The 72,089-nt window shown below is 36.7% G+C and overlaps 2 protein-coding genes across 7 annotated transcripts; one reads left to right on the top strand and one right to left on the bottom strand.

Annotated features, from left to right (window-relative positions):
- Nucleotides 1–32,633: 32,633 nt before the first annotated feature.
- On the top strand, nt 32,634–35,792 carry LOC141642840 (RNA pseudouridine synthase 1). The gene is made up of 2 exons (XM_074451785.1): nt 32,634–33,107; nt 34,752–35,792. The coding sequence occupies exons 1-2, from the start codon at nt 32,684–32,686 to the stop codon at nt 35,432–35,434; spliced, it is 1,107 nt and encodes a 368-aa protein (XP_074307886.1). The 5' UTR covers nt 32,634–32,683; the 3' UTR covers nt 35,435–35,792.
- Nucleotides 35,793–39,724: 3,932 nt separating this feature from the next.
- LOC141642841 (uncharacterized) lies at nt 39,725–51,163 on the bottom strand. Of its 6 annotated transcripts, none has more exons than XM_074451788.1 (13): nt 50,986–51,163; nt 48,355–48,561; nt 44,630–47,402; nt 44,427–44,534; nt 44,234–44,334; nt 44,028–44,118; nt 43,834–43,944; nt 43,676–43,741; nt 42,545–42,604; nt 41,807–42,364; nt 41,301–41,420; nt 40,203–40,322; nt 39,725–40,128 (listed from the first exon to the last, which is right to left on the bottom strand). In XM_074451788.1, the coding sequence occupies exons 3-13, from the start codon at nt 47,378–47,380 to the stop codon at nt 40,063–40,065; spliced, it is 4,152 nt and encodes a 1,383-aa protein (XP_074307889.1). In that variant the 5' UTR covers nt 47,381–47,402; nt 48,355–48,561; nt 50,986–51,163; the 3' UTR covers nt 39,725–40,062. The 6 variants fall into 6 exon arrangements, with proteins under 6 accessions (XP_074307889.1, XP_074307891.1, XP_074307887.1 ...); XM_074451790.1 differs by lacking the exons at nt 48,355–48,561; nt 50,986–51,163 and adding exons at nt 48,567–48,951; nt 49,029–50,567; XM_074451786.1 differs by lacking the exons at nt 48,355–48,561; nt 50,986–51,163 and adding an exon at nt 48,567–50,567.
- Nucleotides 51,164–72,089: the final 20,926 nt, after the last annotated feature.

Here is a 72,089-nt window from a genome sequence, read left to right as displayed (position 1 = left end):
TTCTTTACCTTGAGGGAGAGCACTTCCTCAAGGTACTTCTCATCTTTTTTCTTTTAGCATAATTTGAAAGATGGATATTATAGATTGTTATGTAGAGGACCATATGAGTACTACTCTCATCAAAGACCCTTTGCAAGCATTGGAGGCCTTAGAAGCAAGTGATGCCAAAAACAAGCATTGGGAATTAGAAGTAGATCTCCTTGAAGCCGCTCTATCTAACAAAGATCTCACCTATGAGCAATCCATATTGATAAATGATATTCTCGAGGAAGCATCAAAATCCACTAAAGTAGAACAAGCAACCAAAGATCATACCATGCAAGACGAAGAACTAGACGAATATGTCATGGAATTTGAGTACGATGGGTATGAGGAGCTTGAGGAACAAATCGAATATGCCATGAGGATGGAATGTGTAATGGAGATGGAACATGTCCTTAGTGAATCTTCAATGATAGAATGTGACGTACAAACTCCAACTCTAAAACCCCTTCCCCCAAATTTGAAATATGCTTACCTTGACGAATCTAAAACCAAACCCGTGATTGTTAATGAAAAACTTGATGAGAATCAATTTGAAAGTTTGCTTGATGTGTTAAAACAACATGAAAAGACTATAGGTTATAGTCTAGATGACCTTAAGGGGATAAGCCCCAATTTTTGCATGCATAGGATTCATCTACAAGAAGACCATAGACCCACCATTCAAGGACAAAGAAGACTAAACCCCCACTTGCAAGAAGTTGTAAAAGCGGAGGTTATGAAATTACTTGATGCAGGAATCATTTATCCTATATCGGACTCTTTGTGGGTTAGCCCCGTTCAAGTAGTACCTAAGAAAGGAGGTACCATGGTGGTAACAAATGATAAGAACCACCTAATACCCACAAGGAAGATCATAGGTTGGCGTATGTGTATTGACTATCGTAAATTAAATTCCGCAACAAGAAAGGATCATTTCCCCCTACCATTCATTGACCAAATGCTTTAGAGGTTAGCCTCTAACAAATTCTTTTACTACCTTGACGGGTACTCGGGATTCTTCCAAATCCCGATATACCCGGATGACCAATACAAGACCACTTTCAAGTGTCCCTACGGTACTTTTGCATATAAGACATTGCCCTTCGGGTTATGTAATGCTCCCGCCACTTTCCAAAGATGCATGATGAGTGTCTTTTCCGACTATTTAGAAACCATAATGGAAGTTTTTATGGATGATTTTAGCGTCTATGGAAAAGACTTTGACTCTTGTTTGCATAGCCTTTCTCTTATATTACAAAAGTGTGAAGATGTTTGCCTTGTCTTGAATTGGGAAAAGTGTCACTGCATGGTCAACGAAGGAATTGTCTTGGGTCATTTAATCTCGGAAAAGGACATCGAAGTTGACAAGGCCAAAGTTGAGGTGATAGAGAAACTCCCTCCTCCCGTGAATGTTAAAGGGGTGAGGAACATCCTCGGTCACACGGGTTGTTATCGCCATTTCAAAAAAGATTTTTCCAAAATTGCGAAACCCCTTTGTTGAACCATATAGCTTATATGTTTATGTTTTGATGATGTCAAGGTGCTTTACATTTTATATACTTGTTGCGTGTAATCGTTTGTCAAGTGTTTTAGAATTAACCTATTACGAGCAACAAAGAAGATTGTGACAATTGCATGTAAAGTTCAAGCCTTTATTCAAAGATCAAACGGTTCAAGATTCATTCAAGAAGTATGTCAAGACGGAGTTCGTCTAAAGATTAATCAAGCTTGGATGATGACGTAGCCTATACTCGAAGATCTCCTTGAAGATTAGAATAGTATAGGTGATTATCTCGTAATGATAATCAAGAATGAGTTTCTTGAATTGGTAAAGTTATAGTTTTGCAGCTATAACATTACAAGTAAAAGAGCTCAATGTTATAGCTCTCCTACTATAACATTGAGATGCTGAGTTTTTATACACGACTTATAAATGTTTCAAAAATTGTTTTTTAATTGTTTAAAGTTTATTTTAAATGTTTTAATGAAAGTATTTATATAAAGCCCGGTTTAGTGAGGAGTCCGGCATTGTGTTGGACGTTGGTTAGTAGTCGTGATGGATCAACTTATGAGTTGGACTTTGCTACTAATTAGGGTTCCAACATAGCCTCTCTTAAAACCTAAATTCTAAATCATATGTTAAGACTAGGGTTTGCACGAGTCACAAGGCATATGAGCCGTGACATCTCGTGTTACATAGAATATATTAGGTAAAGATTTTATTCTATAATAATATCTTTACATATCTTATGTATCATACTTAATATTTTTGTTTATGATAAAAGATATTCTTGTTTTAGGAAATCTTATCATAATCTTAGAATTTATAGTAAAGATAATATTTGAATAGATTATATTCTATCTTTTGGAATATTCTTTATTATCTTTTAAGGCTTTTAGGAAAGAGATAATAAGAAGATATGATTTGCTTTTATATCTTATTATTTCGGCTATTAGGGTTTGTGTAAAACCGTGTAGCCTAGTCCTTCCTTCCCTATAAATACTTTGTTATTTACGACATCTAAAATAGAGACCTTAAGCATAAAAATTGATTTCAACTTTGCAAAGCAAACCGTGTGTTTTCCAAGAAAAACCGTTTTGTTATTTTGAAAGGTCGTGTGTTTTAAAACTCGCATACTTTTTCTTATTTTATCGTTATAAGACAATAGTGCTTAGTTGATTTCTTAACTTGTTCATTAACGTGAACCTTTGTTAGAATCATTAGCTTACTTATTAGCATAAGTTAGTCACTCGAGTATTTAACGGTACTCATTGAGTTACAGCTAGAGTTAGTTGTACGAGTTGGGTTAGTAAATTTGTAATCCGTAGAAAGGTACTAAATTTATTAATCGAGAATAGTGGACGTAGGTTTCGACTTGTGAAACTGAACCACTTCAAAAATCGTGTGTCTCTTCGTTCCTTCGCTTGCTTCGTTTATTTCGTTTACTTCCATTTGTTGATTAGTTAAAGTTTAATCAATAAACTTTAAATAATCAATTACACACATAATCGAAAAAGCTTTCAAAAGTTTTAAATCCTCAATAGTTTTAAATCCTCAATTCACCCCCCCCCCCCCCCTTGAGTATTTTGGATCAATAGACTCTTCAATTGGTATTAGAGCCTCGTGCTCTTGATTGCCTAACCGCAAAGAGGCTGATCTATCTTGTTTTTCATTTATCTTATTGTTTTATATTCCGCTGCCTATCACGTGATAAATGGATTCCAAATATCTCAAGTGTCCCGTCTTTGATGGAAAGAATTACGGATTGTGGAAAAACATGATGACTCACTATGTGAAAGGACACGATTGGGAGTGCTGGAGGATTATTCAAAACGGACCGCACAAAATTCTTGTGGCATCCGAGGAAGGCACTACCGATGAAAAGAAAGAAGAGGACTATGTCGAGGCCGACTATAAGAAGGCCGAAAAGAAATCCAAAGCGATAAGTCTCCTGCAAAACGGAATGACTTCTACTGAGTTTGATCCGTTCTCTTCATGTTCCACGGCCAAGGAGATATGAGATGGGCTTGAATTAGCTTATGAGGGTACTTTCATTGTTAGGAAGCACCGAATAGATTTGCTTATGCAAAAATATGAGCTATTCATTATGGAGCCTAATGAGTCCTTAGATAGCATGTCTGCAAGGTTTTCGAGCATCATAAACGAATTAAAAAACCTAGGTAGGAAATTCAGTACTGAGGACATTGCTATAAAGGTTCTTAGGAGCCTTACTAAGAAGTGGCGTGCTAAGGTCACTGCAATGGAGGAATCACGAGATCTTGAAACCCTTTCCTATCAAGAACTCATTGGTGCTCTCATGGCCTATGAAATTACTCTTAACAAGGATGACGCTGAACCAAGTCGCAATAAGAGTATGGCCTTAAAGAGTGAATAAGTTGACTCTGAAATAGAGGATGAAACTGTTCTGATTGCACGCCGTTTTAAAAATAGGATATTTCGTAACAAACAAACAAAATCATCCTACAACAACAACAACAAAACGTCCAATAAGAAGGTTACTGATTCAAAGTCATCTTTCGCAAATAGAGGATGCTTCAAGTGTGGAGAATCTGGTCATATGATCAAAGATTGTCCAACATGGGAGAAGATAAAAGACAAGACAAAACGTGAGAAGACAAAGAGAGAATTCAAGCAAGTTATGATGGCTTCGTGTTGGGGAGACCTTGACTCAGAAGATGACGAGGAATCTGAAGACGACGAAGTAGCAAAACTTTGTCTCAGGAGTGTTAGTCTTGACCTAATCTCCGCAGTGACGATGAAAGCACAATTTCTCACTCAAAATATTGCTTTCTTGGAGAATCAGACGAAGATGGCGATGAAGAGGTAAGTTATCTTGAGCTTAAAAAACGTGTTAAGAAATTGTCTAAAAGGGCTTTAATTGAATACTTTGAACAATCTCTTGATAAATGTCACGAACAGGATTTGGAATTGAAAGATCTAAAGGAACAAATTCTCGAAATCGCGGAAGAGAATCATACTCTCAAGGCTAAAGCTAAGAAGTTGAAATCTAAAGGTATAGCTGAGAAAGCTACAACATTAGATTCCACTATAGCTGAAAAGAAGGAATTAGAGTCCAAAGTTATAGCTAATGAAGCTATAACTTCAGATCTAAAGCTTAACATCAAGCACCTTCAAGCCAAAGTTATAGCTAATGAAGCTATAACTTTAGAACTTAGAAAAGCCAAAGAACTTTTGGAAGCTAAGGTCACATCTAATGAAGTAGTGATCTTAGACCAAAAGAAAGAGATAGATTCTCTTTCAAAGCAATTGAAAGAATCTAAGACCGATATGATCAATGTTAAGAAACACCACACCGATGTTGTGTTCATTCTTAATAAACGATTCCAAGACTTTCGTGATAACTTTAAAAAGGACAATGATGTAGATCACACGAAATGTCAAGAGGAAATTAAAACCCTAAAAGACCTACTTCTACACGCTAGAAAGGTCCATGACAAGTGGTAAGGTAGCACAAAAGTCCTAAACTTCCTAACCGAATAATCTGACAATAATATGAAAATAGAGTTAGGACATGAGTGCTACTGCCGTAGAGATCACTCTAAATGCAAATCAACACCTTCGGATTTTGATTTCAGAAAAAGGAAGTATGCTGATCTTCCTGAATACCTGATTTGCAACTACTGTGGTCATACAGGTCACATCCAAATCAATTGTGTCAAAAAGGCTCATGATATACGAAAAAATGCCGAACATGCTAAAACTGTTGACACAGTTGTCGAGGATAAGGAAACCCCCACTAACGAACCTAACGAAGAAACAAACAATAAATTTTGTTGGTTCTATGACATGGCCTTTGACTACGCTAAGAAACCTAGCACCTCACAAAACCCTTGTCGATCTCAACCTAGTAAACCTACTTACAAGGGAAATAGTCGTGAAAGACCTAGAGAAATTCCTAGACCTAGAGAAAACCCTAACCCTAGAACTCCTCCTAAGCCAAATAAACCAAGGGTTAGAAAAACGGTTATTAGACAAGTTTGGATTCGAAAGGACTTAGTTTATAGAGCAAATAATCATAAGGGACCCAACTTAGCTTGGGTACCTAAAAACTGTATCTAATCCTTTCTGCAGGAAGAAGTGAAAGAAAATAATCAATGGTATCGTGACAGTGGATGTTCAAGACACATGACCGGAGATAAGAATCTATTTCTTTCACTCAAGACCTTCAACGGAGGCAAAGTGACGTTCGAGGACAACAAAAAGGGAAAAGTAATCGGCGTTGGCAAAATCGGAATCTCTAAGTCTCACGCGATCAGTGATGTTTATCTCGTGGACGGTCTAAAACATAACTTGCTAAGCATATCTCAACTATGCGACAAAGGTAACAAAGTAGTTTTTCATACTGATAGTTGTCGCATTATTATTGAAGGAACTAGCAATGTTATTCTTGAAGGCCACAGAAAAAGGAATGTTTATATGGTAGATTTAAATGTTGTGCCTACTAACTCCTTTTCGTGCATGAAAGTTACACTTGATGATCCTTGTCTATGGCATAAACGTTTTGGTCACATTAGCTCACCAACCTTGAATAAACTCAAGAAGTGGGACTTGGTTGAAGGGTTACCTAAGATCAAGTTCGACCAAGAAAAGATGTGTGACACGTGTGCAAGATGTAAACAAGTAAGATCATCATTCAAACCAAAAAGAGTAGTAAGCACAAATCAAGCCTTGGAATTAGTACACATGGATTTATGTGGACCAATGAAGGTAAGGAGTAGAGGAGGATCCAGGTACGTCTTCGTTCTTGTAGACGACTACTCAAGGTATGTATGGCCTATCTTTCTTCATTCAAAAGATGAAACTTTTGATGAATTTGATTGTCTTATGAAACGTGTTCAAAACAAATATAAGACTAATCTTGTATCTATTCGTACGGATCATGGCACCGAATTTGATAATCAAACCTTTATAGAATATTGTAGAGTTAATGGTGTAGGGCATAACTTTTCTGCACCAAGAACTCCTCAACAAAATGGTGTCGTTGAACGTATGAATAGAACTTTAGAAGATATGGCACGTACAATGCTCCTGTGTAGTGGTTTACCTCGTAACTTTTGGGCTGAAGCCATTAGTACTTCTTGCTACATCCACAATCGTGCTATGATCCGACCTATTCATAAGAAAACCCCCTACTAACTTCTTAGAGGTCGAAAACCTAATATCTCCCATCTTCGTTGTTTTGGGAGTAAATGTTTTGTACACAATAACGGTAAAAACCGGTTAAGTAAGTTCGACCCTAGGAGTGATGAGGCGATTTTCATAGGATATTCAGATCATAGCAAGGCTTACAAAGTCTTCAATAAAAGAACTCTTTGCATTGAAGAAAGTGTCCACGTTATTTTTGATGAAGATAACGTGTTCGATAAGCCTTTACAGGATGAGGAAGAAGACTTGGATGAACCCGAATTTTATCTTTCAAGAGACGATCCCCCGGAGTTGGAATTGGAGGTAAATGAAATTGAGGGAATAAGTGATGAACTTACTCGTTCCTCAAAAGATAAAAAGGAGAAAGGCAAAGTTATAGTTGATGATACTATAACATTGACTCAAGACAAGAACTCCCAAACTAATGTTATAGATGATGTTACTATAACATTGAATCCAAATCAAAGTGTAGAGTCCGAGGTTATAATCGGCTCAAATACAACACCCGGATTGGATTCAGGGGGAACTTCCTCAAATTCCGAACCAAATGAAGTCGGGTCAAGCTCAAATAACGATGAAGAACCAAGCACTTCAACAAAGTCAAAATACAAGAACTCACACCCCATGGACAATATTCTTGGAAATATTAAGAAGGGTGTTCAGACAAGACGTTCCTTAAACAACTTCTGGTCTTTCTACTCTTTCCTATCCATGATCGAACCAAAGAACATCAATGAAGCTCTTGGTGAATCAGATTGGATTATAGCTATGCAAGAAGAGCTACAGCAGTTCGAAAGAAACAAGGTTTGGCATTTAGTTCCTAGACCAAAAGATCATTCAGTCATTAGAACTAGGTGGGTCTTCAGAAACAAATTAGATGATGCCGGAGTCATTGTCAGAAACAAAGCAAGATTGGTGGTCCAAGGGTATAATCAACAAGAAGGAATAGATTATGATGAGACGTTCGCACCTGTTGCTCGCCTTGAAGCTATTACACTTCTGATAGCATTCGCCGCACACAAGGGAATTAAGCTCTTCCAGATGGATGTCAAGACGGCATTCTAAAACGGTTATTTACTAGAGGAAGTCTTCGTTGAACAGCCCCCTGGTTTTAAGAATAGCAAATTTGAGGATCACGTGTTCAAATTGGATAAAGCCCTCTATGGATTAAAGCAAGCACCTAGGGCATGGTACGATCGATTATCTAAATTTCTACTTGACAGTGGATTCAGTAGAGGATCCGTCGACAAAACCCTATTTCTAAAAACTGAGGGTTCTGACCTTTTGGTTGTTCAAATATACGTCGAACATATTATCTTTGGATCGACCAACCAAAGCCTATGCAAATATTTTTCTGAGTTGATGACTTCCGAGTTCGAGATGAGTATGATGGGAGAATTAAAATTCTTCTTAGGGCTGCAAATACAACAAACTGATGAAGGCATTAAAATCCATCAACAGAAATACACCAAGGAGTTGATTCGGAAATTCGGAATGGAAAATTCACATCCTATGCCTACTCCAATGGTCGAGAACAAGAAATTGACATTGGATGAAAACGGTAAATCGGTTGATGAAACTACTTACCGTGGGATGATTGGGTCACTGTTATATTTGACCGCAAGTAGACCCGATATTATGTTTAGCGTATGCGTTTGTGCGAGATATCAATCATCTCCCAAAGAATCGCATATGACCGCCAGAAACGAATTTTACGTTACTTGATTGGAACGGCCAACTTATACCTATGGTATCCAATGGAGTGCAATTTTGATCTAGTCGGTTATTCTGATGCCGACTACGCAGGATGTTCTCTAGACAGAAAAAGTACGTCGGGTGTCGCCACATTTGTCGGACCGTGTATTATTACGTGGGGTTCAAAGAAACAAAATTCGGTTGCTCTCTCAACTGCTGAAGCCGAATATATTGCTGCAGGACTGGTATGTACTCAACTCTTATGGTTTAAGCAACAATTACGTGATTATGGTGTTGACGTAGGATGCATTCCTATTTTGTGTGATAATACTAGTGCTATTATAATTTCTAAAAATCCCGCACAACATTCACATACTAAACACATTGAAATAAGACATCATTTTATTCGAGACCATGTTGAGAAGGGGAATATAAAACTTGAATTTTATTGTACTGAAAAACAATGGGCAAACATTTTGACAAAATCATTAGCTAGAGAAAGTTTTAAGACTTTACAGTTGGAAATTGGTTTAATCAGTGGTACCTAAGCTTATATATATGTTCAATTTCCTTATGAGTGACTAGTTAAGTTGAGATTGTATGACTGTGTCTGTATATTGCGTTGCATGAATAATTTCGTTTGTAGAAATATTTTTATCATAAAATTCTATTTGTAGTATAGAATTTAATTATTATACAAACTTATTCCTTATCACAATAAACAAACACACCAAATTTTTTATCTTTCCAATTCACAAAAATCTTTCCAAATTGCTCTCATGTACACGGCTCATACTTCCTATACAAACTCAATTTCTTTATTCTTATCTTATCACCATAAATAAATCTATCCCTTAAATTCCTATACCTACCATAATTCCTATTCCTAATTAAACACTTACCATAATTCATCTCCACTTGTTAACCCTATACCTAGCCTACACCTATTTCTACCCCCCTTGCGTGTTACCCGTCCAACCAACCCCACCTGCATACTTTTCTTCTTCTCAAAATTTTACCATCATCACAACTCATCTTCTTTACACAACCCATCACCATCACCTCCTTTTTCAAACTATCATCATCATCATGAATCCAACCCATGCAAAAAATACCCGATCTTCAACCCGACACCACCAAAACCGCCACTTTCATAACCAAACTTCATCACTACCACCACATGATCCTAATTCCACTAATTGTCCTTCACCACAACCAAACCAAACCACGCCCCTGTTTCGTGGTCGGGACGAGTCGGTATCCGAAGGCAGAAGACGCCGTCTTTTCAAAGGAAAAAATAAGGTAGTTGTCGATGAAAGTGAAGCTTTGGAGGAACCCGAGGTTATAGTTCGGAATGGTGTTGCTCGTACCTTGCTTAGGGATGTTTCGAAAGCCGCGACCAAGGAAGGGTTAAATCATGTTCGGCTTACTCATGATGAAAGCATCCTAGTTAATCGAGTTTTGAGGTATTCCATTCATGGTGGAAGGTATTATCCAAAATCTTGGTTGGTTAATGTTCCCGCTCTTGCTTTCTTTGTTAATTTTCTTGATTTTCAAGGCTGGAGTCACATTAGTCAGTTTTCGGGTCCAATTTATCCAGTTGAGGTGGTTCAATTCTTTGCTAGTGTCTCAATTAAGAAAGGAGTCTTGCATGCGGTTGTTAATGGATTTGATGTGACGGTCTCTGTTTCGGATTTTTGCTCTGCTTTTTCGGTTCCCGATGACGGAATTGAATTAAATCCGAGTCTTCAATGGTCTAATGTGGTGAGTGAAAAGGAGTTGTTAGTGAAAAAGTATTTTGAGGAGATGACGGATGGAGTTAATATCGTGGTTCGTCCTCTCTCGGCAAAAATCAAGTTCCTCTTGAATTTTTTGTGGAACACAGTGGTGCCGAGGAGAGGAGGCCGTGATAAGGTGTCGAGTTATGAAGCTATAATGGTCTATTCTTGGTTGGAAGGTCAGAAAGTGAATTTGGGTAGTGTTATGTTGCACCGTATAATTCAAACAAGTCTCACGGTAACAAAAGAGAAGTTGAGCACCACAATCGACTTACCATATGGGATTTGGGTGTCTCGGTTGTTGGAGATTAAGCGAGTGGTGGGACAAGATAGTTACGGTGTTAGTGCTCGGGATTGTATGTGTGACAAGTTGATCAAGCTTATGGGTCTTGTTGTTGATGGACCCGAGTTGCTTCTTGTTAAAGATGTTGAGAAAACCCCGGGAGATTCGGGTTTGGGAGCTATGGAGTCGAAATTGGAAGGGTTTATGAGTGGTTTAATGGAGAAATTTGAGGAGCATTCGACTAATTTGGCTACGGTGTTGTCACGGGTTGGACCATCTTGGTCTTTAGACTCTGGCTTGGATGCTACTGGGGTGTACTCTTGGATGGAGGAAGTGGACAAAAGGTTAGCGGGTTTTGAGAGGGAGTTGAAGGCAATTTGTGGGGAAGTGTTCCCACACGGTGATCGTCTCACTTTTCTGACAAGTAAAGGTGGAGCGTTGGTTATGCACGGGAAAGCCATGGCGAGTGATCAAGAGCTCACTTTGGAGGCCACAAAAGCTCTGTCCTTGAAAGTGCTTAACTTTGAAAGGAGCGTTGGTACTCTTTCTCAGCTGGTTCGGAGCTCGTTTGACCGTCTTGATGCCTTAGAGCATCGTACTAGGCCCGACTACGTGAACCCGTATAAGACCCGTAACATTTGATTTCCTCTTGCCTTACCATATCTAGCCCTTACCTTATTTAGCTTTTCCTTTCTTTTCTCTTGGTGTGCTTAAACATTATCATTCGGCCCATATTGGCAATGCACTTGTGGTTATGGCCCAAGTGTTTCATTAGACATGTGTTCATTCGGCCCATTTTGGCTTAAACATGTTTAATTCCTAAGTTTGTATGGTACTTATCTTTTGGATGCTTATAGTCTTGCGAGTTATTTTTATTCCCTATGACGTTTTATCTCTTGTTTCGTCTTATATTATTCTAGTCATTTTTTATTTGTTCTTAGCTTTTCGATGATGTCAAGAGGGGGAAAGAACGTCTATAGTAAGCATCTACCTAAGCTTGCTCCTTGTCAAGACCAATTGTCTCTTAAAGTCCTTAAAGTTTCGGTTTTGAAAAATCGTTTTGATCTTGCGTTAATCTTTATTATCAAGATAACGGTATTATATTGAGGGGGAACTACACACTTAGTCACACTTTCTAGAAGGCTTGCCATCATCAAAAGGGGGGAATTTGTTGAACCATATAGCTTATATGTTTATGTTTTGATGATGTCAAGGTGCTTTACATTTTATATACTTGTTGCGTGTAATCGTTTGTCAAGTGTTTTAGAATTAACCTATTACGAGCAACAAAGAAGATTGTGACAATTGCATGTAAAGTTCAAGCCTTTATTCAAAGATCAAACGGTTCAAGATTCTTTCAAGAAGTATGTGAAGACGGAGTTCGTCTAAAGATTAATCAAGCTTGGATGATGACGTGGCCTATACTCGAAGATCTCCTTGAAGATTAGAATAGTATAGGTGATTATCTCATAATGATAATCAAGAATGAGTTTCTTGAATTGGTAAAGTTATAGCTTTGCAGCTATAACATTACTAGTAAAAGAGCTCAATGTTATAGCTCTCCTACTATAACATTGAGATGCTGAGTTTTTATACACGACTTATAAATGTTTCGAAAATTGTTTATTAATTGTTTAAAGTTTATTTTAAATGTTTTAATGAAAGTATTTATATAAAGCCCGGTTTAGTGAGGAGTCCGGCTTTGTGTTGGACGTTGGTTAGTAGTCGTGATGGATCAACTTATGAGTTGGACTTTGCTACTAATTAGGGTTCCAACATAGCCTCTCTTAAAACCTAAATTCTAAATCATATGTTAAGATTAGGGTTTGCACGAGTCACGAGGCATATGAGCCGTGACATCTCGTGTTACCTAGGATATATTAGGTAAAGATTTTATTCTATAATAATATCTTTACATATCTTATGTATCCTACTTAATATATTTGTTTATGATAAAAGATATTCTTGTTTTAGGAAATCTTATCATAATCTTAGAATTTATAGTAAATATAATATTTGAATAGATTATATTCTATCTTTTGGAATATTCTTTATTATCTTTTAAGGCTTTTAGAAAAGAGATAATAAGAAGATATGATTTGCTTTTATATCTTATTATTTTGGCTATTAGGGTTTGTGTAAAACCGTGTAGCCTACTCCTTCCTTCCCTATAAATACTTTGTTATTTACGACATCTAAAATAGAGACCTTAAGCATAAAAATTGATTTCAACTTTGCAAAGAAAACCGTGTGTTTTCCAAGAAAAACCGTTTTGTTATTTTGAAAGGTCGTGTGTTTTAAAACTCGCGTACTTGTTCTTATTTTATCGTTATAAGACAATAGTGCTTAGTTGATTTCTTAACTTGTTCATTAACGTGAACCTTTGTTAGAATCATTAGTGCTTTCTTATTAGCGTAAGTTAGTCACTCGAGTATTTAACGGTACTCATTGAGTTACAGCTAGAGTTAGTTGTACGAGTTGGGTTAGTAAATTTGTAATCCGTAGAAAGGTACTAAATTTATTGATCGAGAATAGTGGACGTAGGTTTCGACTTGTGAAACTGAACCACTTCAAAAACCGTGTGTCTCTTCGTTCTTTCGCTTGCTTCGTTTATTTCGTTTACTTCCATTAGTTGATTAGTTAAAGTTTAATCAATAAACTTTAAATAATCAATTACACACATAATCGAAAAAGCTTTCAAAAGTTTTAAATCCTCAATAGTTTTAAATCCTCAATTCAACACCCCCCTTGAGTATTTTGGATCAATAGACTCTTCACCCTTACTCAACTTTTTCTTAAGGATGCCCAATTCCATTTCACTAATGAGTGTGTTGAAGCCATTGATAGAATCAAAGAAGCACTAATCTCGGCACCAATCATCCAACCACCAAATTGGGAACTACCATTTGAAATCATGTGCGATGCGAGCAACTACGCCGTTGGACCGGTTCTTGGCCAACGGGTAGAAAAGGTCTTGAATGCTATCTATTACATAAGCAAGACTCTTGATGCCACCCAAGTGAACTATGATACTACCGAGAAGGAACTTCTTGCCATTGTCTATGCACTAGACAAATTCCGTTCCTATTTGCTTGGATCAAAAGTGATTGTTTTCTCGGATCACCGTGCTCTTAGACATCTCTTGATAAAGAAAGAAGCAAAACCAAGATTGTTGAGATGGATTTTGATACTCCAAGAATTTGATTTGGAGATAAGAGATAAGAAGGGAGCCGAGAATGTGGTGGCGCATCACTTGTCAAAAATTCGATTCCATAATGATGAGGGAGAGACACCAATCAACGACTCCTTCCCCGATGATATCTTGATGGCCATCCATTCACAACTTGAGAAGCACACCACACCGTGGTTCGCTGACTATGCTAATTACATTGTTGGAGGAGTTCTTCCCCCAAATTTGAACTACAATCAAAGAAAGAGATTATTGTTTGAAGTGAAGAGATACTTTTGGGACGATCCCAATCTTTACAAAGAATGTAGTGATGGACTTTACTGAAGATGCATACCCCAATGGGAAGTTCAAGGTGTTTTAGAAGGATGTCATTCATCACCTTATGGAGGACATCATGGAGCACGAAGAACAATTGCTAAAGTCCTTCAATCGGGCTTCTTTTGGCCTACCATGTTTGAAGATGCTAGAGAATTTATTCTCCATTGTGATCCTTGCCAAAGAACCGGGAACATTTCTTGGAGAAATGAGATGCCGCAACGAGGAATATTGGAGGTAGAAATTTTTGATGTATGGGGAATTGACTACCAAGTACCATTTGTATCATCTCAAGGAAACAAGTACATTATTGTAGCCGTCGATTATGTATCAAAGTGGGTAGAAGCAATTGCTACCCCAACCGATGATGCCAAAACGATTACTAAGCTTCTCAAGAAAGTAATCTTTCCAAGATTCGGAGTCCCTAGAGCAATCATTAATGATGGAGGGACACACTTCCATGAAAAGAAGCTCACCTCTCTTTTGACAAAATATGGTGTTCAACATAGAACCGGTTTCGGATACCATCCTCAAACAAGTGGTCAAGTTAAAGTTTCGAATAGAGAGATCAAGCAAATTCTTGAGAAGGTTGTCAACAAGACTCGTAAGGATTGGAGTATGAAGCTTGATGACACTCTTTGGGCTTATAGGACGGCCTATAAGACTCCCATAGGAGCCTCCCCTTACAAGCTAGTCTATGGAAAGGCGTGCCATTTGCCAATCGAATTGGAGTACAAAGCCTTTTGGGCAATTAAAGCTCTCAACCTTGACCTCAAGTTAAATGGTCAAAAGAGGATAATACAAATTCAAGAGTTGGAGGAATTCCGACTACAATCCTACGAAAATGCAAAGATCTATAAGGAAAGGACAAAATTTCTTCATGACAAAAGGATTAGACAAAAAGCTTTGCACAAGGGAGACAAAGTCCTACTATTTAACTCCCGATATCGAATTTTTCCGGGAAAGTTGAATTCAAGGTGGATGGGTCCCTATGTAATCACCGAAGTGGGAAAATATGGCGACTTTGAAATAAAGTCGGAAGATGGAAACAAGTTCAAAGTCAACGGCCAAAGGTTGAAAACATATTATGAAGGAGCATTCATCGGAGAAGTAGAGGTCATCCGCCTCGAGCCTCTCCCACCATGAATAGACCATCTATGAGAGAGTTTGATGAAGTCCTCTCCAAACCGCCATTTGTAAATATACTAACTCTTCTCACTTGTATTTTTAACTTTATTGCATTTACATATAATTTCCATAAAGCATGATTTTGACATGAGAGTTGGTGAGGGAGTGTTACTAACTCATTTGATGAATGAAGGATTTAGCAATTCAAGTGTGGGGAAGCACTCTTATCATTGAATGAAATGAGGAGAAAGAAGAACAAAAAGGAGGAAACCCCACGGGCAGACCTGAGCCCGTGGGAACTAAAGATGATCAGGGCGTCCCAGAAGAGGATCCGAGCTTCCTGGCCTTAGGACGCAGGTTCTGGGAGAGCTGGATTTGAAGAAAGCATCCTGTATCAGAATCTGGGCAGATCATCAGTAAGACGCTCGTCCCAGGCTATAATCCACTCGTCTTGAGACTGATCCGAGTGTCCTAGCATGCTTCAATTTCATGAGTTTACGCTGTTTGAAAATCTGCTCGTCCCCAGGGGGATCCGAGCGTCCCCAGGGGGATCCGAGCGTCCCCATAAGGAATCCGCTCGAGCTGAAAAGGATCCGCACGTCCTGGCACGGGTTGGCAAATTCAGGATGTACTATGTTAGAATCTGAGCGTCCTGAGCTCGATCCGCCCGTCCCCATCTGCTCGTATGAATTTTCTACAAAGCAAAGATCCGCCCGTCCCGAGCACGATCCGCGCGTCTCCCTCCCGCGCTGCTCTTCTACTTTCGACAAGTGCATTCTTTCACCCACCACACATATTATGACACCTCATCCTTCTTTCCTCTATAAAACATAAAATCCCCTCCCAAATAACTCAAGACACACCAAAAGCACCCATTTACCTCTCCAAAATAAAAACCCCCAAAACCTAGGGTTTCAAAAAGGATCTCAATTACAAAGAATATATTCATTTTCAACAAGCAAAACTTCAAGATCTACTTTTAAGATGAGAACAAGAGGGTCCTTGCCTAGAGAAAGAAGAAGAACAAGGGTAATCGAATGCTCTTCAACATCTCACCTCAACACATTGAGGAGAGAGAGTGAAGAAATTATTGATCTCTTAAGAATTAATGAGTTCTCCAACATAGAATTCGTCAATGACGCTCAAAGAATCGTCTTTCATCGTCTCCTTGGTAAGAATATTCTTCCTACTAAATTCATGTGCCATGAGACATTAAGGAAACAAGGAATTTATCATCAAACCGAGGCACTCTTTGAATTATTTGGCCTTACAACTATGTTCAACATGCATGAGCTCACATATCGACCACTAGTCCTCGAATTTTGAGTTTTCTGAAAATATCTACCTTGAACAAGACTATTTGTGTGGAGTTTAGACTAGAGAACACAACACGAATGATGAATCTTGTGGAATTTGCTAGTGTGTTGGGTCTTGATGTATCGCCTACCCGTACATCAAAACCTCGGAATTATAGCATAGCACCTCTATGGCGAGCCTTGACGGGTCGCGATTTCTCATTCATTAAGGAATGCTCGGCCTCTTATATCCAAAACCCCATTATTCGGCTCACTTACCGGTTTATTACAAGCACCCTCATAGCTCGCCGTGATCCCGCGGTTGTGAATGAACTCGATCTAGTCTTTATGGAGTCTTATCTAAAGATACAAGGGAGAAGCGGTTATCATTTCAACGCCCCCTTAGTATTTCTTGAAAGATGGGCAAAATAACGGAATGGAGATGATGATGGTATGATCCATATTGTCAATGGAGGATTAATAACAAGACTTGAAAAATTCTTCAATCCCAACTTTAACAACAACAATGCTTATATACCTCTTCCGGGTACCACCAAGATTGATGAAATGTTAATTTTCCGACACCGCCATTGGATCACCTTTGAAGGCTATGAGCGAAAGATCAAGTGGCTCACCAAAGGGAACACCCCCATTTTTATTCCAATGGAAGGTTTAGCAAGGGTATCACCTCGAAGGGGTCCCCTCTCACAAGTGCCATCCTACCTCATTCCAACTCGTTTAAGCCAAGCAAATCGAACCCCACCTTCTACTCAACCTCAAGAAAATGAACCTCAAGCAGATGATAAAGAGAAAGTTTATATCCCGCCTTACCCCTTTTCATATCAACCTTACAATCACCCAAACCCCTTCATCCTCCCTAGAGATGACTTCGTAACGGGTTTACTCCAAGATTTACACCAAAAGCAATATGAAGCTAGAGTAGACAATTATTATGCTCTCTATACACAATTTCACCAATTGGCCCATCAAGAGCATATTAGTGAAGATGGAATGCTTCCCTCTTGGGCTCAAATGGACATCCTTTTTCAAAACTCGAAGCATGCCAACAGTGGAATACATGGACATGGAGAAGGAGAAGGATAAAAGTCAAGTGGCGGTGATACGGTGGAGGTCAATAGCGAGGGGGACGAATTTATGGATTTCTATGAGAGCGATGAATCACGAGCACAATGGGGTAGTGATCTTGGAGGGGATGATGGTAACTAATCTTCTTTCCCCCTCATTTTTCATGTCAAGAACTTCATTTTTTTTAACTTAGTTTACAATTGATTGTTTCAAACTCTAGTGGTGTCCTTGTAAAAAATAAGGACTATTATTCCATCTTAGCAACATCTAGGTGATGATAAACTTATTGTTCCCACTTTTGAAAATCCAAAATGATAATTAATTTCATGCATTGCATACTTGTGCATGAACTTCCCTACTTTTACACTAGAAATAGTGTTGTACTTGATTTGGGGAAGTTCAAACACAAAGAATGGGAGTTAATCCAAATTAGCTCTCCAACCAATAAAATCATGCATCATATAGAGTAGAATAGATTGCATCATTTATATATATATATATATATATATATATATATATATATAGAGAGAGAGAGAGAGAGAGAGGTGGGATCTGGTGAGTCCACCTAAATATTTGAGTCCATGAGTCCATAAAACAATATCACGCACTATACAAAACAATATCACGAAATTTTTTTTTTCAAATTTTTTTTTTGCAAAATAAAAAAAAAATTTCGATTTTTTTTTCGATTTTTTTTTTTCGATTTTTTTTTTTTCGAAATTTTTTTTTTTGAAATTTTTTTTTTCGTATAAGCTGTGATATTGTTTAGTATAACGTGTGATATTGTTTAGCATAACTTGTGATATTGTATTACAAAACAATATCACGAATTTTTTTTTTCTGGAAATTTATTTTAACAATTTTTTTTCGTGAAAGCTGTGATATTGTTTAGTATAACGTGTGATATTGTTTAACATAACGTGTGATATTGTATTACAAAACAATATCACGATTTTTTTCCAAATTTTTTTTTTCAAAAAGTTTTTTTTTCCAGCTGTGATATTGTTTAGTATAACGTGTGATACTGTAAGCTGTGATATTATTTAATATAATGTGTGATATTATATCATGGACTCACGGACTCAAAAAGATAGGGTGAACTCATGTGATCCTAATTCTATATATATATATATATATATATATATATATATATATATATATATATATATATATAATGTAGTTTGCATATTAGTGTAGAAATCATGCATTCTCATTTAGCTTGCATAATTTCCTATCTATTGGCAATTGAGGACAATGCCCATACTAAGGTGGGGATGGGAAATTCTAACTTGACTTTTAAAATCAAAAATGATAAAATTTGAAATATTTCGAAAATACAAAAATATGTCCCTTTATTTCATAAAAACAAAAACCATAAAAATTTTAAAAATTGCAAAAACCAAAAACATGTTCATTTCCTTGATAGTGTAGAATTGTATATTTTGTATATACTTGTTTGTTTGGTTGTCTTCCTATTACATTGGATCGACTACGCCACATCCGAGGCATGAGGAATATGAAGACCACATGGTATGATCTTTCCAATCTCCTTTTTCCTCTCTATGTTAATGACTATGTGGCTTTATTTTGATTGATGCGGTATACACCAATGTAATTTTAGGAGTTGCATTTAGTTTATATGACATACTAGTTGATAGAAGCATTTGCATTAGGTTGTATAAATGTTAGCTGCATCATGGCATGTAGTTGCATTTTAGGAAAAATTTTGTGAAAACATCTATTTGGGAAACTTGACAAGTGTATATAAGACCCTTATAGATACTTTTTCTTCTTGAGACTTTTCTCACTAGAATGCTTCTAAAACACTCTAGGATGTGTCATGCTAGTATCCTTTGACCTTATGGATTAAGGCCTGGTCAAGAGTACCTTGTGGTGTGATAACTCCTTGGCTACCGCTTATTCCAAGGTTACCTTTGAAGCCATGCAACCATCTTCCAATTCTATCACATTTTGTCAACAAAAAGGGAATGGGCACAAAAATTATCAATTTGAGTTCAAGCATTGAAATGAAAAAAATCAAAAAGTTTGCAATTTGCATCAAAGAAAAGAGGAGTACAAAAACAAGAACTCCTATGCTTCAAATATAAGCACCCTCCTTACAAATTAGGGTGACTTTGAAAATGTTCAAAAATGCAAAAAGTTGAAAATTGTCAAGCATCAAATGCCAAACATCAAGAAATGGCAAAAAGAAATTATTTTCAAAAAAAATATGTCAAATGCCACAAGAAATTGGGGGGAATAACAACAAAATCAAAAGCAAACTCTCATCATGAAATTCAAAATACATTGATCCCTTTTTCCATTGAACCCACTTTTATGCATGGTGGAGAGGGGACGACCCTTCTTCTTGTCTAGGCAAGAAGGGGAATTCCGTGATCCTACAGTGTTTCTAAGACCATAAGGAGTCTACTCTTGACGAAAGCATTTAACGATTGAGGACAAAGATACCCTAGCTTGACACAACTTGGAGGTGATTTATTGGTATCCTCCTAGGCTTAGTAGTTTAAAGAACCCGTATCTATGATGGAGTGTGTACCCTTAGATTGCTTCCCTTTTAGATAATTTCCGCCACTTAGATGAGGAAAGTGGCTATTCTTTTGTAGATTCATCCATTACTTATTTTGTTGTGCTTAATGCTTGGATGTATCGTCATTTTGGCAAGCCCCACCTTGCCTTGCAAGAAGGCATCCTACCTCATGGTTGTCTTGTTGTGAGTTGAAGGGGCGGAGTGAGACCCTCTAATTATCTCATATCGGTTATATTAGTAGGCTAGTTTAAAAAAAGGCCATAGTTTTAGTCACCTCTTTACTCGGTATGAGCAAAGGTTTGGTTTGGGGATGTTTGATGTGACTCATATTTGAGCACATTTAGTCTCCGAATTAACCTCGTTCCTATGCTTTTTAGCACATAATTAGGTCATTTATTATCTTTAGTTTCCCGTTTTGCATATTCTTTGAGGTTTTGTCTCCTTGGTAGGAAAAGATTGCTAACCTTGCATTTATGAGGCGAAATGGAGCTAAATGGATCGCATCTAATGACCAAGCATCAAAGAGAAGACCGACACTAGAGGCCTAAGTAGATAAATAAAGTGAAATGGGCAATGATGAAAAGATCCTTGCATCCCCAACATGATCCTTGCGGATTGTTAAGGAGCTAAACAAGAGAACTACTCTGCCCAAGGATCCGAGCATCCCGAGCATGATCCGGGCGTACCAATCTGCCAGGATCTGAGCGTCTTGATCCCAGGATGAGCGGACTGGAGAGCAAGGATCCGAGCGGATCTCAAGACAGAACAGCCCATGCCACAGCACGGGACAAGCGGATCGAGGCAGGACTAGCAAGGAGGATCCGCGCATGTCCCTCGGGAGTAGCATTTCCTCAAGTTTTTCTTAGGGTCTTAATAGTCATTTAAGCCCTTAGTAACCCTAATCCTTGTACCTAATCTTTAGTGAAAATACCCCTTTGTACTACCTAGATAGGATGAACTCTTAATACTCTCTTAATCCTATCATAATTTAGTCTTAATTTAGTTGTAATACATTTCTCAATATTAATCACATCTTAATCATTCCTTAAATTCTCTATTGTGCTTCCTTTTATTTGGGCAATAAGAATATTATTTGGGTTTATTTGGAGGATTGACAACCTTCCATCAATCATCAAGTACTTCTATTATTCTTTGCTTTATTATTTGTATCATCACCATAGGTATAATTCCACTACAACAAATTGTCACTTGCGCCACGAATTATGCCACGGGAATTTATAACTCGTGGCTAAATTCTGCTTAGCCACGGGAAAAACTTATTCATTTTTTTGGAAAAAATTTTATGCCACGGGATAACTTTTCCCGTGGCAAAAAGTCACTTGCGCCACGAATTAGGCTACACCCGTGGCAAATAATCATTTTAGCCATGAGCTATGGCACACCCGTGGTGAAATTTTATTTAGCCACGAAATGTTCCGTGGCAAAAAAATTTTTAGCCAACTAACTAACAACACCCGTAATGAGTATTTTTCCGACTTAAATTAAGATATTTTCATGTTAAGGCAAACCAAAAAATTGCTTGCTTTAAAAATATACAAAATCTGAATGAAATTTAATCAAATATAAATAATATGAAAATACATTTAAATATAAAATTTTGGTAACACTTTTTTTGACTTAATTAATATTTTTTATTATTTTATTTACTTTAATAAGCAATTTTAAAATTTTATAAACTTATGTGTAAGCAAAGAAAAGTTTATCGTCTAAATTTTTTCATTTTTTACAAATCACAATTATGCTTTATATGTTTTTCAAAACATTGATAATTTAAGAATTTTGTTTTAATATACTCTATTTGATCCGTTCCAAAGGTAACATAGAGGAAAATGGAGTATTTAAGAAAAAGATGGAAAAAGTAACGGTAAAGAGGGAAAAAAATAGGTGGGTCACATAATTGTGGGTTTAGTTGTTGGATGGTATGTGGATATATAATGACATTTTGTGTAAATATGAAATGGATATAAGGACAACTTGGTAATGTTGTAGGCCAAATAAGGTATGTTACCGTTAGTGTGGATCATTCATTTTAAGTGTTACATTTGGTGTGGATCGGAGGGAGTGTAATTTTGTTTATTAAAGTCATGAAATTCTAGTAATTTCTTTTACCTTTTTTTAATTAAATCTTTATAATTTTGAATAAAAATCTTAAATGAGCGTCTTACATTTAAAGACATACCATATCAATTAAATAAATAAGTTATTTACCATCTATCTAAGAGAAATCTAAAATTAATATATTGTCAAACCGTTTCATTCAAAATTATATTTACAACTTTATTTGTAAGATATTTATAGAAAAAATTTAATTTGATATAAAATTTAACTTGTTAAGGAAAAAAAATTGGGAAAATTTTTTTAGGAGTAAAAAAGAAACAACAATTAGATTACAAAATTGATTAAATAAAATAAATGTGCTAAGAAATGAAAGTAAAAAAAAATTATCTCCCACAAATCAATTAAGAAAAGAACATATTGGAAAAATTATCAATATAAAAATTCAATATGGAAATGTTTTTCATTGAAAATGAGCGCATCACAGGGAAAATATAGAAATAATGATAGTTTAAAGTCACATGTGCCAATAATATGAAAATTTTGAGAAAAGAAACAATAAATCATAACAAAGGGAAATCAGTTTAGAAAAATAAGCGATTCTGTTACACGACAGTCTTTTTCGTGTTTTCTGGGTAAAAAGTGACTACTTTTGGTTAATAGTGACCATTTTGAGGAAAAAAAAACATTAATTATAAAAAGTGGTCGTTATTTTACAAAAATATGGACACATTTTTCATATCGCAGGTACGACGGTCATACTATAGAATTTGCATAGAAAAATAAACAAAAAATCGAGTACAAGAGAAATAAAATAAAAATGTCGATAAACTAAAGAAATAAAAAAATGTTAGGAAAAGAAGATTAAATTTACTTTTTGGAGAAAATGGTTTTGCTGACTTCAGCAAAAAAAATTACGTCAAAATCATTAGTCGGGAGGTTAACATCCAAATTTGATTGTTTTGGCCAAAATAATGTTTTTCTCACAAGAATTTGTAAATCATGTTACATTTTTATAATTAAAAAGTACCAAAGGTAAGTTTTGAAAGAAAAAAATAAACTTCAAAAGATTCAAAGTGATAATTACATAAACAAAGTTAACTTTCAATTTCGGTAGCACATCAAAAGAACTCTACAGTTAAGCGTGCTCAGGTGAGAGTAGTGTTGGGATGGGTGACCTCCTGGGAAGCCTCTCTGATGCGCACGGATGCATGACTGGTGAAACCAAATAACGTTCAAATGAATCGACTTAACTAGCTAAACAAGTATCTAGATTGTCGTAGTTCCATATATGATAAAATATTCATTGTGAAAAAAAAAATTATTTTACGTTTTGTTTATTTAATTTTCATATATATTGTTTGCCACGGGAATTATTTTTTGGCCACGGGAATTTTTTTTGGCCACGGGAGTTATTAGCCACGATAGAATCCGTGGCCAAAAATTCAAAAATAGCCACGTTCTTGCTTTTCACGTGGCTATCTCTTTGCCACGGCCACTTGCGTCACGGAAGGTATTCCTGTGGCGAAATGACTTAGCCACGGAAATTTAGCACTTGTGCCACGAATTTAGCCGTGGCCCAAGTGCTCATTTGTAGTAGTGTTCCTTGTTTAATTATTGTTAATCACTTTCATTTATTCATCATGTTTTGCTTTGTTAGTATGATTGACAACCTTATTAGCATGCTAAACTTGATCATGAGTGAGTAGTTCTTTAGCTAGGGTTAATGGAGAATTAGGGGAAACAAACATGGGGATTGATATATGCTTAATCTAATATGTTCTCATAATTAATTTGCTTGCTTGTTGTGATTTCAACCTATGCACATGTTATGTTTGATGAAATACGAGCCTATGAATCCTTGCATTTTTTGATCCATCCCTTATCTTTTTAATGAGGCTTGTAAGATATAAACCAACTCGAGCCTCATTAGACCATACATAGAGTTGAATAGGAAGGATTAAGTCGACTTGTAGGTATTGTACAGTCTGACGACTCGGCTCCGGGACCCAAACCTTCTTAGGGATTGTATGACATACACTAACTCGATCCCATCACAACAATAAGTGCTTGCATCTAATTGAGAACATGTTTGTATAATCTGCTCCCATGAATCCCCTATAAACCCATGACCCCCTAGTGCTTTTAATCATTTATTTACAAACCTCTTTAATTGCTTTGCTTTGTTTACTTTACTTTACTTTCATTTTGTTGATTAGTTTAGATTACACATCACCTCAACTCAAATTGTGACACCCTAAGACATAGCTATTTGCAATTGAGAATCCTACATCAATACCCATACCTTGGAATCCGACCTTTACTTACCTCTTTACTAAGAGTAGTTTGTGAAGTTATAAATATTGTTTTGGTTGGTAGCTTTTGACGACGAGTTTAAACCAGACCAACTTGATAAAAATATTATGGGTATAGTCTTTGGCTATGAATTTTTCTTTTAATTTCTTTTTAAATTTAACCCAAGACCTGATGGGTTCCTTACCATCTCTAATCCTTTGGTGTTTTATGCTTTCATACCACAGAGATGCATATCCTTTGAGTTTTAAAATGGAAACTTTAAAAGCTTTCCTATCATTGTACCCTTTAAACTCAAAGACCTTTTCAATAGACCTAAGCCAGTCTAACAAATCCTCAGGATTTAAACTACCATGGAAATCATGGATCTCTACTTTAACATATTTATCTCTAGTACAATAGTTGCCTTCTTCCATCATAGACTCTTCTGATTCTGAGTTGAGCTCTTCCTTATTCTCATGTTGTGGTTGGCCTTTTCCTGCTCCCAAGAAACCTCTACCCCTGCCTCTTCTTCTGTAGGGTGGTGGTCTTCCTCTTTCTGGAGTGGTAATGTTTGCCATGATGGTGTTCACAGCTTCCACGGTCACATTAACCAGGTTGGTTAACTGATCCATTTTTGCCTCCATTCCTGCTAATCTCTCTTAACTCATGGTTAGTTTTTGTAGTTTTGATGTAGCTGGGGAAATGAACTCACTTTTCTCTCACTCAGGACTAACACAAGATGGGATTGTGTTATAACCTAAGCTCTGATTACCGAAATTTGCAGTGTAATATGCAAGGACTCACACAAATTTAAAAAATCCTGACAACAAACAAAGGACAATTTCAGGGAATGCAATGAACTTTAGGAATTTTAAAAACAATAGCAGATAACCTTGATAAATCATGAAAATTGGTGACAATTTATTTAAGACAGTAAACTAAAACTGAGCCAAAATTCAGAATTTTACAAGCACCCCAAGTATTTTAAGTAAATTGAAAATCACACTGAAATTATTGGAATCTCAGACAAGTTTCTCAGTAGGAATGTGTGACTCTTTTTGTAATTGAAAACTGGGATATAATTATCAAATCCACCCTCAAGAAAGCACAGAAGGTTAACTTAATAATTTAGGAAGCCTGGATTGAATTTACTCAAGCAAGCATAGAGTAAAAACAAGACAGACAGACAGACAACGCAACTCAGAACAGATCAAGCAAGCACAGACCTTGTTCTTAATAACACCACAGATCCTTAATCACCTTCTAAGCAAGCACAAGAAGCTAATAAGTCTGAATTACAACTAAGACTCAGCAAAGTTAATAAGATTTGCAAATTTGAGAGAAATCTCAAGGTTTTTTCATTAATCAAGTCTGAGTAAAACAGATTGAGGAAGGGTCCTTATATAGGCCTCTCCTGGTGAAGTTCAGTACAAATAAAACCCTAGATACCTCCATCTAAGGGCCAGGATTTGTTTTAGGAAGCAAACAAGAACAATAGAAATATATTACAACAGATACAAAAATAATTAAAGCAAACTGAGCAAGAAACAAAAGTGTTGCAGGCATGATAGTGACAGGTTGCTCATCGACTGCATTTCTTTGGCTGGGTGTTTGAAGGTCAAATGGTCTTGATTCAGGCACCATCTGTTGCTCAAGGTGATATCTGAGGAATGCTGAAACAAGCCAAGAGTACTTTGCTAAGAGTTTTTCCCTTGTTTGGCCAAAAATGGCAATTTTACTTTAGCCAATTTACCCTTCCAACAACTTGCTCTTTAGTTTGATTTTTCTGTGAAATGCATTGGGAATTAAGCCTAGCTCCCTAGGATTGATTTAAACTTAGTTGAATGAATATTCATCTGGCCAAGGTGGTAGCTGGTGGTTGGCCTGGAACATGCACTTGTGACCTGGAGAAAATGGACTCACAGCTAGGGTGGTCTGAGCATTGTTGTTGTGATTGTTGTTAGCCTGAATGAGGCCTGCTGGGGCTGCTGTGACCTGGCATGTGCCTGTCAAAGTAAGGCCAAGGCGAGGTTCTCCCTGGCCTCCCTCTAAAAGATCAGTGGCCTGGTTAACAGCTTCTGCTGCACCCCTTACTCAAGATCTCTGTGAACATCCGTCTTCATTGGCATCACGAGAGTCATTCTAGACATAGAATGCTAAGGGTAACGAATTTCTTAGTGTTCATATCACTACTTTGTGTCTTGACATGGCATAAAGTATTCGAACGGTTCTAATTTTCCATAAAAATTGGTGACGACTCCCCAAATGCAGGCTTGTCAAACCTTTCACTGATTTCAATGCTTTTCAAATCGGTAACGGCCCATGACGTGCCTCGGCCCTCGCGCCGGAGTTCCGTGGGAGCAGTACCGCCGCCTCGAAACCAACGCGAGGGTGCGCGCGGCGCGGGTGGCTGTGTCCACATAATTACTAAACTTATTTAGTTCATTTTATTTCCGTTAAACTTTATCTTATGATATATGTATATATATATACATATAAATAATACTAATAGTAGTAATAATAATAAATAATAATAATAATAACAACAACAACAACAACAACAACAACAACAACAACAACAACAACAACAACAACAACAACAACAACAACAACAACAACAACAACAACAACAACAACAACAACAACAACAACAACAACAACAACAACAACAACAACAACAACAACAACAACAACAACAATGTGTTTTAATTATATTAAATCATTTATTGTTGTAATTAGTTGAATTGTTTTACGAATTAGAATAATTAGTAATTGTTATTACTATTTATTTAGGTGACGGATTTATTGAGGAATACTACTAATTGGACTTCGCTGCTAAATTTTATTGGAATTGCTAATCAAGTAGGCTAGCTACTCAGCACTGCACTTACTTGCGGGGTTTTCTTATGTGCTTACATAATGTAATTGGTTGTTAATAGCATTGTTATATCTTATGTGCCGGGATTTGTTATTGAGCTTGTGAAGTTGGCCTTTAGCCGTGTAGGTATAGTGTGAGGCCTTTGTGGCCGTGACTTTATGTTGGTTGTTGTTTATTCCATTGGTGATATTATCTCAATGACATGATCGTATATTGGATTTGTAGTTTATCGTATTGTATATTGGCATTTATGTTGTTACATATCATTGTATTGGCACTGGTACTAGATAGATTGTGATTTGGATAGGTCAGGCACGGGGATGTTGAAGAGCCGTGGACCTTGGTTTGGATAGGACAGGCATGGCATGGTGTTCGGAGTTGGCCCTGGACACGGCGTGGCAAGCCTACATGGTGTGGTTGAGCTTGGGCTGTGAGCCTTGGCAACGGACTACTTGTGTATTCATGGTTTTCAGACCGTGGCGGTGTGACAGTTGTTTAGGCTGTGTGCTTTGACATATATTTCCATCTAATTATCTTGTTTACATTTGCATATTGTTCCGTTTATTTATTTTAAGATCATAATAGGTTGACTTGTGTGTGTTCATGTGTCCTTTAATTTACTGTTTCCGTCATGGAAGTAGATAATAACAGGTACTTGATTAACTGGGCAAAGGAGCTTGGGTGTGAGAGCATGGATGAACTTAGACGTCTAGCTCACTTAGTTCAGACTTTGTTTACTCTGCGTTTAAGACTTTATCATTTCCGTTGCAAGTTTGTAATTTATATTAAATTAAATTTTCAGTTCAATTGTAATAAAATCATTTAAAGTTATATTTCAATAAAGTACTTTGGATTTGTTACATTTGTTATTCACTGCCACGGGACTAGAGGTGTTAACGAGCCGAGCCGAGCCGAGTCCGAGCTTGGCCTTGCTCGGGTTGTGCTCAAGAACCAAAACCCGAGCTCGAGCCGATCTCGAGCTTACCCAATTTTTAAAAAAATGTGCTCGTTATAAAGCTTGCGAGCTTTAACGCGAGCTCGAGCCAAACTCAAGCCCAAATCGAGCCTATATAAAACTGTTATTTTTTTATTTTTTTTCTTTCGATATTTTCAATAACAAGGCTCGAAGGTTATATGTAAAAATATTTGGCAAATCAGCGAGACATTTGATATGTGTGATACAAAAATATAATCAAATATTTTTATAAAATATGAGCAATATCTTATGTAATCACACACGTTCGAGCCGCTTGCGAGATTTTTGAGTCGAGCCAACCTTTGCTTGGCTTGACTCATTAAGCTCTCGAGCCGAGCCCGAGTCGAGCTCACACGAGCCGATCTTTGACCGAGCTTTGACCGAGTCGATCTCGAGTAGCTCGCGAGCTGTCTTGTCTCACTAACACCCCTACTCGGGACACCGAGATGGTAACAGTCTTATTTATCTTGGAATGTCTTGCTAAAGGCTCCTGGATAAATCGTGGTGTTACATGTTCAACTCATCTCTTCACAAAATTAACCCTTACTCCAGCTCCATTCACTTTAGCTCACCTCCATTCAATTTAGTTTAATTCAACTCAACTCTATTCAATTATATTTAGCTTGTTTCAGTCCAAAAGAACAAAACCTAAATACAAAACCTAATCAGGAATTAAATTTGGGAAAAAAAAGTTTAAAAATGGGAGGAATTTCTGATTGCCCAATTTAATTTGAAGTAATTTGGTTTAAAAGAACAATTGATGAGTAAAGGTAAAAAATAGGTTAAAGAGAGAAATGTTTGGGTAAAGTGAAAGTATGATTGAGGAGATTGTTAAAATAGGGATATTCTAGTTTTCTCAAACACAAATTGGAGGTTCGTGGTTATATTATAGTGACTATAACATTACCAAGTTGTCCTTACTATAATATTCTAGGCTAAAGAGAGAAATGCGTCGGGGTGTTACAGTAACACTTACTATAAACGGACGATCCAAATCAAAGTCAACATTTCTTATTTAACCTATAACATTACCAAGTTATCCTTATGCCCATTTGATATTTACACCAAATGTCATTAAATGGTCCACCTACCAATCCACAATTATATGACCTACCTATTTTCCCTCTCTTTACCCTTACTTTTCCCCTCTATTCTTAAATTCGCTCAAATTCCCCATGTTACCTTTTTTGTGGGTTGAAGGGAGTACTAGTTATCAAAAAAACCCTAAGTACTATAACGTTAAATAGTTTCGTATCAGGAAATATAGTAAATCACCCCCATAAATTTGATAATATGTGCGACTAAACCCCTTAACTTATAAATATAGCAAATATGCCCCATAAGTTTCTCTTAATGTGCAACTAACCACATATCTCACTTTTAAGAATAAAATGTACTAAAGTAATTATTTTTTTATTATTGAAAATCAAAATTATTGATCAAATATTAATCCTAAAATTCCTAATTATTAGAAAGCATGTTCATATATTTTTTTATTTTTTTTGATGAAAAAATATTCATATTATGAGAATTTTTAGTAAAATTACATGACCAAATTGTTGTTTATATTAAATTTGGTTGACATTTCTCGCTAAATATGTAAATATTGTATTTAATTTCTAGTTGATATATTTAAAATGGTTTTTATCATAGAAATTAATAAGTTTTAGTTAATAAAAAGGTAAAAAACTTGATTTGTACTTAATTGCACATTTTTTAGAACTTATGGGGATAATTTGTTACAAAAGAAACTTAAGGGGTTAATTTGCACATATTACATGAGTTATGGAGGTAATTTACACTACTACAAATTTAGGCAACTACAACGCCCCTTTAACAACGATTATTCACGAAAATCACAATAGACGTTGTAGAATGTATGGCGCGAATTTTACTAAAATCAATTACAACGGGTATGGTTATAAAAACCGTTGTTATTATTTTTAACAACGGGTCACACATGCGGAACCGTTGTTAATAATTTGGCGCAAAATTGGCGCAAAGTTAGTGAAAAGTAATCACAACGGTTACTTTTGAAACCCGTTGTTAAAACATATTTGACAACGGGTGTTTTTTACAACCGTTGTTAAAACATATTTCACAACGGTTGTTGTTTAATAACCGTTGTCAATACCTTCCATACTATAAACCACACAAACAAGTCTGCATTGCGAGCCCACAAAACACAACCCTTAATACACAAACACAAACACAGCAGACAAACAAACACAAAACACATACACACTCTCTTTCTCTATTTCTCTCTTTCTCATCGTCGCTTTATCTTCTCGCCGTCACTGTGATTTCATCGTCTATTACGTTCGGTATTTATCAGGTAAATCTCGCCGTCCTTTCGTTAGTTTCATCGTCATTATTTTCTTTTACTATTTATTTCTTTTGCATATATGTGTTTTTATCGACCATTATGTTATTTGTTTAAGTATTGTTCGCATAATTAGTTACTAAAACAATGAAGAAGCAAGATGAAGAAGTAAGATAAACATAATTAATATATATATATATATATATATATATTTATAAATACATAAATTAAAAAAAAATTACATATGTAAAAATGCAATTCTTATATTTTCATGGAGGATCTTATTGTGCTCTATCGTATCCATCCTCTCCTCCTTGGCTATTTGGAGGTTCCGTTCAGCAGTTGCTATATCGTCATATAGCGCAATCGTCGCCGCTCCGTCAAGCCATCTTCTTTGGCGTGCTTCGGTGCGGATCGAGCATCCGCAAGGTAGCTCCTGAAACTTTCCTCAATATGGAGGAACCAGGCGGATGAGGTTGTTGTTGTTCTCGATCATGGTAAGAGTCTTTAGGATGAAATCATTCATTTTGTTAGAGTTTTTTGAGTTTGATTTGAAAGATTAAGTAGAGTTTGTTTTAATGATTAGAGTTTGGAGATGAATATATGAGATAATGGAAATGTTAGTTGAGATATGCAATGTATTTATACTAAGCAATGTGTGGGTTGAGTTAATTGCTTTTTAATTAATATATATGTTAGGAAGTTGTGCCATAATCATCATCATATCTCTCAATAATGCTGCTTCAAATCCTATTACTAACCCTTCTCATTCCATATTATCCGTTCATATGTACAGTGATGTCAGTAATAATGCATGCATCGGAATTCTAACAGGCCGTAATTATGCATTCATCTAGTAATATTTAATTTAATTTTTTTTTATTTTTTAAGAACAAACAACAACGGTTATTTTATAACAACCCGTTGTCTTTAGTTATAACAACGGTTTTGTATATTAAAACCCGTTGTTATAACTTTCCCCCCAAAATTGTGTCACACTTTCCACAACGGGTTTTTATACATAAAACCGTGGTTAATAGTTTTAACAACGATTTCCTTAAGTAAACCAACCGTTGTTAAAACCTTCTACAACGGACGCTTTAACAACGTCCGCTTTTTTATATAACAACGGTTTTTGACCGTTGTTATAGCCTGTATCTGTAGTAGTGTTACTCAGTTAATGTATTATACAACTGGTTGTATATACAACATATTTAATGTAGTTGAGCTATATTATAAAGTTGCCGAGCTCTATTAACAAAATTATCGAGCTATGGTACAAAGTTATTGAGCTTAATAGAATAATTATTAAGCTCAATACCTTAGTAAAATAGCTCAATAACTTATAAAATAGCTCAACAACTTTGTGTAAGAGCTCAACAACTTTGAGGCGGTTGTACAATGCTATTATACAACTGGTTGTAGGATACTATTTGTGTAATTTACTACATCCCCGGTTTCATATCCAATCCAACTTACTAAATGCTAAATAAACTAGTATCAATTCCGCATGCACGATATTTGTAGATCTTTTAATTTATAATGTACTATTTATAGATTTAAAATTGACATATTATTAATTTTTCATATTTTAATATGAGGAAAAAAATTAAAATGAAAGACTAATAAAAAAAAATTTGAGTAAAGTCATGAAATGTGTCTTTTAATGAAATTTTTTACCATCAAACAAATGATCAATTTACAAACTTTCTCAAATAATTTTAAAGATTTATTTTTGTCACAAAATTAATAATATCAGTTCATACTTTTTATATACGAATTAATAGGTGGTAAGTTTTTTTATAGAAACTAATAATATCAATTTATCGGTTTTTCGTATAAGAATTTTAGATTTATACCAGTTTTGTTTTATTTTAATTAAAATACGGAGTATAATTTAGTTAAAAAAAATTATAATGATTAAAGATTAATCTTAATTAAAAGCTAATAATAATTTAATAAAATTATAAATCTTGTTTTGTTTTAGAGGAAAATTATTGAGAATTTTTATTTTTTGAGTAGTAAGGGGATTCTTCAAATTTATACTTTGTGTTAGTTAGGTATAGTATTGTAGACAACCGACATGAAAGGAATTTAAGCGAAAGATGAAAGAGTTGGCTTCTTTGATAGAACCGCGGCTGTTCTCCGCAACTCGTCCTTGTCGTCGTCCTCAAAAACCCTTGACCTTGTTTGGCTCTCATCAATCAAAATCACCCAACTCATCAATGTCAAACTCTAAACATTCAAATTCAATGAAACAACAAGTAAATACCGAAAATGAGCCATCAATGTGGGATTACCCGATTCCATTATCCCCACCATTACCCGCAATTTCAAAGGATATTGAGCTCAGTAGAGCCATGTCTGCATCTTCAAACTCCAGTCTTTTTCTTCTTTCTAAGGATGATGTCATCTTTGAAGATCAATGGTTGTTTGTTGTTAACAAACCGAGTGGTGTTTACTGTGAGACTCTCTTGTCTTCTGCACCTGCCCTTATTCAACAACAACAACAACAACAACAACCCTTTGGTTAGTTTTTTCATTATTTGTGTTTCAACAGTATCAAAGTTTCAATTTTTTTTCTTGTATTACTTTCTTTGTTTCACAGTTGTGACGAAATCAAGTGTGTCATACCAATAACCAATGTCCCGAGTATTACTCCGTCCCGGTCAATTGTTGTCCTTTCGTTTTGGCACAACGACCAAGGAATGAAGAAAAGGCCAATAACTAAATGACAAGTGGAACAAATTGAATGAGAATGATCAAATTGCTCATCAAGTTCATTCTTAAAATAGAAAGGACAACAAATGACTGTGACACCCCAAAATGGAAAAGGACAACAAATGACCGGGACAGAGGGAGTAGATGTTAGACATGTCACATGAGTACGCGACTTGTTTGTTGTTGAAGTATCTTTGTGGCTTGTTTGATATAGAGTATGTTGGAATAAGTTACAGGTAATGATACATCTTACAGTCACTAGTTTTATTTAGATAGTCCTGTTTATAGCAAACAAATGTATCATGACCATCATCTTTAATATCAAGTGTAGCTGCCCAAGTGCTAAGCGACTAATTGGATGAGTTAGGGAAAATGACCAGTTGCTTATTGAAATCCATCCATTACCAATACACTTCATTTAGGTGACTGGAGAATGCTACTTCTAGCTATCTTTAATTGATATTGTGCATATGAAATTTTGTAAACATGAAAAGGGTTAGCTTGATACTAATGGCTGAATAATTCGACCTATGAACCCAACAAGAGAAATATTCAAACATTCTAAGAGACCGGTCTCCATAGAAGTACTGGTGGTGCTATGGCCTCGTCCTTGTAACTCATAGGTTTTGAGCAAGTACTGTCATTTTCTCCGTCATTTAAGCAACAAATCAGTTACCAGTAGAATGAATTAATGCTTGCTAAGTGTATGGATTGATAAACCAAATTTCTGAGTCAACAACAATATTAACCGAAAGGCTCCCACAAATGGCAGGGCAAATGGAACTTCCGTAGCCTTGCCTCTTAAACACAAAGAGGTTTTTTCCAGTTTAGCGTCAAGAATTGCATCTTATGACTCCTACTTTACAAATCACAATAAAAAGATGTGCGTTCAGTTCAGTGAGAGTCAAAGTTTGTAAATCACAGTTCAGTGACAGTCAAAGTTTGTAAATCTTGTGAAACTACAAGGTTTATAGAGTGTATACTTCTGCACAATAAAAAGATGTGCGTTCAGTTTAGTGAGCTGAGTTAATTTTACGAGTCAAAGTTTGTAAATCTTGTGAAACTGCAAGGTTTATAGAGTGTATACTTCTGCACAATAAAAAGATGTGCGTTCAATTCAGTGAGCTGAGCTAATTTTCCGAGTCAAAGTTTGTAAATCTTGTGAAACTGCAAGGTTTATAGAGTGTATACTTCTGCACAATAAAAAGATTTGCGTTCAGTTCAGTGAGCTGAGCTGAGCTAATTTTCTGAGTCAAAGTTTGTAAATCTTGTGAAACTGCAAGGTTTATTTGACTGTAATTGGCCTGCAATATTGTATCTCTTAGTTACTGTCATTTCTGTTAGTATAGTCTTTTTTTTTTTTTTTTTGTTAGGTCTAGTATAGTCAAGAACCCTATAGAAGCCTACAAGAGTGCAACATATCAGCTTATGTGCTGTGTTCTGTTCTTTTAGATTCAACGGAACCTCTGGAGTTCCACCTTGCTAACAGATTGGATCGTGATACAAGTGGGGTGATGGTCATAACCAAACTACACAAAGCAGCTGGCAAGCTTGTCAAGGCATTTACTGATCACAAAGTCCAGAAAACTTATATAGCTCTTTGTGTAGGGATTGCTCCAAAATGGTCTAAAGTCAGGTTAAAATCTGGGCATGGTAGATCTAAATATGGAGCTTGGCGAGTATATTCTTCATCAGATGTGGGTCGAACCCTCCCCGGGGGATCTTCTGTCAGAGACATGGAAACTCTATTTGAGGTAATATCGATAAATGGGGAAATTCCTTTAGAAATGACATGTGAAGGTAAAAATAATGAAGAAAATGTTGTTATAGTTGAAGAAAAATCTTCGATAGAGGTTAAGCATAGAGATGAGATTGTGGTGCGAGCTTTTCCAAGGAGTGGTAGGACTCATCAAATCCGGTTGCATTGTCAGTACCTTGGAATGCCTATAAAAGGAGATGTCAAGTATGAGGGTGTGAATGAGTGGAAAGGGGAGCCTTGTGGTGGCCATACACTTCATGCAGAGAGTTTGTCGTTTGAACATCCTATTACTGGTGTTCCGCTAAAATTTCAAGCACCATTGCCTTTATGGGCTGCTCAAGCAGTCTCATTCTCTTTTCATTCAAATTTGGTCTGAGACTTGATTCTACAATTGGTCGTTACAGGCTTACAGCCTAATATGTTTGGTCTCTGCAACATAAATGTGACTGATAGTGCCTCAACATGTGGTCTCCTTTAATATCGAAACCTGATGACTCGATCACGATGCTGTGCCGTGGCAAAGATTTAAAATTCCATGGAAAAGATTGCATACATACTGCTGGGTACCGAATGTTGTAAACTGGGCACCGAATGTTGAGGGGGGCTGTAGATTATTATGACCAATATATACAGAGAAACATAAGGCGAATGTAGTTGTTTCTTTGTGCCTACTTTTGGTGTAGCTCCATATTTGAATTCACCCTTTTAATATCATAAGGAGTTATGTATTCATATTATATACTACCTCCCATCCAGACCAAAGATAACATGGATCCACTTTTTATAAGGAAAAAAGTGGGTCCATATTACCTTTGGTCTGGATGGGAGGGAGTATAGTTTATCAGAGTTAGTCGAACGCAAGAGGTGCAAAACTTTTGCATACATCCTTTTCCAGGTGATTGACACGAGAGTTGTGAAGTGCCAACTTTGTATTAAGCAAATTCATCTCTCTAGAAAAATTCTCTGCCTTCTCTCTAGAAAACCCAAAAACTAAACAAAAACCCTAACTTTACTTGACCCGCCGCCTCCTCCGTCCACCCTGTCACCCTTCTTCTTCTACCCATTCGCCGGAGATGGGTCCATCCTTAGGCCCATCTCCGACGATGATCTCATCTTCGGCGATATTTTTTCATATCCAATTTTGACCACATTTTGTTGTCTTTTGTTCTGCCTCCTTTCAATCACTTGCTGTCTTTGGTGTTTCCGTCTACCTTCAAACTGATTGATTTGCTTCAGTCACCCCTTGACAGCCTGCATGCAACTCGGGGGTGTGTTCCCCCACCCCTACCCCTCGCCCCTTCCCCCACCCCTGGTATGGCTTTTCTTTCAGTTTGTCCTTTGATGGGTATAACCCATCCTTTTCAAGTCATGGTGTTATATGTGGTGCTGTTCGTTGGACCGATATGGTATTCCCCACCCCCTCGCCCCCTTTTAATATCATAGAGAGTTATGTATTCATATTATATACTACCTCCCATCCAGACCAAAGATAACATGGATCCACTTTTTATAAGGAAAATAGTGGGTCCATATTACCTTTGGTCTGAATGGGAGGGAGTATAGCTTATCAGAGTCAGTCGAACGCAAAAGGTGCAAAACTTTTGCATACATCCTTTTCCAGGTGATTGACATAAGAGCTATGAAGTGCCAACTTTGTATTAAGCAAATTCATCTCTCCAGAAAAATTCTCTGCCTTCTCTCTAGAAAACCCAAAAACTAAACAAAAACCCTAACTTTACTTGAGCCGCCGCCTCCTCCGTCCACCCACTGTCACCCTTCTTCTTCTACCCATTCGCTGGAGTTGGGCCCATCTCCGGCGAGCGATCTCATCTTCGGCAATATTTTTTCATATCCAATTTTGACCACATTTTGTTGTCTTTTGTTCTACCTCCCTCCAATCACTTGCTGTCTTTGGTGTTTCCGTCTACCTTCAGACTGATCGATTTGCTTCAGTCACCCCTTGACAGCCTCCATGCAACTCGGGGGTGTGTTCCCCCACCCCCTAGTATGGCTTTCTTTCAGTCCTTTGATGGGTATAACCCATCCTTTTCAAGTCATGGTGTTATATGTGGTGTTGTTCGTTGGACCGATATGGTATTCCCCTCCCCCTCGCCCCCTCTTAATATCATAAGGAGTTATGTATTCATATTATATACTACCTCTCATCCAGACAAAAGATAACATGGATCCACTTTTTATAAGGAAAAAAGTGGGTCCATATTACCTTTGGTCTGGATGGGAGGGAGTATAGTTTATCAGAGTCAGTCGAACGCAAAACGTGCAAAACTTTTGCATACATCCTTTTCCAGGTGATTGACATGAGAGCTGTGAAGTGCCGACTTTGTATTAAGCAAATTCATCTCTCTAGAAAAATTCTCTGCCTTCTCTCTAGAAAACCCAAAAACTAAACAAAAACCCTAACTTTACTTGAGCCGCCGCCTCCTCCGTCCACCCACTGTCACCCATCTTCTTCTACCCATTCGCTGGAGATGGGTCCATCCTTAAGCCCATCTCTAGCGAGCGATCTCATCTTCGGCGATATTTTTTCATATCCAATTTTGACCACATTTTGTTGTCTTTTGTTCTACCTCCCTCCAATCACTTGCTGTCTTTGGTGTTTCCGTCTACCTTCAGACTGATCGATTTGCTTCAGTCACCCCTTGACAGCCTGCATGCAACTCGGGGGTGTGTTCCCCCACCCCCCGCCCCTTCCCCCACCCCCTGGTATGGCTTTTCTTTCAGTTTGTCCTTTGATGGGTATAACCCATCCTTTTCAAGTCATGGTGTTATATGTGGTGTTGTTCGTTGGACCGATATGGTATTCCCCTCCCCCTCGCCCTCTCTTAATATCATAAGGAGTTATGTATTCATATTATATACTACCTCTCATCCAGACAAAAGATAACATGGATCCACTTTTTATAAGGAAAAAAGTGGGTCCATATTACCTTTGGTCTGGATGGGAGGGAGTATAGTTTATCAGAGTCAGTCGAACGCAAAAGGTGCAAAACTTTTGCATACATCCTTTTCCAGGTGATTGACATGAGAGCTGTGAAGTGCCGACTTTGTATTAAGCAAATTCATCTCTCTAGAAAAATTCTCTGCCTTCTCTCTAGAAAACCCAAAAACCTAACAAAAACCCTAACTTTACTTGAGCCGCCGCCTCCTCCGTCCACCCACTGTCACCCTTCTTCTTCTACCCATTCGCTGGAGATGGGTCCATCCTTAAGCCCATCTCCGGCGAGCGATCTCATATTCGGCGATATTTTTTCATATCCAATTTTGACCACATTTTGTTGTCTTTTGTTCTACCTCCCTCCAATCACTTGCTGTCTTTGGTGTTTCCGTCTACCTTCAGAGTGATCGATTTGCTTCAGTCACCCCTTGACAGCCTGCATGCAACTCGGGGGTGTGTTCCCCCACCCCTCGCCCCTTCCCCCACCCCCTGGTACGGCTTTTCTTTCAGTTTGTACTTTGATGGGTATAACCCATCCTTTTCAAGTCATGGTGTTTTATGTGGTGTTGTTCGTTGGACCGATATGGTATTCCCCTCCCCCTCTCCCTCGCGAGTCGCGCCCCTATCAGGTTCTTGGGGTGGGTATAAACCATCTTTTTCGAGTTGTGGTGTTTCATATGGTGTTGTGTTTTTGGTTGATATGGTGTTCCCCTTCCCCTTGCCCCTTCCCCCACTTATCGGGTCAATTTATGGTGTTGTATGGTGTTTTCATGTGTCTTGGTGTCTTAGCCGGGGTTGTTTGTGATGTTGGGTTTTCGTTTGGGTTTTGGAGGTGGCCTTTTGATGGTCTTGAATGGTTTGGTGGGTGGACTGTTGTCTTTGGTTGAAACGGGTCAGAGTTGGGATGGTTTTAGGGGGTGTTTGGTTGGGAGGTTTGGAATGGAATGGAATGGATTCTAGTCATTCTAGTGTTTGGTTGGGGTGTTTTGAAATGAAGTTAGAATTCTGATGGATTCTCATTCCACCCCAACCCCTTGGAATCCCATACCCACCTCCTCCCATGGATTCAAACTCCATTCCTTCATGTTTATTTTTCTAATGAACCAAACATGTTTTGGAAGGTATGGAATTGGAACCCCATACTCCTATGGTTTCTCATTACAATCCATTCCATTCTTAAGTAGTGAACCAAACGACCCCTTATTTTCTGTTAGATGTAGGTTTGGGTAGGTCTGAGTTAGGTTGATAGTTGTGTTTGGTCTGGTTGGATACGGTGGTCTGCAACAGTTCATCCATGCTGCTTAAATCTTGTATTTTGCTCTATTTGTTCCATATAATAATATCTTATAGAAATAATGACGGGATGAGTTTATGCCTGGTCTATGTATTGTTGGTTGCATCCTAAGATGGCTCCCTATGGTGTTTATGGCCAGGCGCCTCCTTTCACGATTATTTTGTATCAAGCACACTCTTTGTTAGTCAGGGGGCACAGAACATTAATGGCTGAAAGAATAACGCATACATGTATAACATAACATTACATGCACCCATTGATCACCAAAATTCATTCCCATTTTATCATTGAGAATGTTATTTCCTTTATCTTTCTTATTTTCTCATTTAAGGTTTTCCTTGTAAAAAGATTACATCGGCAGATTGCCTCAAAATTGTAACATGTTTCTGTGGGTAATTTGAAAAACCCAGTCAGTAAACAAACAAGACCACAAGACAGTAGCACAGGCAAATACATTCAGAGAATATCAATACAACCGAGAACAAGACCCAACATCTATCTTCTCCTTAAAACATCCCCAAGCTCTTGTGTATGAGCCACGATTATACACCGCCAGATGTCAGAAAACGATAACTGAGCTGGCACCAAGGGTTATACATTCCTATCCAACAAAAAAAAAGAAGACGAGGGACAGCCAAGAAGATACCATCCCTTTCAGTGTTTCTCTATTGCCTACAAGAAAATACCGGAGTAACACTCGAGGTAAATGCAAAAGAAAAGGTTTGTCTTCCATGTGCTTCCAGTATAAATCTGCTCATTGTATTTTGAAGACTGTCTTTAATTTTACAACCAACTTCCATTCCTCAATAGACAGATCATCCTGTTACATATTCGTTGCAATTAGCACATAAACAATAACGATAGTGGGATATTAAATATGGTAAATTAACTCACCCGGTAATTAGCTTTAAGCGTATCAATCGATTTCCTCGAGATGTGGCTAACAAGCTCATCATCCATATCAAAATGCCTCCCAAACATCTTTTGCTGTTCTTCTGGATTACTACCAAGAATCTGCAGAACACATGGGAGGGTAATTAATTCTCTTCGGGTCATCAACAAAACTTCTGTCTATATAAGACATGGTGGGAGTCCGTACTTTTTCATAAAAAGTTCACAATAATTCAAAAGCAGAAGTGGGAACCGAAATAACACAAGTAAACCAAAATAAGCAGTATTTCCCGCCTAAGATACACCTATAAGTGAGTTAAAGAGGAAAGGGAATCCCATTCCCTTGGGGGGTGAGGGGTGAGGAGTTAGAGGAGTTCGGGGGTAAGGCCGTACGAGAGGGAATCCCACTCCCTTTGCTTGTCTCAAACAAACACTAACAAAGAGAATCATTAACTTTGATTCCCTTTCCCTTTCTTTTAGACCCCCACCCAAACAACCCCTAAGTGAACTGACCAAGAAAGTGTTTCTTTACCCGTGAAGATTCAGCTGCTGATGTAAGGAACGGAAATAACACAACCAAACCAAAATAAGCAGTATTTCACGCCTAAGATACACCTGTAAGTTTACCACTTACGGAGTACATAAACTACATATTAAGTGAACTCGCCAAGGAAGTGTTTCTTTAGCGGTGAAGATTCAGCTGCTGACTACAGTAGAGGTTCGAATTAACCCTCCTTTTTCCATCCCGAAAGAAATCAGTAGCCTTGTTGCCTCCATTAACATAAAAACCCAAACTCGACCACGTCACAAATACAGTGAATCTTTGACTCCATTGGAGAATAAAATTGCACGTGCAAACTGATTACAAGTATAAATATATCATCATAGATAAATTGCGATTAAAACATTTCAACGATTGTTACTACTTCCTCCAAATAAGGTCTGTGTTTTTCACCCAATATAATTATGTCAATTTCGTTGTGTAACAAGTACCAACATGCAAAAATATGTACAGCAACACGCATTCTATAATAAAGATAGCAGCAATGACAAAACAAAATCTCCTTTATAAAATGAAACAAAAAATAGACCAAAACATACCTTAATGGCTACTTTCTGGCCTTTCTTTGCAATATCAACTGGTTTGTGATTGTTTTCTATCGATGCTATCCGGCCAATATCTATAAACTCTTGCGAAGGAATGCAAATGGGGGTGCCCACCTGAAAGATAATCGATAGTCAATATCAGTCAGCATCAAGAAGATAAGCCCTGCTATAAGCCTATAAGTGAAGAAACCATATTTGTCCACATATAATGACTTAATATATAAACGATATTTACATCTACACTCATCAACAGATATTAACAGTACTAAGTACTAATACAGAGAAGAAGACGAGAGTTGATTTAGACCAATCATGAAATCCCCTAGCATCAATTAAGTTAAACTCAACTTTAACTTTGGCCAAACGCCTAACAGAACCCACACAAATTTATCTTAAGCAAGGATATTCTGAATACATAAACATGGATAGCAGTCAGAAGTCACAATATATGCAAGCCATCAAACAATTGAACAACAAACTATAATTATATAAAAACATACCTTGGCAATGCCTTCAACAACATCCACGCCCAAAACAATAGGATCCTTTTTGTTGAATACACAATTAGGCATGATCTTTAGTACGCAAGGAAATACTGCCTCATCAGCTGCCTCTTTTTTCTTTTCCTCTTTGATATTATCAATGTATGCCTTAAATTGATCAAACAAGTGATAAATGATATCAGCCATGAAGATTTTGACACCAACTTCATCTGCATATTCCCGAGCCTCCGGAGTGACCTTAACATCAAATGCCAAAATGGTAGCATATTCTTTCTTCTTCTCCAGCATAACCCCTGCCTTCATAACATCCTTCTTATGAACAGGGCCTATGCTTACAGCACTGACAGGGATGCTCACAGCTGGGGATTTCAAAAATTCTAGCAATGCTTCCAATGATCCCAGGGTAGATGCTTGCACACAAACCCCCTCACCACTCTTGTCAATTCTGCTCATGACAGAGTCCATGTCTTCCTTTGCTAAATCGGTGATATTCTCAAGGTCATCATCAGGTCCCACAACATAAAGCCCAGTGCCAGCAATTGCATGCTCAAGACCCTATTAATAAAACATAATTGAAAATGCCAAAGAGAAAACAAAGAAGTTGATTAAATTAAAAAAGAAAAAACCAAACTCAAAGTGACTTTAGCAGAAAAAAATATTCGGACATAGATTAACATGAAAATAGGTGTTAGACTGAATTGAGCTGTGCCGCAATTCCAAGCTTGACGAGAATACCTGTGCAGTGATCTTGATCCCCTGCGCAGCCTTAATCTCTTTATGATGGAGATATGTTCCCTAAAAGTACCATATGATAAGTCAAATTGAGATAACAAAGAAAAGGTAATCGTACAACCACAAGAACAAGGCAAACAGCAAGTTGAAGACCCAAGCAGAAATTTTTCTGAAACGCATATGCTGTTATTATCGAACAAAAAAGAAAAGGCACCATATAAAGAAAAAATCTAAGCAACAGAAGTGCCTAGGAGGTAAATGTTAGGGAACAACCAATAAGAACAATTCAAACACTGATAATGACTTGACAATATTGCTCCAAATAAATAGCCTAAGAAGGGGTGTCATACATGATATGACTATGTGGTGCAACAACTCGTTTCATTCAGGGATGACGTATCTCTAGCAATCAAATCAATTAACCTCAGACTGTCATTCATGTGATGTTATTAAATCTCAATAATCCTAGTTTCAAGTAAGAATATGTTCCATGGGAGTCTTTTAAAACTTGAGTGCTTGAAGTTGATTCTGATGATAGTGAGAGAGAACTTCAAAGTACATTAATGTATAAGTAGACGCAATCGGTTCCGTCTTTTGGCTTATACAACGGTGCTATAATTCCAATACACCTGGTTTTAACTTTCAATAAGCATTTGTTCCACCACGTCTTACAGGTATGTCGATATTAGACTGAATCTCCTTTGACATGAAAAGGTTTTAAAATAAATGCCGTGGAACCTCAGGGTATTCGAAGTACCTCCCAAGAGAAGAATGTGATAAGAAGATACAAGTTTTGCAAGTGATATCCACTATGAACAATACTATATAGAAACATAAACAAGGTTTCCCAGATACCCAAGTAAGCAAAAGAAGAGCAGCCGGTGGAAAAATTCCAAGGCAACAAAAGATGAGAGCAGAACCTAATCACAAGCCAGCTGTAGGATAGGCCATACACAAAATATGAGACAAATGCTTAAAATTTTACTGTTTGCATTTGTACCCTATGAACAGCATATGGTTCATGGTACAGGATACAACTGCTCAAATAGATACCAACAAGTGCTTTTTCATATACCTGCGTTTCACCAAGTTGGGCAGAGCATAAAAGCCTCTAATATTCAAAAGTAACTTTACCTTGACTCTGAGTTCCTTCATTGGGTGGGGTGTTAAAAGAGCTCGGATAGTGGTAACGATAGGGCCCTGCAAAAACCAAAATGATAAAAACTTCTGCCAACAACTTTTTAATAATAGGTTTTATTAATATGCTGGGTAGAAAGACAACAATATCTTGCCTGCATGCCACAGACAACAATCTGATCTCCTTCATGAAGCACGCCATTTACTAGTACAACATCTATGGTTGTTCCATGGCCCTCAACCACCTTTACCTCCAATACTGTGCACTGAAAAATAACAACCTCAATAATGAGACATCAATTTTAAGTAAATACTACTGACAACTCAAGGAACTGAAAAGTAATCAAACCTGAACTTTATTGCTAAATGTAAGCTTCTCAACCATTGTCTTCTGTGTCCAATTAACTAATAGCAATAACATATCAGGAATACCTTCTCCACTGTCAGTCAATCATAACACAAGTTAAAGAAAGAACAATCAATTAAAGTTCAAAAATTACCTCTCAACAATTCTGTGGAACAAGGGAATATCAGCCATCATTAACTTATGGTTACCTGATTGCACTAGTAGGTACAATGCTGAATGTTTCCCCCATTTCTTTGTTCTTATAGTATAGTTCAGTATTTAGACCTTGCTCCTTGAATTGTGTAATAATCTGCAAGAGAACGTAAATGCAATTAATAACGAGAAAGTATCACCAAACAGTAATATGCCACGATAAGCTAGGATTAGAGTTAATTTAATTACCTGGGTGAGCCTCATATTAAACTCATTCTGCACATCCCGGGTCTGTTGTTTCATTGCTTTTACAATTGGTGCATTGCGACATGTTTTCCAACCATAAAGTCGGTCCACCTACAAGTAACCGAAAAAACACCAAAAAAAATAAACGATATAGTTAATGAAGATTAACTAGAGATGCACAAGCCATAACTCAATAGTCAACACACCTTGTTCAATGCCACAATGAACTCCGTATTTCTCATTTTCAAAAGGTTAAGTGACTCCAGTGTCTGTGGTTCTAAGCCATGCATGATATCCACAACCAAGATAGCAATATCACACAATCCGGAACCACGTGAACGCAAATTAGTAAAGGATTCATGTCCCGGTGTGTCAATAACAAGAAGACCTGGGACATTCAGTTTAGCGTCAGCCTTCAATTCCTTGGTCCTGTCCCTAATGTTCGCAGCAGGGAAGTAGGTTGCTCCAATCTGTTGTGTGATACCTCCAGCTTCACCTTCCTGTACATTTGTACCTCTAATGCAATCCAGCAGTTTGGTTTTACCAGTATCAACATGCCCCATGATACAGCAGATTGGAGACCTAAGGACACTTTCACTCTTAAAACTAGCTGTTTCCTTGTTGACATGGGCTTCATTACCCTTGTTCTTCCCAGGAGCTTCAACCTCTGAAGGCTTCTGTTTATTCTCAGAAGCCTGACAACTGGCTGGGTGCGACGTAGCCTTCTTAGCAGCAGTAATTGGTGTAACACCTGGAGGCGGTGGCACATCAGCAGCTAAAGGAATAGCCTTTTTACTTTCTTTCTTAGCTGCTGGTAGGGCTGGAGTATCAGCCTCTTCATCATCAAATGCACCCTTTGTTTGAAGTCCAAGGTCAGTATCATCCCAACTTTTAGCATCCCAATCCTCATCGTCATCATCTTCTTCTTTGGCAACACCATTTTCTGGTGTTTCATCAGCAGCTTCAGCTGCCTCCTCTACATCCATTTGAGCCACCTCTTCTGTCTTCTCGTTTTCAATGGAGTCTATATCAGTAGCAGCTTCTTCTTTGGTTTTCTCCTCCTCTGAGGTTTGGGTCTTTGCGCCAGGTGTTTGACCATGATGTTGCTTTGATTTCTTTGTCTTATAGATAGGACGTTTACTTGGAGCACCATCTTCGACTGTTGGCAAAGGAATTCCAGCAGAAAGGAATTGTTTCCTCATTATCTCTAGCCGACGCTGTTCTTCCTTCTGCTTTGCAGTGAGAAGCATTCCCGCCTCTCTTTTCTGACGAAGCTTCTCCTTATCCCTTTCCTTCTTCCTGAGCCTGGCTTCCTCGGCTTGCCTCTCAAGCTCCTCTTGCTTGCGTCTCTCCTCTTCCTCCTTCCTCAACCTCTCCTGCTCTTCCTTTTTCTGTCTTTCTTCAGCTGCCTGACGTCTAGCTAGTGCCTCTTGCATTTCCTTAACATGCTTGGAAAGTTTCCTGTCAGCCACCTTGCCCTTGTCATTCTTCACTTCTTCCTTTTTCTCCTCCGCAGCTGCCTTTTTCTCCTTTTCTTTCTCCTTCTTCTTTTTTTTCTTCTTTGCAGCCGCCGACTCCACAACTCCTTGCTCCTCATCCTCCTTATCACCCTCGACTAAGCTAATTGGTTCAGAGGGCTTATCAGCTTTCTCATCTTTAAGTTGGGGAGCTGGAGATGGATCTGGCTTTGAGACTGGAGGTGCTTCCCCAAGCTCTGCCAGGATCTTATCCAAATCTTCCTCTTCTTGAACAGTTCTTGCACTCTTTTTCTTTTTCTTCTTATTCTTTGAAGTTTCAGAGACTGCACTCGTTGCTTGTGCTGGCTTTATATCATTTTCTTCAATATTACTAGTTGCAACATCAGCTACTTCAGCTGCGACATTATCTCCTAACGCAGCAGAAGCACTGCTGCCCTTCTTTTTCGAAGATTTCCTTTTCCCAGTAAATGTGAGGAGTACATCATCTACCTCGGAAAATCCTGAAACTGGCGGTGGCTCGGAATCGTCTTCATTGTCCTCATTCTCTTCATCCAATAGCACTGCACTGAAAAAATTGCCAGTCTTCTTCTCTGACTTTGATGACCGCTTTTTCTTTCCATCAAAAGTAATTGACTCAAAATCCTCATATGGTTCGTTCTCACCAAGGTTCTTTTCACCAGAAAAATAGTCAAGGGCATCAAAGCCCGATCCATCTAACACAGTACTAGAACCTTTCTTACTTGATTTTGACTTTTTCTTTTTCCCAGAAAACGCAATGACAGCAACCTCGTCATCATTGTCTACACTATGGTCAACTTCAGCCTCATCTCCCTCCTCATCTCCAATGGCATCAAAGGCAGATGCAGACAATAAACCACTGCTCTTCTTTGAACCCTTTGACTTCTTTTTCCCCTCAAAGTTTGGTGCAATGAGTTCATCCTCCTCACTCTGAACATCTTCATCTTGTTCATCATCCTGTTCTTCCAACAAAGCAAAACTAGTTTTTTGACCACCCTTCTTTGAACCTGTAGACGATTTCTTCTTTCCTGTGAAGCTGATCACGGGTTCGTCTTCGTCACTCTGGACATCATCTTCACCCTCAAATCCAAGTATATCAAAACCTACCTTTTTAGTCGTGTTATCCCCACCACTTTTACCCTTAGACTTTTTCTTCCCAGAAAACACACTCTCTGAAATGTCCAGTTCTTCTACCTTCTCATCTAGGTTTTTATCATCATCATCGTCATCAATATCTTTATTCTCTCTTGCTTGCCCACCTTTGAAATTTTTCTTCTTTCCCTTCTTCTTCCCACCAGCTGGTGCTACCTTGTCTTCCTTAACAAGGGACTCTTCAGGTACTTCACTCCCAAAAGAATACTCATCATCATCTATAACTAGATTCTTTTTCTTAGACTTACCAGCGCCACCACCCTGGTGTGGCGCATCCTCCTCTCGCAATGTGGGCTTCTTCTTACCCATCTATTACAACTAATTGCAAGCCCTGCAAAATACAAAATCGGTACACTCAGTATCTCATTTCTGGCCAAGCAAGCTGGCCAAAACCTGATGATAATCATAAAAATGTAAGACTAGCTTACAAAAGCTGACTGACTACCTAACTGCCAAAATATTTGGCCAGTCTGCATAACTATTGTTTTTTAAAAAAAAAAACTGGAGAGGGTTAGTAAAATCAAGAATGGTATTAGCCAACACAGCAATCTTGCAGGACAGCTCGATAAACAGATACTCTCTCCATCACATATTTATGACACATCTGGCTCAACAGAGTGGATATAGGGTAATTTGATCTTTCGATCATTATTGTCCACTGTTCATCTAATAGCAATAACTACATATGGTCCCCTCCCCTCTCCTTGGTCTTTGTGTCAAAAGCAAAGGTAAACAAATGACCGGGACCGAGGGAGCCTATCTTAAGATCACTAGCTGAAGTATTATGTAACACAAAACTGCTACCAACCAAAACGCCCTTGAACAGAACTTTTTGACTTATTGAATTCAGAAAAGTTAAAATTGGAAGGAACACAAAATTAGGAACAGAAGTTGGCAGTATCACGAAATTTGGAACAGTTAACCAAATCCGCTTCAATTCACAAATTAAATTTGCCGCACATTATACATACTGAGATTAATCCGCCTAGGTTTAACATCAATTCGGTTAGAACAATAGAACACTAAATCAGAAACGAATAAAATAAGCGATAAAAAATTAGAGTAAACAAAAACGCAATGGAGCAGACAATAAGCCGAATTGGGCATTTTCCAAATCAAGCAACGGCCGGCGGCGACACAAAATAGGGAAGATTAGAATTGCATCACCAAAACTGTATGCTTCTAAATGCAATCAAACAATATTAACACTTGATGCACCGTTTCAGAAATTAAATTATTACGTAAGAATCTACAACAATATATCAAAACAAAAACAAAAAAACCTGAATCTGGGTAATTGATAAACAGAGAGCTGAAGATAAGTAGAGGTTATGGCGATCTAGAGCTTTGATTAATTAATTATTATTATTAATAATAATAATTGGGGAAGAAAGTGTAGGGTTTTATATGGAGTATTTATTTATACACCCATTTCTGGATTTAAGACTCCACTGCCGTTTAAACAAACAAACAATATACGGAGTATATCGCTAACCCGGTTGTTGACGAATTAAAAAACCTAGAGAGACAAAAACCTAGAGAGACGAAATCCTCTCTAATCAACCGCCTCTTTTTCCTTTTCCCTTCCTCTTGAAGAAACCCCTTTCTTGCCTTCATCCTCTCCGTCCCTACAACCCCTGATCTCCTCCGTGTCCGCCAGAGATTTGGCCGTTTCTTGGCCAGTCTCTGGCGGTCCTGATACTTGATCATCGTTTCTTTTGCCGATTAAGCCATCGGTCTCATCTGTCTCCAGTCGCCATCGGTCTCATCTGTCTCCAGTCTTCATCAACAGTTTGTGTGCTCTTTCCTTATATTTTGTCAGTGACGATTTGTTATGGTTTCAAGACAGATTTCTGGTGGACCGCCTTTCTTCAATCCGCCTGGTTTATAGATTCATCTATCAAGCAGTTGACTTTTAATAGTTTTGTGATTTGCTCAGTTCTTGACATCATCTCACCTCAATATCGTGGTTGTTTGGCGGCATCTACATCTTGCTCCGGTCTCTATTACCTTTCCTTCTCTTGGAGCTTGCGTGTTTGCTACTCTCTTAGTTTATCTTTCTCTCTTGCTTTACTGGTTGATGGAGTTGTTTTTATTGGATGTTTTTTTTCTGTTTGGGTGTGACCTTTGGCGATCTCTTTTTTTTTCGCCTTGTTTTCTGGTGGTGGCTTATCGGTTTGGTCTCTCGGTGATTACGTATCCGTTTGGAGATGATGTTTGGGGTTGGTAGTGGAGGTGAATAGGGTGGGGGCAGTGGGTTTCTTCCAAGTTTCTTTTCCTCTGTTAATCCCTCCTCTGTTCGTTGTCTTTACGTTCCTCTTTCTTTGTTTGGTTATGGCGTATCAAATAATTTTAAACGGTCTCAAGGACATGTTTCGTGGGGATGATTGTCCCGAGATGGATCAACTCCTTCGTGAAGCTTTTCTGGAATGTGGGGAGCCGTCGTTTCAAAGTGTTGGCATCCTCAAAGATAAGGGTAATACGTTTTATAAAATGGGTGTTATACCTTTAGCTTTCTTTCACTACAAGATTGCTCTTAAATTTCTTTTGCTAATGGGTAACCCAGCCGCTTGCGATGAATCCTCTGCCACTGCTCTTGCCCTCACTATCTTTCTAAATTTGGCCGCTTGTGAACTGAAAACACCCGATTATGAGCAAGTTTGCTGGTATTGCTCTTTTATTTTGTTGGTTGATCCTTCAAACATTAAAGCACTTTGCATCTTAGAAGGGGATTAGCTTTTACGCATTTGAATTTACTTCCAAAGGCCATTGATGACTTTGAATGTGCTCTTAAACTTAGTCCTTGTAACAAGGACATTTCCCGAGAGCTGCAAGTTGTAATCGACCGTTTAGCAATTAATTCCAATGGAAAACGAGAATCTTCTGAGTTTGATCCTCTTGGAATCGAGAGGAAAGGGAAGAAGCCTTTTCTGTCTCCGGTTTCGTTTGATGCTTGTATCCCGGTCAGTTTACCCGTGGTCCCTATGGATTCCGAGAGCATTCCAGTCTGTGAACCTACAGTACCTATGGATTCCGAGAGTTGTTTTGTGTCTTCCAAGGTCGAGAATGAGCCTGCAACTCAGACCGTCTCCTCAGCCTCCTTCCATTCAACTCAACTTAATTTTACTAACAAGAAGAAGCCGCACAATAAGCTGAATCTTTCATCTCAAGACTATGAAAGTTTAATGCAAGGAAAAAATTTAGATTTCTTCCACCCTAGATCCATGTCTACCATGAGGGTTCGTCCCCTCATCTCAAAAACCATCCAGACGGGAACTCCCCTGAAAATTAATTCAGGGACAGCAGAAGTTCCCATTTCCTCTCCTATGTCGGAGAGCCTTTGTTCCAGCTTTGAGGACAAGCAGGCTGAGAGTGAACGTGTTGCATTGGTTCAAGAAGATGTCTTTTTCCAAGTTGCTAAGAAGACACGGGTTTCTACTGATTTCTCTGTTGTTAGTAATGTTTCATTGATAATGTTTAATTTTGCAGCGGTAGCGAATGGGTTGCATCACAACGGGCGACGAAATAAAGGCCGCCCACAAAGAAAAAGTCGACCAGGTCCAAGTCGACAGGATCAAGTTTTTACTCCTTCGAGGAAAAGATCAATGGCTTCGATCAACGTTTCAACTACTTTGGGTAGCTTACCTCACTGTATCACTACAGTTACAAGAACCAAGCGAAAGGAGATTCACTACATCGAGTTCGACAACTGTTATCATCCCCCTTTTAAGAAAATCCGTCTTTCATCTTTAGTTAAAACTACGTGTTCGTTCTCTACGATAATACTAGGTTGTTCGGGGGTCTCTAATCCCCCTTTGTTTGTAGTTTAAATGAACGCTTTGTACTAGTTTATTTATTTATGAAAGTTTATTGTTGTCAAAAAAAAAAAAAAAAATAAAAATAAAAAATATCGCTAACCCTACCAATTCAATCTACCGAGTATAATAGTGTACTTTCAATCTCTCTAGTTTTGATAATTTATCATAAACTACTTTTAACACCTAGGGATGTAGCTCAGATGGTAGAGCGCTCACTTAGCATGCGAGAGATACTCGATTTTTTTTGATAAAAATGTTACTACCATTTTTTCAAATCTCAATATTATAAACCTGCGCTAAAGCGATGTTACTACCTCGAATTCCCTTATTACTAAGATTTTCTCATTAAACTATTATATATTTTTTTTAAAACACGGTTTTTTTTCTTAAATTGTAAATTATAATTTTAATGTTTTAATTAAAATAAAATAAAAGGGTATACAATTATAAAATGCAAAATTGCTACAATTATAAAATACAAAATTGCTAATTTTTATTAGAAAATGATTTGATACATCAATCTATATAAATATCTATCTATCTATCTATCTATCGTAATAAAGGAAGCTTTTTTGAGCGATTACAGAGTCTCCAACTTTCCTAAAATACTTAACTAAAATACATTAATATATTTAATAGATATTTGTAGAGATAAACTTTGTCTAACGTGGTCTATAGTTTGTGCAATTGTGCTAACGTGGTCTATAGTTTGTGCAATTGTGCTCATGCTATTTGAGTTGGAGTTGTTTACTAAAGTATTAAATTTCCTATAAAAGAAAATATATATTGTGGGTCTTCCGTACATATCATTTGTTCCCAAATTTATTGATTTTGTTACATACTACTGTTATGTTTTTTTATTTTATTCATGGTGATTGTTTATGTCGCTGTTGTAATTATGTAGTAGCGTTTTTGCGTCCAAAACATCTCTTTTGTTGTATAACTATTAGATTTAAGTTTGTTGTTTTAGCATTTCATTGGATAATATTAGTTTTTTTTCACAAATATGATTTTTCTTTTGTTTACATATGTAGATCATATTTTCAAGGCTATGCATGCAGATGGAGAAGTACAATTTGTAATTTTATCGTGAGTCTCGCTAACTTCATGTAAGCAAAGCACACAACATGATTTCGTTGAGTTTATGTTACTCAAACGTCTTTATTTTCGGTTGAAGCTATGGTAGAGTTTATTCCTAAGTTTTTGTGCATAAGAGTAAAATGAGTTTATATCAATGAGTAGAATACTCTAATAAGAGTATTCGTTCCAATCATATTCCTAAACCAATTTACAAATTACGAAATACAAATTGGATCACAGTATACTTGATCGTCTAAACAATATGCCGATATTATAAAAAGCCAACTACATCAATGTGCCATTCGCATTATGCCTTGATGAAAACGATCAAAACCCTTCCCAACTCATTCATTGTATACTTGCCGTGTTTTTAAGATGGAAAATGAAAGATTATGTGTTTTTATCCACCTACGTATAAGATCTTACTTCCTATATCCCAGTGAATTGTTTACAAGTGTAACTATTAACTGGGACGGAAGGATACTAATTCTTACAGAGTATTAGGTTGCATAAATTACACATATTTCTAATCTTATGATATGCATACTTGAAAATAACATCCTAACAATTTGTAGGGTCGATTCTATCTTATTGATTATGAAGTTGAATCACGTACAAATTCTAAAAAGCATGTGATTTCTAATTTGAATTTTTAATCAAATAACTTTGACACAATAGGTTTTATGGATAATCAAACTACCCATTAAATATATTCTCAATATAAAAGGTAAACAATTCTTAACATAAAAAGGTAAATAAATGAATTTGACAATGACACCAATATTATAGTTAAACAAATAACCGGGACAAAGGGAGTAATACTGTAATACTCCGTATTTATGAGTCTTGGGGTACTCTATCGAGTAGGCCTTACTCTGTCGAGTAAGGGAGTTTTGCGAAATAAAATAGTTTCTGACCTGTTGGGTACTCGATCGAGTAACTAGGGTACTCGATCGAGTAAGGGGGTACTCGATCGAGTAGCCTTGGGTACTCGATCGAGTAGCCGGTTTACGGGGAGTTTTTCTCGGGTTTTGTTAATTATGCGATTAAGATATATAACCTTCCGTCATTGTTTCTAAATCACTTTTGCAAAAACCTAATTTACTGTTTAAGAGAGAAGGCAAGTTTGTTCTTAATCCTAATCGCATTGTTGACAAATCCCGGAGCTAGGGGTGTCGGATTTCATTGTTCTTGGCATCATAGTGTTCCTTGCGTCAAGGGTAAGTCCTACATACCAATTTTATAGCGTTTGGTTGACTTTGTTTAAACCCTAATTTTGGGATTGGGGGTTTTTGTGATTTGTTAAGGTTAGATTGTGATTATGTGATTATGTGATAGGAGAAGGATTTGTAAAGGAGAGGTTTTGAGGCAATTGCTAGATCGTCGATGATTGTGTTGCTTTCCGGTAGGATTTCTACTCGGTATTAGTCCCATAATGGGATGATTGTTGATGTGTTGAGATTGATTGTTTAATATCGTAATTGTGTTGTGACGGTGGTTGATTGTGATTATTGATTAATATCGTAATTGTGTTGTGACGGTTGTGATTGTGATTGTTGTCTCTGGTTCTCGAGATGCGTTCTTGGCTGAGTGGAGTCACTTGCGGGAGTGGCTTCACGCCCTAGTTTCGCCCTTCGTGGAACCCGCCACGGAAGGGGATGTGCACATTAATGGGACAGGGTTATCGCTCGGTATGATGAGCGGGGCTTAGGTGGGAACGGCTGCGGTCCCCCACTGGCAGGGCTGGTCCAGTGGACAGTCGGTGATTGAGATTGATGGGATTGGAGTAATTGTGTGTATCTGTGACGGTTAAGCTGTCTGTGTATCTTACTGTTGATATATATATATAAATTGTGTGATTAGTACTGACCCCGTTTAAATGTTTTAAAAACTGTGGTGATCCATTCGGGGGTGGTGAGCGGTTTAAGCGGTATATCTTGGATACGCGTGGGATCTAGTGGGGATGGAGTCATCACATATCGAGTCTTTAGTCTTCCATTGTGTTTATTAGAACAGTTCCTTTCAGTTGGTTTATAGTTTGAGAACAGTTGTATTTTGCTTACAGTTGGTTTGGTAATGTAATCACTTAAACTTATTTAATAAAGTATGTTTCTTCATTGTCTTATGATTATCATGCCTCGGGTAACCGAGATGGTAGCATCCTTATACCTGAGTGGTCCTGGTAAGGCACTTGGAGTATGGGGGTGTTACAAATGGTATCAGAGCGACGATCCTGAAACCTGTAACCAATAAATCCAATGAAAATAGGGAGTCAATTAAAATGAACCCGGGGTAAAGGTTGTAGGAGCTAATGCAAAGACTTGGGAGACGTCCTAAAGTCGCGAACTCGCCCTACAATTTTGAACCGGTCACCATGGGATATGTGTCGGGATCGTTATGTGCATATTGTGTGCTGTGTGTATCTATGTAGTAGTATGTTGCATGAATTGATGATGATGGCGTGAATCGTATGTTGGTTGATTGTAAAGCATGAAAGTATAATGATTGATACATGTAATTTGGCATGTTATAATTATGTAAGGGAAAGTGTTCTGTTTATATACATATAAAGCAATGCGTAAGTATACATGTTGTTGTTGTCGTTTTGAGTAAGAGTACATAAAGTTGGGAGTGTGAATTGAACATGTGTTGGTTGAATATGTTGAACGAATGTGGTGGATAAATATGTGGCATGATGGATGAATTAGTGGAAAAATATGAATAATCGTTGTATGATAATATGATTTATGATTAAGCATGTTATATAATGAAAGTTATTTTATAATGTTATTATGCTAGTAACATGTGAATAGGGGACTTGATGTCATGTATTTGCGATTTTGTTTACGAAAAGTGATAGAATAAAAGCATGTGGGAAGCCATGATTGGCAAGTTAAATGAATTATGTGCATGATAAATGTTATTGTTTGGCTTTTTGTAGGTCGTAACATGTGGTTAGGGATAGTGGTTTTACAAGTATTGAGTCGCTTTTATTCGCTTTGTTGATGTTTAAGTTGTTTGAAAGAGAAAATCGAATAGTTATGTCGTCGACTACAAAGACAAAGTTGTCTTTAAACTGTTATAACTTGAGATGCGTAAATGATTTTAATGTGATTCCAATTGGAGGTGATAGCTTGTTCTTTTACGATTCTAACGATAGGTCACACGCCCAAAGCGACCAAGAAATGAGTGAGTTATGGTCTGTTTTTTCGAAAACCGGACAAAGGTCTTTGAGAAATGCGTAGGTACTCGATCGAGTAGCCTTGGTACTCGATCGAGTAGGGGGGTACTCGATCGAGTACGTCAGTTACTCGATCGAGTGTCCCTGGTATTTTGTTTTACGTGCTTCTGATCTTCACCTACTCGATCGAGTGCCTGTACTCGATCTAGTGACCCCTATTTTGGGTCATATGCTTATCTTTTGAATTCGTTGCATATTTTGTTTAATTCAAAGTTGTTACATTGCTTCTTTATGCATTGTTTTACATGTATGTTGGTCTTGACGCGTAAGTTACCCAATTTTGTGGTGTAAAGAGTGACACCTATGATGAGTATGAGTTCGGTGGGGAGGACATGATTTATATGTGTTGGGATTGGTAAGACTTAATTGAGGCATAGAGCATGTTTTGTGAGACGAGATGAGTGACATGTTTGTATGTTGAGTAATGAAAATGTAAGTGAATGTGGGCAAGGCATGATGTAAGTTTAAGGAACGTGAGAATGAAAAGATTGAAAGAAAGGATGTGGATAGTAGCAACCTGAGATATATAATAAATTATGGAGGGAGATGGCTAGAAATAGTGTTGAGTAAGAACATATGTAATGAAAGGTCGTTTGGAAATAGTGGTATATAGCGAACTTAATGGGACATGTCGCGACGTGGATTTGCAGATAGTGACTGAGTTTTGAAATTTGTGGCACCGAGCGACGAAACTAATGTGTGATTTCCTTGGGCAATTAACGGTATTAAAAGAGAATTTTGATTTCTAGAGATGTAAAAAGGGAGATGCAATCGTTTAAACAGTGAACGTGGATTTTATGGATAGATTAGTGGCAAGTGTGAGTGATAGCATAATAAGAGAAGATCCATGGTAAGAAAGAGTGAGATGATGTCGGTAGAAAATAATGGAATTTGAGTTTTAGAGCAACGAAGGGGTAACTGGATTTCTAAAGAGTTAGCTAGAAGGAATAAGGGGTTGAACTATTAATTGGTATTATTGAGTGTAAAGAGAAAAGAAGGATAAAAGTAAGCTGAGGAAAATATTCACCGGAGTTATGTGATATAAAGGTAAGGAATCATTGAAATGTGTGATAGCGTCACGAGGATGTTAGCTAAAGGTTATATAGGAGTTTCAGGACAACATGATTGATAATGAGTTTCGAGGAATTAAGGGAGCAAGAAGTTGGTGGAGTATTGGCACGATACGAGGTATTTGGTGGAGAGTTGGATGACAACACAAGTAAGATAGTATTGGGAATAATGTTGAGGTAATTTTGTGGATGGGTTTGATATTCGTTATTTGGAATGATAACCAAAGATAGGAGAAAAACCGTGTTATTTTGATATGAGTGTAAGAGGTTTGATATACGAGCAGTGGTGGTATTGTGGTGTTGTCACTAGTGGTTAAGAGTGATGGTATATTAGAAAGGTAGCAATTCTAAAGAGGTTGATTTGGTAGGGACCTGATTGTTGTGTATGATTGTGAGAGGGTATAAGATGTGGTTAGATGAGGCGGATGCTAATAGTTGAATAGTAAAGGTATGGTTATATTTGGCAGGAAGTGATGGTTGTGCGAATGGGGGAATATGTTATGAGGGGCATATGAGTTAAACTCGGGCGACAGGTAACCTTTATCGAGTGGTAACTTACGTGGTCAGGATTGACTAGTTGGTTGTGATTACGGGTCTATGATATGTGTAAATGTTTGTGTGAGGTTCTGACCTCACAAGAAGTGGTATGGTGTGATAATTATAAAGTTGTTTCATGAATGTTCTGTAATATACATGTTGGATACGAGAACGTAATAGAATGATGTTTAAAAAGGGTAATAATTTGATTAATTTGACATGGCTAGTTATAATTTTATGTGTATTAATAACACATGTGTATTCCGTGAAATGGTAGAGATGATGTTCATGAGATGCTTATCTGTTTATCCATATAATTTGTTGCGTGGTGATTTAATAAAGTGGATTTGAATAAGTTTTTCTTGTCTGAGAAGTTATGCTCAGTCAGTGTTTATGGGAATCGTATGCAGTTGTGATGTCTATCGGTGTGGTTGTGGTGCCTCGGGTGGTGATCCGGGCACGGTACATAGTGTTGTGATGCGGGTATTTTCGCACTACGGTGTGGCTGTTGGTGGCGGTGTTGTGATGCCGTCACCGGTTGTGGTGGAGTAGGCGGGATGATTATGATACGAGTTTTCGAAAGTGCATACCAGTTATACATAGATTGTTGTTTTGTTTGATGTTGTTCCCTGCGAGTTTCAGTTTGTGCAGATAGACAGTTGTCTTGTTTATTGATGTTTTCTTTACCTGGTTAAGTTGGGAATGAGGGTAGAGTATGATATACATAGAGTTGTATATGTTTTCGTTGTTGTCATAGACTCATAGTATAGTGACATTCTGTTAATGGGACACGGTTGTGAGAGGTTGTTACAATAATTATGATCTTGTTCTAGTTAAGGTTTCAGTAGACATGGTAATGGCAAGTGAGTCGTAGAACATGTGTGGTAATGACCCGAAAGATGCAGGTGGTTCATAATCCTTTGTTGAAACAGTGAGTGTAGGGTGTTGAATAATAAGTGTCGTGTTACGTTATGTATGAGTCTTGCGGTAATGAATGAAAGAACTTGAGGATCTAGTGTGAGTGTACGTAACAAGTGTGGATCGTGAGTTATGCTTTTGATGATGGGAGTTTCATATAGTTTATATAGAGAGGTATGTCATGTTGCGGTAATGTGGAGAGTTAAAGTTTTGGGTTAAGATAAAGATTTTGAGGTATAGGTTAGGTGGTGTGACGAGTGAATTGAAGTACGAGAATTGTTTAAGTAAGAGAGCCTTGGATATATGCATGACGAGTGTTTAGAGTATAGGTGGTTATCTATGACATGTGATGATGATGAGAATAATGAGAAGATATAACTAAGGATATAGTATTAGTAGGTTACGAGGACGTAACATTTATCTTAAGAGGAGTAGGATGCGATAAAAGAGATTTTGATGATTTGATGATTGTTCATATGGTAGTATATTTGGAAGTAGAGTGTTGGTCTAGCATAAGATATGGATTTGTATATGTTGTGGTTGATAGTGTTAAAAGGTCACGGACGTGCTTGTAGTAGTTTGATGTTAGAAATGCGAGAATACTTCGATAGTGTTGTGAGTTGGTGATGAGATTATGAGTTTGAGTAAACTTCGAGGACGAAGTTCCTTTTAAGGGTGGTAGAATGTAACATTCCGTTCGATGTCTATGATGAGTGTCTTGATTTTGGATTTGATAGTGGATGATATTATGGAGCTAGCAGCGTTAGAGGATGGTAGTTGGTTATGTATGGAGTGGGTGTCGTGAGAGATATATATGTGGTGGATACGATATCGTGAGTCATGTTATGGAAGTAAACATAGTTGGTGGAGTGGGTGTTAAAAGTTCATGTTTTATGTTTGGTCGAGTTCTTGAGTTCTTAGTTATGTTGTTGTGTCTTAGTCGAGCTAGTATGGTTGTTTTTATGTATGGGTTGAACTTCGGGGACGAAGTTCTTTTTAAGGAGGGAAGACTGTAATACTCCGTATTTATGAGTCTTTGGGTACTCTATCGAGTAGGCCTTACTCGGTCGAGTAAGGGAGTTTTGCGAAATAAAATAGTTTCTGACCTGTTGGGTACTCGATCGAGTAACTAGGGTACTCGATCGAGTAAGGGGTACTCGATCGAGTAGCCTTGGGTACTCGATCGAGTAGCCGGTTTACGGGGAGTTTTTCTCGGGTTTTGTTAATTATGCGATTAAGATATATAACCTTCCGTCATTGTTTCTAAATCACTTTTGCAAAAACCTAATTTCCGTTTAAGAGAGAAGGCAAGTTTGTTCTTAATCCTAATCGCATTGTTGACAAATCCCGGAGCTAGGGGTGTCGGATTTCATTGTTCTTGGCATCATAGTGTTCCTTGCGTCAAGGGTAAGTCCTACATACCAATTTTATAGCGTTTGGTTGACTTTGTTTAAACCCTAATTTTGGGATTGGGGGTTTTTGTGATTTGTTAAGGTTAGATTGTGATTATGTGATTATGTGATAGGAGAAGGATTTGTAAAGGAGAGGTTTTGAGACAGCTGCTAGATCGTCTGATGATTGTGTTGCTTTCCGGTAGGATTTCCTACTCGTATTAGTCCCATAATGGGATGATTGTTGATGTGTTGAGATTGATTGTTTAATATCGTAATTGTGTTGTGACGGTGGTTGATTGTGATTATTGATTAATATCGTAATTGTGTTGTGACGGTTGTGATTGTGATTGTTGTCTCTGGTTCTCGAGATGCGTTCTTGGCTGAGTGGAGTCACTTGCGGGAGTGGCTTCACGCCCTAGTTTCGCCCTTCGTGGAACCCGCCACGGAAGGGGATGTGCACATTAATGGGACAGGGTTATCGCTCGGTATGATGAGCGGGGCTTAGGTGGGAACGGCTGCGGTCCCCCATCGGCGTGGTCGGGTCCAGTGGACAGTCGGTGATTGAGATTGATGGGATTGGAGTAATTGTGTGTATCTGTGACGGTTAAGTCGTCTGTGTATCTTCTTGTTGATATATATATATAAATTGTGTGATTAGTCGACCCGTTTAAATGTTTTAAAACTGTGGTGATCCATTCGGGGTGGTGAGCGGTTTTAGCGTGTATATCTTGGATACGCGTGGGATCTAGCGGGGATGGAGTCATCACATATCGAGTCTTTAGTCTTCATTTGTGTTTATTAGAACAGTTCCTTTCAGTTGGTTTATAGTTTGAGAACAGTTGTATTTTGCTTACAGTTGGTTTGGTAATGTAATCACTTAAACTTATTTAATAAAGTATGTTTCTTCATTGTCTTATGATTATCATGCCTCGGGTAACCGAGATGGTAGCATCCTTATACCTGAGTGGTCCTGGTAAGGCACTTGGAGTATGGGGGTGTTACAAATACGGAGAGTCCAACTTGTGTGAATGGCGGCAATCAAGAGACGTGAAGCGATAATTAAGTATAGACAGACATATGATTCTAATAAGCCGTGATTTGGTAACACTTCCAAAGAGTATTTGTAAAGGCTCAAACACAAGTTTTCACTTTAAAAAGTTGGATTAATGATTTCATGATCGGCACAAAATTGTACAACTTTTTATACGTAGTAAAAAAACAATTAAAACATGAAACAAAAGAGGGTCTATATATGTATTTGGTTATAGTAAAAGACTTTCCCATTAATAAATAAAATATACTCATTGACAACATACAACAATCCCATGAATAAACAAAGCCAACCAAGTATGCTCTCTGTATGTCATCATAAGACAATCCCAACAACACACAATGTAAGAGTTCATACACATCGTATTTAATCGAATCCAAATCATTTAACAATAAGATAAAAACAACACAAACCTTTAAATTAATTTGATCCAATTCCATATTGTACCCATGCATCAAGTGTTCGATTCCGAGCCATGCATGCGTTATTGTTGTTAGCTTCATATGAAAACAATGCAAACACAATGCAAATATGATTAGCTAAGCTCATAAATAAAAAAAATAGTAGACAATAACATTTCTACATAAAAGTAACAATTTAGTACCTCATATTTAACTACATCCCAATTTAAAGCAAACCCACTTAAATTTTTCTTTTTCTCCATGATATAATTTATTTTCAGCCTTAAGTAAATTTAAATAAGACGATATTACAAATAGGCATGTTCATTGCACGGGCATTAAATCTAGTATATATATATATATATATATATATAGGGTCGAGATCCAGTGAGAACCACTCATATATTGAGAACCATGAGAACCTATACAGCTGGATCATAGACAATCCAATTAGTTTTGTCAGGAACATATTAAACATTAGACGTGTTCTCTATCATTACAAACCACACCATTCTCTCTCTTCTCTGACTCCTCATTCGATCACCGTACATCACCAGCTTCTCCTTCGCCGACCACCGCACATCACAAGCTTGCCCTTCGCTGACCATCGCACATCACCAGCTTCTCCGTCGTCGACCATTGCGTTTCAATTTCTCCACTGTCATCGACCACCGTCACACTCCTCTTTCATCCTCATTGACAAAGGTAAGTTTCCTGTTTAAATTTATCCAATTTTGTAATTAGAAGATATAATTTCCGTGTTATAACAATAACACGATGATTTAATGTAAAATTTCTTTGATTGATTCGATTTTAACCTAAATTGACGCAATTTGAATTAGTTTGACTGGAATAAAAGTAAATTAGGGTTCATAAACAATAAAATCCGGAATTACTTTGATTGTAATATCAGTAAATTAGTTTGATTGAAATAGCAGTATACTAGGCTTTTGTGTATCATTGTTTGTAATTTTGTCCTTTTTTTAATAAGATTTTGACCTAGATTTTAATTAGCAAGTTTATTACGGAGTAGTATGTATGCATAAGCTAGTCTGTACCTTTGCTCTCATCGCAACATCAAAAATCTGGTAGAAGTAGTATTTTGTCCTTATCTGTAATCTATGAACTTGTTATTGTTCATTAGTGTAAATGGGGATGCTAAGAAGAAAAGTCATTTTCCTTTGAAATGATCCTGCAATGATTTTGTGGAACAAAATTATAGGATAGGAAGGTTGTTTATGGAAGCTCGAAGTAGTATGGATGTTGATTTGTGTCTAGAGCAAGTCTTGGCTGTTCATGTTAGTTACTCCTCTTGTCCGGCTTAGTTACGAGCTTGTGTTTTCAAGCTCTCACCTTTGACCGCCAATTACTACTTTGCTAAAATCAATGGCTGTTTTGCTATTACTATAATGTTAGGAATGTATTTTGAGAATATTTTGGAATTGCAAAATTACGTATATGTTCTTGTCAAAGTATCCAAGTTGCTTGTGAATTTATGGAGGTATTGGGAAACATGTTAATATTCAGATTTGAAATTATGAAGGTTATTACATGTTTAGGGTGTACTGTTTGGTCATGGTTTGTTGTTCTGAATTCACGGCATTTTCATTTAAGATGTAATTGAATTTGATCGTTAAGAAAGACAAATCTGATTGTGTGTGTGTTAATGTCTAACAGGTATAATATTCATGCTGAGCTAATAGAGCCCAGTGTTTCATTAGGTAAGTTCAACCGGAATAAAATGGTATCAAAGCTGCAGGTGAGATAAGTTTGAGTTCATCAGACTGACCCAGTCTGTCGCGCCTGATTGGGTTTGCACACAGTTAATTGGTACTAGTACACAGTTAATACGAGTATATACATTTTACTTATTCGAAAGCCAATTAGCTCAAATGGTAGAGTATTGTGCTATGCACAAAATGTGGGTTCGACTCCCATATTGGCTATGAAATACCATTCTTTCGTTTACTTTAAGATTGAAAAATTATATGTAACTGGTGATCCTATTTTAAGTATGGCATGTATGATACATATGCTAGTCTTTGAAATGCTTGCCTTGAACTTCTGATCACTAAGAAGCTAATTAAGCTATTATACTCGCTTGTCATTCTCTTTGTTGCTTCTCGCTGAGTCTGATTTCAGTAATGGTGTCGCAGTGAATAATGCAGCGACTAAAAGACTGAAGATGAAACATGCTTAGGTGACAGGAAATGACATTGCCCTATGAATATCTGTACCTCTGGAGCGGCGTAATTTGGGCTGCCACAACTAGTCTTCAGGAAATGACCATCTCGCATAATGTTGCTTAAACCAAAGTCTGCAATCTTGACATTATGACGAGAATCTAACAGAAGGTTTTCGGTTTCAAATCCCGATGCACAACCATATTCCCTGTGTGATAAACTCTAGTCCTGATATTATCCGGTTCCAGGACCACAACAGAACACCACAAACATATAAATTGCCAGTGACGAGAAAAACAACAGGAAAAAAAAACAGTGAACTCGAAATTCTGACCTATGACATGGTGCGTTTCATCTTTGTTGCTTCTCGCTGAGTCTGATCATGGTCTTCACATCATTGCCCCAATATGATTATGGCCTCCTTAATCATAATTGTATTGTATTGCTCGCATCATGAGTTCATGATACCTTTCTATCATGAGATTTTGCGATTTAATAGGCTATATGGGACTCGAACCCATACCTTTGTGCAAAATATGCACATTGCTCTACCATTGAGCTAATAGCCTTTAAAAAACGTTAAACAAATACGAGTACTAAATAATTGACATAAGTACACAGAAATGTTTCTCACATATTAGTAAGATATGTAATAAGATACACTAAAATGCCTTGTAGTTAGATAAAAAGAGCGGTAAATACATTAATTCTCCTCCATAGTCATTTCCCTTATTTCATGTACATAGAACCTTATTTCATGCACACAAAAACCTTATTTCATGCACATATAATCTTATTTCATGCCCATATAAAATTAATGTACGTCATTAATCAACGGTAATTAGTATCGAAATATAACCAACTGATACAAATGAAGAACTTTTTAATGCACATAGAACCTTATTTCATGCACATAACCTTATTGACACTTATTTCATGCACATAGAACCTTATTTCATACACATAGAACCTTATTTCATTCCCATATAAAATCAACGTCCTTAACCAAGTAATTAGTATCATAATATAACCAACTGATACAACTGAAGAACTTTTTAATGCACATAAAACCTTACTTCATGCACATAGAACCTTATTTTATGCACATATAATTGTATTTCATACCAATTTAACACTTATTTTATGCAAATAGAACCTTATTTCATGCACATAAAACCTTATTTCATACACATAGAATCCTATTTCATGAAAATAAAATTTCTTAAAATAACTACTCTATAAAACAACACATCAACAACTTTACTCATACCCTTACCCTTATTTTTACCCTGTAATAGTGCAACAGCCTAAGTGACATGCATTAAGATGGTGCTTTTCTGTTATCATCTAAGGCTCAAAGCGAACTCACGGGATACTAGGCATGGATTCAGCAAAGGCAGAAAATCCAACTCTCAGCTAAAAGTAAACTAAGCAGCAGCATCAACAAGTTTACAACACTGCTCAAAAGAAAATAATGGCATAAGCACTCATATTAGGAGTAAGAGCGCTTCAGAGATCGGCTTCTGGAAGAAGGCAAACACAACCATATCCTGAAAAATGATATTGTTGTGCATCACTTGCATCACTTGCATTGCTAAATAGAGAGGGGGGAAAACAGGTTATCAGCAAATGACCTTATGTATCACTACTGTACTACCATGAAGTAACAATTGCGACTGCACAAAGGTAAACCCAATTCTACCTAAAGCAGCTATGACATGGTTCACGTGGTTCTGTAACTTAAGTATAGAAGCTTAGTTTTGTAACTTTTAATTAATACTATACATTTTTCAGAGAAATGTGATATAGCAGTCCTTGTGGCTGTATAGACTGTGAACTATCAAATCCATCAACCTACTAACCTGTAATCAATTGTTCAAACATTATAACTTTTTTAATCATACAAACATAACCTCAAGTAACCAACCTTAAATAAAAGTCAAAGCTTAATCCTCATCCAAATGTTGATTCAGTATCCTACAATTATGAATACACTAATCATAGAACAAACGAGTGTTCTTATTGGTTAAACATTTATCGATTACTATCAATAAACGAGTGTTTTTATATATAAAAGGGCCGTCTCACACTCTGACACAGTCTTACACACAAAAATGTAAACCCAAATTGAATCCAAACCCAGAATTCTACAACCATTTCACCAACAAAAGATCCAAACTTATTATGATAGAAATCAATTGATTAATTTGAAGCATAAAAATAGTAAAATTAATTGGCTTTGGAATATGAAAAGAAGTGATGGTGAAGAAATCAAAAACACCAAAAGAAATCTTGAAATCAAAATCAGCAGACGAAATTATTATGATAGATGAGTGAATAACTACGTAAATTGAATATATAGGCCGAAAATGCAGTTAAATAGAAAGCAAACGACAATTGAAAGCAACAAAACCAAAAGAATGCATAAAAATTCAGAAATGAAACCCTAATTAATTAATTTGAAGCATAAAAATAGTAAAAATTAAGGAATAAGAAAGAAATAGGGGAAATTGAGAAATTACCTAAATTAGAGCAAACAAACAAGGAAGCAGCAGAGAGAATGATTGCTGATCATTGTAGATGAAGTCACAGTGAAGATGAGATCGAACTATCGAAGTGAGAGGAAGAAAGAGGAGCGAGAAAGAGCGCAATGAAAAGTGTTTGTGGGTTAGAAACATAGGATAATAGACGAGTTAATAATCTCAGTCGTCCATATTTATTTAGAATCTAATGGTTGTGAGTGGTTCTCACGGTTCTCATTATACTAGTGGTTCTCATAGGATCCCGAATCTATATATATATATATATATATATATATATATATATATATATATATATATATATATATATATATATATATATATATATATATATATATATATATATATATATATATATATATATATATAAGAGAGTTTTTTCGAGCGATTCTAGGCTGTCCACATCATCACAAATTAATTTAGGAAAGTTTTACAAATAATATTTTTGAGGTAAAAAAAAAAGTGGTAAATCTTTTAATTACTATAATAATATATATTTCCTATTTTATAGTCAAGCGATGTTTCTAATTTTATATAAAAACTTTTACATTTTATTTGGCAAAATAATGTCGGTAAAAAAATTATGAAAATAATATAATTAGATTCGTGGTAAGAAATGATATCATTAGAGTATAGATTTCATATAATTTACACATATTTAAGATGATGTATGTCTTAATATGTTATATGTTCTACAATGAACTATAAATATTAGAATTCTCTCACATCGAAAGATTAACATAAGGTGAGTTGATCATATGATTATAAATAGAAGACATTTTTGGAACTCAGATATCAACCCAAAATCTTTTGAGTCTCTCAATTATTGTCTTAGAGAGTTTTTAAGAGTTAAGAGTTTGTATCATTATCTCCATAATATGATATAAAAGATAATGTGGAGGATGTCTTTATTACGGAATTACTTTTTCACATACGAACTTTACGTTTTCACATACATTTTTTCATTAATTTTCCGTCTAATACCCTTCATACCTAAAATCTAATCAAATTAATTCTTACACAATCTTTCCCCTAAAACTTAATTTAATAAACCTAATTTAATTCCTCCAAGAATTTGCACAACGAATTCTAATTTTCCAATTAATGGATATACATAAAACAAGAATAGTAGAATGATTCCACAAAATGATACGGAATATTGAGTTTAATGAATTCTTTCCACGACATTTTTTGACAATCACATTACCATGTGACTAAAGTGTACTTTGAGTATGTTTAGCAAGTCAAAATGCTGATCTTTTGAAGTGAGAATCTTTTAGATTGTTCTTAGTTATAAAAAGTCAATTATCATTGATGTAAATGGTGTAAGCCTGGACTTTTAATTTTTCATTGATGTAAATGGTGGAAGCCATTCCTTAAGCCATTCCTTAAACCTGTCTATATAAAAACTAAAAGACTCATTCTCATTCTGCGGAAACCTGATGATAAGTAGCATGAGAACGGTCTCAAGGAAATAAAAGTTCCCTGAGACAAAAGACAAACTAAGCAAAAACAAACAGAAAATAGTAGCCTCCCCGGCAATGGCGCCCATTAGTATGTTATATGTCCACATTAAACATATAAATAATAGAATTGTCCCATATCGAAAGATTAGCAAAAGGTGGGGTGAACCTATGATTATAAATAGAAGGCATTCTTTGAACTTGGATATCAAACCAAAATCTTTTAAATCTCTCAAATATTATCTTAGAGAGTTCTTAAGAGTTTATATCATTGTCTCCATAATTTGATATTAATAACAATGTGGAGAATGTTTTAATTATTATAACACATATTTCCTATATTATACTCAAGTGATAGCTTATAATTTTTATATAAAATCTTTTACCTTTCATTTGACCAAAAAGTATCTTTAAAAAAACTACGAAAATGATATAATAAGATTCGATTCATGGTAAAAATAATGTTATCATTAAAGTATAGATTTCTTGTCAGTTGCACATATTTATACATTATATATAATCTAAGTTCTAGGATGACTCCTATTTTAATCATAGAATCACCTCACCTTGTGTTAATCTTTCGATGCGGGAAAATTTTATTATTTATTGTAATATATTCATCACACTAGATTATGTTTCAATGTAAGACATATAACATAATAAGAAGTACACAATCTTTTATATTAAAAAATTATATGAAATTTATACTTTAATGATAGCATTTGATACCACAAATCAAATTATATTATTTTCATAATTTGTTTAACGATATTTTTTTACCAAATGAAATGTATAGGTTTTTATATAAAAATTAGAAACATCACTTGAACATAATATAATATAATAAATTATAATAATTAAAAGATTCTACACTTTAGTTTTTGCATCCAAAAATATTATTTAAAATAGTTTCCTAAATTAATTTTTAGGAAACTCCACCTTGATAATCATCTCATGTGGGACAATTCAACTATTTATTTGTAGTATATTCATCACACCTACATTATTTTTTAATATGGGACAAATAATATACTTAGAAAAAAACATCATATCATACATATAAGTATAGAAAAATCGTAAGAACATAGCATAGTATTTTCTATTTTCTAATTTCTAATTATTAATCGGGTTGGATGTCGAACTGGGTGCGAAAAAGATAGTGTATTTCTGACAATGTTATTTGTTCCATATTGAAAAATAATGTAGGTGTTGTTAATATATAATGTATAAATAGTCGAATTGTCCCACATCGGAAAATTACTATAAGGTGGGGTGAACCTATGATTATAAATAGGAGTTATCTTTGGAACTTAAATACCAACCAAATTTTTTTTGAGTCTCTTAAGTATTGTCTTATTAGAGATCTCTTATTAGAGTTTTTATTATTAGCTCTTTAATAGCAAAATTTATTTATTATTTATTTTTCTCGCAAAATCAATAAACGGTAGACGTGTATGTATTTATCATTTATTTTCTTGAAAGAGATATTTGAATCATATGTAAACAAATAATTAGACGTAAACATTAATGTTTTATAATATTTTTTTCATTATAATCAAGTTAATTAACCCGTTGCAACGCACGGGCTTTCAACCTAGTACTTACACTGTATAAGACAATAAATTTAACTAATATTACAGTGTAAAATTACAATTTTATCAATTACACTTCATTCCCGGTTTCTTTTTCAACTCTTCTTTCCTCTTCAACTTTGCAGTCTCTTCAATTCTTTTCATCTCTTCAATCTGTTCCTTGACAGTCGGCCATGGAACTGCACTAGAAAAAACGTTAGTTCAACAATCTAAAATAAAAAATAAGCTCATCAAAAGGTGATCATCCTGCTTTAAAAAAAAAAGTGATCATCCAGTTATATATTTCGAGTAAGTCTAGAGTAAAACCATCTTATATGCAAGTACTGTGAGACATATCACAAATTACAAGGAAAAAAGGGAAAAATAAATAAAATAAAATAAGTAGTTATCTATCATGTGTGAGGTCTCATATCAAAATTATTGTGAGCTTCTGTCGAGGGAGAATTAGCGTTTAATCATATTTGTATAAAATGTAAAAGTAAACAAATACTAAGTCACTTTTATTAGAAGAATATAATGCGGAATACAAAGGTAAAAAAGACTGAAAAGGAAAAAAACTTATGCATTACCCATATCGTCAATTATATACTCCATACTTCGTATGTATATCAACGTCATGTTTACAACTATTATCAACTTTTCAAATACACTTTGTAGGGCAACACCTTAGAACCTTAGAGGCTCGCCCTGCACAATAAAAAAAATTTGTGAGAAATATTATACGAATAAAAGTAGGAAGAATTACCAAAACCACAAAAGTAAAACTATTGTCATAATAAATCTACATGAAACATAAAAGCAACGGAAACTGAATGTCTTGATACGTGAAAAGGTTATTTGAGGGAGGAGATGACAGGCATGCTATATATACTCACATGGGGCATTAGTTTGTTCGGTAATACGAAGTAATTTTGTAGTGTTTGTATTAGATCAGGATTAAAGAAAATATACCGTAAAATAATGAAGATTAGGTTTAAGAGATAAGTTTTGCCAAATCTAAATATGCATGATCTCTAGATATTACGAATTTTAAATTAAAACTTAATTTGAGTCTTTCACAAAACTTGGAGACTACCACATGTTTCGAAAAAAACCTCTTTTATATATATATGTTGATTTATGAAAAATTTGTGATTATAATTATCATTAATATTTATGGTATATAATTAATTAGGAGGTATATATTGTATAAGTCTAAATTTAGATAGCGAGATCAATTAATTAGAAGGCAAATATTTTATAATAGAGTGTCACTTAGGCGGGAAAACTAAGCGGTAAAATTTGGAGATTTGTTAACCTATATTTTTTCGAGTTGAAAACAATCAAGTCAACGTTGCCCAAGCTTGGTTCGGGTCAATGCGCTCCTTTCGGATGTTGGATGAGATGGTGTCCCTTTGCCTCAAGCTTTGTGATAGGGAGCTCGTCGTCAAAGCCTATCAAACGATATTTATAAACTTAACAAACTACTAGTAAAAGTGTAAGTAGAGGTCGGATCCCAAGGGACGGCTTGCTTTGGGTTCTAGGTTTATCTATCTTAAATTGTGGAAGTGTCACAATATAGGTTTGGGTTGTAAGCTAAGCTACGACAATGAAAATATAAACAAATGAAGAGCAAGGCAAGTAAATAGAAATAGAGATGCAAACAAGTGATTAAAAACACTAGGGTGTCATGGGTTCATAGGGGAATCATGGACAATCACAATAATGAGTCATATAAACGATTATCGTTGTGTTGAAATCGAGTTGATTTATGTCTTACAATTCTTAAGATGACTTAGGTCTCGGACTCGAGTTGATTTATAGCTTACGACACCTACATCAACTTGGGTCTTCCTATTCAACTATATGCATGGTCTAACAAAAAACCTCGATGAACCCTAGAGAGAAAACTCTACGCAGTCTTCCCCTAGAGCATGAATTTTCATCTTGATTTCAACAACATGACACGAAATTCATCGAGTAAAACAAATCTAAGCATGCTATTAGGCTCACAAAGCTGAAATCTGGTGAGAAAAGTGGGAATAAGAATAAGGAAATAATGAAGAAAGGGCCATCGGAGGAGGATATCATACGTACTAAGAGTATGCAAGAAGTAAATGGTATACCTGGACTCTCATTTGATGATGATGAGGAGAAGAGTGTACCTGAGAATAGTTTGTTGATTACCAAAAGAGGGAGGAAAACGTTATACAGGAGGATGATGAGGACTTGGTTGGAGATCTCGTACAATTTACAAAGGAAGACACGCATAATGAGGTACAGTATTGGAATAATGCTGTGTATTGTTTGTTTTGGGTGCTAATCCTCCATGGGAGGTCCTGAATGGGTATATCCATCGTATATGGCAGAAGTATAGTGTGGACAAGATCTCATTCATGCCTAATGGGATATTTTTGGTTCATTTTAAAGAGGCAAAAGATAGGGAAACCATATTGCTAGTCGGACACTATATGTTTGATAATAAACCTCTGATAGTGAGGCCTTGGGATGTTGATGTAGAATTGACCAAGGAGGATGTCAAGAATGTACTAGCATGGATTAGAATAATTGATTTACCTTTGAGGTTTTGGGGTAAATGCTTACCAACAATAACTGGGTTGGTCGAAAATGTAATACTACGGTTTTATGTGCTGTTGGGTACTCTATCGAGTAGGGCTTACTCTATCGAGTAATTGAGTGTTACGTGCGAAACAGTGTACTGCTGATGGGTACTCGATCGAGTAGGGGTGTTACTTGATCGAGTAGGGGGCACTCGATCGAGTAAGATCGAGTAAGTGACTTACTCGATCGAGTAAGTCAGTTTTTACGGGTTATTTGTCGGGTTTGATAGCAACGCGTGAAAAGGTTATATAAGCTTCTCTGTTAGTTTTGTTTACTCTTTACCAAGTTCTAAACATTTTTACAAGAAAACAAACATCGTTGCATTCTTTTTTCGTATTGCTATCAAATCCAAGGGGCTTGAGTCGTTGGAATTCAGAGTTCTTTATACCGTTGAGACCGTCGTATTGTGGGTAAGATTCTTGTATAGTTTTTATGTTGTTTCATTTATATTAGTTGAAACCCTAATTAGGTATTTCGGGAATTTTGGGAGTATTTTTGATGTTAGATTGTGATTGTATGATTGTGTACTTGATAGGAGGCGATTTCGTAGAGGAACGTTTTTGTTTAGCTGATTATGACGATCTTGGTGATTGCTTTTCCAGGTAGGGTTTCCCTACTCGGTTATTGATTACATAGTTGTTGGTGATGATTGTGTTTATTGTTGATCTTTAATGTATTGGTATTGTGTTGATGTGTTGTTGTATAATTGGTTATGTAATTGTCTGTGGTTCGCGAGGCGTGTCCTCGACTAAGTGGAGTCACTTGCGGGAGTGACTTCACGCCCTTGGTTCGCCCTCTGTGGAATCTGCAACAGGAGGGGATGTGCACATTAAGGAATATGGGTTATCGCTCGAAATAGATGAGCGGGGATTTGGTGGGTACGGCTGCGGCCCCTTACTGGCGGCGTGGAATATCTATTGCGATGAGTATTCTGGCAGGACTACACACTTTAGTGTGTAGTTAGATGTGTGGAGTTATGACGGAGTTGGGGTGATTTGTGTGTTATATCTTATGTATTGTGTTTTGTGTAATCAGTAACTGACCCCGGTTTAAATGTTTTAAAAACTGTGGTGATCTATTCAGGGATGGTGAGCAGTTATTGAGCACGTATCAGATGGCTTGCGCGAGG

The sequence above is a fragment of the Silene latifolia genome, chromosome 2 (genome assembly GCF_048544455.1).
Source record: "Silene latifolia isolate original U9 population chromosome 2, ASM4854445v1, whole genome shotgun sequence".
NCBI lineage: Eukaryota > Viridiplantae > Streptophyta > Magnoliopsida > Caryophyllales > Caryophyllaceae > Silene > Silene latifolia.
Note: the sequence above shows the minus strand (reverse complement) of the source record. Positions and strands in the feature narration are given on the sequence as shown.

What these genes read in the sequence shown, in the direction of transcription:
- LOC141642840 (XM_074451785.1), top strand. Translation starts at nt 32,684, where the DNA reads ATGAAAGAGTTGGCTTCTTTGATAGAACCGCGGCTGTTCTCCGCAACT. An exon ending in ACAACAACAACAACCCTTTG is followed by an intron (nt 33,108 to 34,751) that starts GTTAGTTTTTTC and finishes CTGTTCTTTTAG; the next exon opens with ATTCAACGGAACCTCTGGAG.
- LOC141642841 (XM_074451788.1), bottom strand. Translation starts at nt 47,380, where the DNA reads ATGGGTAAGAAGAAGCCCACATTGCGAGAGGAGGATGCGCCACACCAG. An exon ending in TTGTTGAAGGCATTGCCAAG is followed by an intron (nt 41,421 to 41,806) that starts GTATGTTTTTAT and finishes ATTATCTTTCAG; the next exon opens with GTGGGCACCCCCATTTGCAT. An exon ending in CGCTTAAAGCTAATTACCGG is followed by an intron (nt 40,129 to 40,202) that starts GTGAGTTAATTT and finishes AATATGTAACAG; the next exon opens with GATGATCTGTCTATTGAGGA.